At 49.4% G+C, this 70,756-nt stretch overlaps 2 protein-coding genes across 2 annotated transcripts; both read right to left on the bottom strand.

Moving 5' to 3' along the window:
- Positions 1-17,669: 17,669 nt before the first annotated feature.
- SLC25A5 (solute carrier family 25 member 5) lies at positions 17,670-20,602 on the bottom strand. Its single transcript, XM_080794886.1, has 4 exons — positions 20,347-20,602; positions 18,852-19,338; positions 18,476-18,616; positions 17,670-18,086 (listed from the first exon to the last, which is right to left on the bottom strand). The coding sequence occupies exons 1-4, from the start codon at positions 20,455-20,457 to the stop codon at positions 17,929-17,931; spliced, it is 897 nt and encodes a 298-aa protein (XP_080651012.1). The 5' UTR covers positions 20,458-20,602; the 3' UTR covers positions 17,670-17,928.
- Positions 20,603-28,752: 8,150 nt separating this feature from the next.
- SLC25A43 (solute carrier family 25 member 43) lies at positions 28,753-66,761 on the bottom strand (the record flags this gene model as incomplete). Its single annotated transcript, XM_080795777.1, has 5 exons — positions 28,753-30,619; positions 31,297-31,431; positions 55,029-55,201; positions 58,257-58,498; positions 66,487-66,761. The coding sequence occupies 5 exons, from the start codon at positions 66,759-66,761 to the stop codon at positions 30,419-30,421; spliced, it is 1,026 nt and encodes a 341-aa protein (XP_080651903.1). The 3' UTR covers positions 28,753-30,418.
- Positions 66,762-70,756: the final 3,995 nt, after the last annotated feature.

The following is a 70,756-nucleotide window of genomic DNA, read 5'->3' as shown; positions in this document are numbered from 1 at the left end:
CAGAGCAGGACAGGGAGCGACCTTTCCCTTTCCCCTTTTCCTTTCTTCTGTAGGCCCTTTTATATGGATGAGGTACATGGGTCCAGCTTGTTCCCCAGTCACATCAGAGACAGAGAGAGGGAGAAAGAAAATGAGGACATTGGATGCTCAGATGCTTCTGGAAAAGTCAGCTCTGGCGGGGGCTGAGGCATACCTCTGGGGTTCGGAAACTCTTGCAGTTTATTTTCCGAGCCTAGATTCTGAGCTGAGTGTGCCGAGAGTCTCCCCAAAGATGAACACGGCATCCAAATCCTTGTAACCCAGCCTCAGGCAAAAACCACCACCGAAAAGCGGCCCCTGCTAAACTTTGGCTTGTCACCGAGCAGAAATGGGAAGAAGAGGAGTACATTGGGGTAGATGACAAGTTGTTTACAGTGAACAAGGCCGTAGTGGCCTCGTAAGTCTCAGTCCTGAGCAAGTACAGCCAGAACAGCAAGCCCGGACAGGTAACGCGCGGCTGTTCCCGTGAAAATAGCAACAGGGACAGTGCCCGCACCCAGGGCTGGGATGAGGGCCACATGTTTTTGTTTTTATTTTGTTTTGGATTTTATTTATTTATTAGACAGATCACAAGTAGACAGAGAGGCAGCAGAGAGAGAGGGGAAAGCAGGCTCCCCGCTGAGCAGGGAGCCCGATGCAGGACTCGATCCCAGGACCCTGAGATCATGACCTGAGCCGAAGGCAGAGGCTTAAGCCACTGAGCCACCCAGGTGCCCCAAGGGCAACATGTTTTGCAGCAAAAACCTTCAAGCACCGAACTTTCTTTAAAGGGAGACTTGTTTGGCACTCTGCTGAGCACAGGGACCACAAATAGGAGTAAAAATGCATAGATCATCTGAGGAGGGCGACAGCAGTGGGAGAAAGACTGAGCAGTCACCACCAACCCCGCGGGCCTGGTAAATTTGCTATCAGAGGCACATGTTACTTATGCAGACTATAAGTCAGGGGCACCCGGCTGGCTCAGTCGGAAGAGTCTGTGACTGTTGATCTCAGGGTTGTGGGTTCAAACCCCATGCTGGGTGTAGAGATGTCGTAAATAAATAAAACTTTAAAAAAAAGTAAAGTGCCAGGGTTGGGGTGCCTGGGTGGCTCAATCATTAAGCATCTGCCTTCGGCTCAGGTCATGATCCCAGGGTCCTGGGATCGAGCCCCACATCAGGCTCCCTGCTCAGCGGGGAGCCTGCTTCTCCCTCTCCCACTCCCCCTGCTTGTGTTCCCTTTCTCTGTATGTCTCTCTCTGTCAAATAAATAAACAAAATCTTTAAAAAAATAAAATAAAGTGCCAGGGTTGTTGACAACAACGAAGGAACCAGGACGTATGGATGGAATTGACCAATCATCGGCCTTCCTGACTTGGGACACATTTCAGGCTTTTGCCATGGGGGTTATTTCCAAGAGGTCTTCTTACCACATCCTGACTGAAAAAAGACACCTGTTTGCTAGTTGTTTTTCCAAACACGTCACACAAGGAGACCGATAATCTGGCAAGAACGCACAGGCAGATGGAGCCCTGCCCAAGGCAGAAGGGAGTTTGTCCTTCCACAGGCTCTGACCGTGTCATCCGCCCTTCATGGACAAAGGTGACTCCATGGGTGACAGCCCGTCACCTTGCAGACATGCCCCTGTCCCCAGCCGCCGGCCTGGCCCTGGCCCTGGCCCAGAGAAGTGTTTCCCGGTCGGCTGCGGCTAGCGGGCCAGGGGCCAATGCCTCCGGCGGGATTCCGCAAGAATCTGCAGAGGGTCTAGCCCCAGCCCGAGAACAAGGGTCGGCTATTGGGTGGGGGCAAGGGGACAAGGCAGTCTTCTGGTGAGGCGTGGTTTTTCGACCGCCCCTTGGAAACCTGCCCTGACTTTCCTTCTGCACCTCACCCCAGGCCCCCAGGCTACCTTCAGGCTTCCTCTCTGCGAAGAGCATCCCACCTGCTGGGAAGTAGGTGCTAATAAGCATGACCTTTCCCGAACGCTTCCGGGGGTCCCGGCGAGGCTCAGCGCTGTGCATGCATTCTCTCTTGCAAGCGATCCTCCCGGACATGCCCCCAAAGAAGGGCTTCTGGCCGTGTGCCTTCTACGCTGAAGAAGCTCAGTCCCGCAGAACCAGCTAGAAAGTAGTGGGGACCCGTCAGAAATCGGTCCGTGTGGGTACGAGCCCATCACGGCTGCGCTTAACCACTCCGGGCCGCTTTCTCTCATAAACTTAATTTAATCGTCGCCTAATCCGACTTTATTCGGGAAAGGAAATGTGCTGCCAAAAAAATCACTTACGGTATCTTCAAGCTAAATATAGTATCTCTTGTTTGGGGCTCTTCGGGCTGAGGCTTCCCCACCCCCAAGGGCCCGTGGGACCCAGGGTTCGCTGGGTGCCTACCATGTGGGCAGCCCGAGTCAAGGCCCTAGAAAGATCTGCTAACAGGGAAAGTTAAATTAAGCTTATAAAATCAGTATGGAACTGAAAGCCTTAGACCAGGCCCTGGAACTCAAGATGTCAGGAACCTCCTTCCCCTCTCCCCCCGCCCCATACGGGCCCTGGGGTGGGGTGGGGGGAGGGCGCTGTTTGGGGGTGAACATTTGACGGCTGAAAGTAAGGCGTTTGTGGGTGGAAGCTGACTTCTAGGTCCCGCTGGGTCACGGCGGAGGAATTCTAGATACGCGGCCGACTGCTTCATTCTGTGCTCCCAGTTTATTCCCGGCGGGTCTGCACCTGCAGAAAAAACACTGGGACTCTTCTCTTCTGCGGCTTGCTGAACTGGTGAGTTCTACGTGCCAAGTAGGTTAACAGGGGCTCAGCTAGCTGGTAAAAGGTGATTTCTGGGTGTGTCTGTGAGGGTGTCTCTGGAAGAGATTAGCGTTTGAATTGGGAGACTGACACACGATTGCCCTCACCAGTGCCGGCTGGAGGAAAGGCAAATTTGCACCCCCCCTTTTTTTTTGCTTGAGCTGGGACATCCATCTTCTACTGCCCTCAGACATTGGTGCTTCGGTTCTTGGGCTTTTGGACTTGGACCAGGACTCGTGCCATCGGCCACATGGTTCTCAGGCCTTTGGACTCGGAGTTAACACCAATAATTTTCCTGAGTCTCCAGCTTACAGGTGGCTGTTCTTGTGACTTCTGGGCCTTCCTGATCACACGAGCCAGTTCCTATAATAACTATCTCTCTAGCGGCGCCTGGGTGGCTCAGTGGGTTATGCATCTGGCTGCGGCTCAGGTCATGAACTTGGGGTCCTAGGATCGAGTCCTGCATCGGGCTCTCTGCTCAGCGGGGGACGGGGGGTTTGCTTCTCCCTCTGCCCCTGCTCCTGCTCTCTCTCTCTCTCATGCACTCATGCTCTCTCTAATAGAATCTTTAAAAAAAAAAATCTATCTTTCTACCTTTCTATCACTGATCTATCTCTACCTTCTATTGAGAACTCTAAGGCACTTGCTCCCTTGGATTTGCCTTCCTCTTCTAAAATGCCGAGGCTGGGGACGCCTCGTTTAAGCTTCTGCCTTCGGCTCAGGTCATGATCTCAGGGTCCGGGGCTCGAGCCCCGCATCGGGCTCTCCGCTCAGCGGGGAGCCTGCTTCCCCCCTCTCTCTGCCTGCCTCCCTGCCTACTTGTGATCTCTCTGTCAAATAAATAAATAAATTAAAATATTTAAAAAAAATTTTAAATGCTGAGGCTGGAAACCAAGAGACTTCTTTACCAATCACCTGAGACCCTCTTTTTTTCACATCACGTCCTCAGCTTCTTAATACTGAAACGGGGAACCAAGCAGCCTCCCCAGCCTGGCAGCCACTGGGTCCCTGTGAGGCAGCCCCACCCTTGCCAATGCAGACCAAGTGAGCCCTTCATTCAAGGCCACCTGTCAACCTTGAAGACCTCACCCCCTTCCCCTCTGCCTGGATGCCCTCTCCATTCCGTGCTCACAACTCCTGCCTCTTCACCTTCCACGACTCAGGGTAAAACCCACCACCTACTACCTTGTCACTGTGTCTTCCAGGTTTTTTCTGTATCCAGTAGGTACCAGATTGCTTTACTATTACTACGAACAGTAACAAGGATGACAGCTACCATTTATTAAGTATCGTTTGCCCAGGCACTGGCTCATTGATACGTTGTCCCATTGAAACCTTATGAGGTGGTGGCTGTTAGTACTGTCCCCATTTTCCAGATGAGAAAACTGAGGTTGAGTAGCTTGTCCTAAGACATACAGTTAAGAAGTGCTAAAGCTGGGAGCTGACCCCAGAGCCACTCTCTGACCCCAGAGCCACTCTCTGAATCAGTGTGGGTTTGCCTCCCTGCTTCCATTAGCTCCTTCTGCTTTCTCCTGGATTTCCACCTCCCGACACCCAGTCCTGCGCCCTGTGTGGAGTGGGCACGGGCCAGATTGATCTGTCTGCAGGAGTTCTGCTCACCCCTTGAGGCCTGTGGGCCATAAGGCCCTTTGCATCTCCCTGGCTCTGCGAGGGAGACACAAGCGGCAAGGCAGTCAGGAGCTAGACCAGAAGCAGGGAGCCGTGCCAAGTCTGAGCATGAAGCAATGTCCCCTGGCATCAGTCAGGGCCTGCGGCTTCCCAGCACTCACCCTCGTGGCCACATCATGACTCTCACACCTCTGCTAATGAGGGCGGGGAAAGGGACTGCCACCAAGGATCCTGCCTTCGCTGGCTCATTTAGGTGCTGGAGAATCTGACAAGGGAAGCTGGCCTTTTAATAACCCCGCGTTTCTACGGTGACTGGACTCCGAGAGATAGCATCTGCCCCCTTGTGGACTGTGCTTTTCTGACATTTTGGGAGAAGAGAAGAAAATACATGTGCGTCTCTAGAATTCCTGCGAAAATACCACAGCCCGAAAACCTGGCAGTGTCTGGGAATCGGTCACTGTGGCTTTCCTTGACCAGGCATGGCAGAACCCCCTGGGAGTCTTCTGGGTTCTTCTGCTCGTCGCCTGGGGGCTCCAGCCAGCACTCGGTGCCCTGCTCTTCAGCGGTAAAGCCCACTTGGCAGGTCTCTGTCTCTTCCCGAGCTCATCCCTATCTCCCCGCTTAGTTTGCACTCATGCACCCTGCGGTCTCCTTTTGGAAATAACAAGGCCCCTCGGTCTTCCTTTCCCCCTCAGCCCTTTCTCTCTGTCTCCCCTGTTGCCAGCACCCGGAAACCCGCATCTGCTCTTCCTGAAGGGGTGTGACGGTGAGGGCTCCCAACCGTCCCTGCAGGTGGCAGCAGGCACTGATGCGCTTGTCACTGAAGCTTCAGGACAACGCTGTGAAGTGGGGCTTACCATCAGGGGGGAAAACGAGACTCCGAGATGTTAGGCGACTTGTCAGAGGTCACCCATGCAATCGCAGGCAGAGCCGGCCCTCAGACTCACGGCTCTCTGACTCCACAGTCCACACCTTTCCGCAAACGGCCACATTCAGCCACTCACTTCACTGAATATTTGTAGAGCCCTTTCTGTGTGCTGGTTCCCGTTCTTGGTGCTGAGGATACAGGGAGGAACACGCCAACCATGGCTCTGTCCCCACTTCTTAGAGCTTCCAATCCGGCCAGGGAGAGAATGTTCTCGAGAGCCGCTGCGTCCTTCTGGTTTCTGTTTGTCCGCTTGTCCTGACTCAGTGCATGGGAAACTCCGGTTTCCACTTGGCCAGATTCATTTGCTCATTTGCTGGTTCCTTCCACAGATGCTTTCTGAGGGTCTACTATGTGCTGAGGACCGTGCTAGGTGCTGGGACATGATAGTGAGCTGGAGCAGAGGTCCGCGGCCTCTGGCACAACCTTCCTGCCTCCGTCTAGATGCCCTTCCCTATGCCTGTTTACTGAAATCCAGTCCTATCCTCAAGGCGTGGGGTGAGCCTGGCCTCCACCGGCTCAAAGCTCACCGTTCTCATTATCACCTAGAACGCACTTTCTTCCTCCTTCAAGAAGCAGTTAGCAAGCAGCTACTGTGTATTTTAGCAAATGGAAAAATCAAACCTTTTGTGGAGCCTCTTGGAACGCACAAAGAGCTTTCATAAATATTTGATCGCTTGATTGTTGCAAAACGCTACCGCTGCCATTTTACTTTTCAGCTATAAAATGTCATTTAGGGGCGCCTGGCGGGCTCAGTCTCTAGAGCCTGCGACTCTTGATCTCAGGGTTTTGAACTGGAGCCCCACGTTGGGGTGTAGAGATTACTTTTAAAAAATAAAATCTTAAAAAAATAAAAACAACTATAATAAAATATAATTTGAATTACTTGGTAGACGAATGTATTCTCCTCGTGAAAATGCTAACGGTACAGACCTGGCTCCGGTTTTCTTTGAGCACCTCGCCCCACCCCACCCCCACTCTAGACCCCCTCAGAGATGCCGGCGGGGAAACAGACTCAGAAAAGTGACATGGTGTGCTCAAGGTCACACAACTAGTGTGTGCGTGGGGGGGGGGGCAGATTTTCCGACTCAAAATCTCTCCTTTCCGTTTTTCCACGTTGCCTCCCACGAGGGCCAGCAGCTTGTCTATACCCGCGCCCTGCGTGCCCAGCACAGGTCTCTGTACTGAAATGTTCGGGCTCTCCCGTCGACGGGTACCCTCCACACCGAGGCCTTGCTTCCCAGTCCCGCCCGGCTAGTGAAGGCTCAAGGCGACAACTGAGGCCATGCAGGCATCCCGCCAGGAGCCTCTTCCGCCACCCCCAGGGCTCTCCTTCGGGAGCCACTACGGTGAGACCTCATAAAGGCAAGTCAAGTGTTTGCGGGGCCCTCGCTCCCAGGGTGCCTGGGGCTGTGTGTGATGGAGGGAGAGACACCTGCTATGTGACTGTTGAGCCGCCCAGGTCTGCCCCGTGCATCCGCACACTGGGGGTTCCAGCCAGCACACACCCAAGTTCCAAATTACGCAAGTGCAGACGACAGGTCGGAGGTTCTCGGCCGGAAGCGTGCGGCCGCAGCGGGCAGAGGGGGCTTCTTGGGAGAGGTGGGCTGGCGCAATATGGGCGGGGAGCAGCCTGCGCGGAGGGCACCGCCCTGGTAGCCGGCCGGCGGCGGCGCGGGGCGCAGGGGCGCAGGGGCGCAGGGGCGCAGGGGCGCAGGGGCGCGCCCTCTGCAGGCAGCCGCGAGGAGGCGCCCGGAGCCCGGCGGGTCTGTTCGCGGTTGGTGGCGGGGGCTGCGCCGGGGGCTTTCTCGGCCCGCCTCTTTCATCCAGCCTGGCACTGCCAGCGGCTTTCAGTCGCCGCGAGGCCCACGACAGCCGTGTTGTCCCCCTAGAGCGCGCTCAGCCTTCCTCTCGGCCAGGTACTCGCCCTCAGTTCCTCCCGTGGCAGGTGGGAACGTTTCCCTCTGCCATTCCCCCGTCGACAGCGGACACTACCGCGCAGCCAGCACGCCGAGAGCGCCCCCTGCAAAGCTTCCCTGGAAAAAGCCGGCCTCCCAACGGAGGAGGCTGGCCTGTGTGCGGCGAGAGCCGGCGGGCCTTCCCCGCTGGGGCGCGCATCCTGGGCCGTGCTCTGCCCCGCGCATCTCGCAGATATTGACTCACTTATTCCGTCCGCACTACGGTGCTGTTCTTGCCCCCATTCCACAGCTGAGCAAGCTGAGGCGCCGAGAGCTTAGGTGCTTGCCCATGGCTGGAAAGAGGCAGAGTCCTGCTCTTGATAAAGCACTATACCGAGTGCCTCTCCTCGTGGCCGACGTTGGGTCAGTCCCCACACAGGCCGATGGCTCCCAGACTGAAGCGGTCCCCTCCCTCAGCTCTCCCTGGTAGTTTCCCAGGCACCGCACTATCCTGCGCTGCTTCCCGGCCCTCTCTGACTGGCGGTGCCCCTGCTTTCAGCTGCAGGGGCTTTACGTGGCTTGCCAGCTGCCTCAGTTTTCAAATCTGAGAAATGGTTATCCTAGCACTCACATCATAAAGCTGCCGAAAGCATTGAATGAGAGAATCCATACACAATTAGAAGAGCAGAGCGCCTGGCCCATCATAAAACGCTCAAGAGATGACAATGGGGGAGCAGCAATAGACCAAGACCCTGGTCACCCTAAGGGCTTCCCATCCACCTGGGAGAGAGAGAGAGAAAGAGAGAGAGAGGGAGACAGAGACACGGAGACAGAGATGGAGGGAAAGAGAAAACTCACTTGCTTGCAGAGCAGGTCAGAGAGGGTCACATTCAGTCTAGGGTTCTAACCGCTTTCAATGACCGCGCTGTCTTAGATGCTGGGAACATCAGGCCCAGGCGCAGAAGTATGTCTGGTCTAATCAGCCCTAATAGGTCACGTGGGTGTGCAGTTGGTACAGCTCTAATGGCAGCGTCCTCAGGTGCCCCAATAACATGCCTGTTCTTCTCCCCTGGAGTGGCCTGAGTCATCTTGTGTGACAATCAGTGTTCAGCATTGTCACCATCGCAATCACATACCCATCGAGTATTTTCCATATGAAGGGCTCTGTGTCAGGGGCTTGTGATCGAATGGGCAGCGTGTGCTCGCTGGATAGTAGGTAGGAGCAACTGCTTTGGACTAGGTCTCTAGCATGGGCAATGTAACAGTAGGACAGGATTTCCAAATCCCTGCTGTATCCAGATCCTCCCTGTAAGCCCAGGGGCTAGGCGAACAACAGATCCAAGTCTGGAAGGCGCTGCGTGATTCAGTACAGAATTGTCCCCAGGTAGCAAGAGGCTGGATCCAGCCCAAATTTAATCAAGCCGATGGATAAGCAAAGGAACAAATTCCATGTGTCATTCCTTCTTTCCCTCCTTCCTTTGTTCACTCATTTCTCTCTCCAGTGGACATTCACTTTGACTTAGGTTCTGTGCTCAGTGTTAGGAACATGAAGAGGAGCAAGACAGAACCCCAAATGGAAACAGACAAGGAAGCACGTGGCTACCAAAGCATGAAATAAACATTGTAATTCAATCACTCAGTGCTTATTTCTTGACTACCTACTACATGCCAGGCACTGTTCTAGGCACAGGGGATACAGCCATGAATGAAACAGACAAAAATCACCTTGCTCATGGAGCTGACAGAAATAGACTACTTTGGCAGTTCAAAGAAGATGGCTGAGAGCCTGGGCGGTGGAGTCTGGGGAAGGAAGCCCCGAGGAGGACGACGTGTGATTTCAGCTGAGTCTTGAAGGACTGTGTCCTGGCCAAGAGGCAGGCGGAGCAGGATTGTAAGAATATAACAAAGCTTGGAAACCTGAAGGTGGATGGGCAGAGTGACTAGGAAATGACAAGTGGTTTGGTTTGGGACTGCAGAGCATGTGCCGAAAAGAGTAGTAGCAATATCTCTCCAGGTAGGGTGCAATCAGGTAAAACAGACCAAGGCCCAGTCAGATCTCTGCATTTTTCTGAGACCCAAACCTGGTGAGAGGCGAAAGGGAGCCCAACACCATCTGGCCATGTGCTTGTGGTATTCAGTTTGGGCTAAGCCTACCCTAGGGCCCCATATGCCCAGCCTCCAGGCGTGCAACCTTACAGGGGCTCCGCATTCTCTGCCTTCATTTAGAAGGAAGGTCTGTCCTGGAAAAGTTAAGGAAACTTGAATAAAACAAAATTTAACTCGAGAGCTTTAGGTTCTCATGATTTTTCACAGCAATAATTCTTAAATTGGCTAAAAAGAAAAATAGGGGTGCCTGGGTGGCTCAGTTGGTTAAAAGTCTGCCTTCGGCTCAGGTCAGGATCTCAGGGTCCTGGGATCAAGCCCCACATCAGGCTCCCTGCTTAGCGGGGAGCCTGCTTCTCCTTCTCCCTCTGCTCCTCCCCCCGCACTCATGCACTCTTTCTCTCAAAAAAATAAATAAAATCTTAAAAAAATAAAAAAATAATAAAAATAATAACGAGAGAAAATAACCTGTCCTCTAAAAATGGATTCCGTAAACCATGCTTTGTTTATTACAATTTCTCTTCAATATTTGTCATGTGGATTCTGTCTTTTGCTATTGAAACTAGCGGGCTTTCATATTTTAATATGTTTCATGACCCGCAGTAAAAAGTTGGACAGGTTCACCTTGCCGTGCTCTTCGAAACCCCCGTCAAGTGAGACAGCTCAGAGCACATGCATTATCTTGCCTCTGCAAGCCTCAGTTTTGTCAGCTGTGAAATGGAATTAATTAGAATTCCTATCTCTCAGGCCTGTTGAGAGGATCGGGAGAGTTAATTATGTCCTGTAAAGTGCTTAGCATGACATTGGGCACAGAAGAGATCAACACAGCCGTGATCCTACCCTGATTCTGTAGTTTCTGAAAAGTCCCCAGTACCTGGTTGTATCAACTATTTTATCGCAAGAAACAGGCTTCACTTCATCCAATCTGTCTGGCTCTAGAGATTCTGACAAGGGCCACAACAGGAAAGTTGACTTCCAGTCTTCCTGGTGGACAGACCAAGGCACTAACCCAGGATGACCCAAGACACAATTGACAAGCGACATGCTTTTGTTTAGTGGCTCGCACACCTGCCTTTACCCCGTGACTTTCCCTTCTAGAATAAATCCATCTCAAGTCTCAAGTTTTAATAAAAGCACTCCTGAGCCGTGAGCTTAATGGCAAAAGTGAAAAGAGACCTCTTGCTTTCAAAGACCTTTGTATGTTTCCTCTTTTCTGTGCCTTTTTTCCCTGGGGAGTGAAGTCATAGGGTTGGGAAATCAGGCTGGGACCCCATGGACTCCCCGAAATACTATACAAGCAAAGGCAGCTCTCATGGTCACACCGTGCCCAATGGGCCAGCAGTGAGTGGGGTCTGGGTGTGAGGCAGGAGGGTTGTTTTTTTTTTTTTTTACCTTTGCTCTGTTTTATAATCATTGTTGTGAAACGAGTGCTCTGAGTTAGAGCTCAGAATTATCCTATAAGCAATGTTCCTATTCGGTCCAGTTCAGAAGTATCCTTTTCTTTCTTTATGATTTTCTCTGCGTGTGTGCGTGTGCCGTTCCCTTTCTATAACACATGTGGCATTTTCTTGAGACTATTTTAGAAAATCTGGAGGGCAGGGATGGATCCCAGGAATAAAATGAAAAGAATGTAAAGCATTGTTCTAAGTGCTTTACACATATTAACCCTTTTAATCTCTTCCTATGAGGTAGGGACTGGGGTACCCACTATGCCAGCTGGGGAAACTGAGGTGCAAAGTAGTTGAGTTAGAGAGTTGTCACGCGAGAAAGTTGGGTGTTTGAAAATGAGACCTCTAGCTCAAGACACCCACAAGTGAGTCCCGAGTGGGAAAATGGGGAACAGCTGGGAGATAGGGTGGTAAAGAAGTCCCAGACTTGGGTAAGGCCTCTGCCCCACCTTACAGGGCTGACCGGGAATTCCTTCCACCAGCAGGAGTCGGTACTGGTTTTGTGGGGACATCAGCTTATATAATTTTGGAACCTTCTTTAAAAAAAAAAAAACAAAACGCAAGCGTATCTTACTTTTGAACATCCCACGAGACCACACGACCAAATCAACACGTTTCCCTGGTGCCTTCTGGGGCTGGGAAGGGGTCCTGGGGGAAGGTGGCTCTGAAGCCCGGACATCATTAGCTTGGCCGGGCACCTGTCCCCTGGCCAGGAAATGGCTCCGCTCCTGGCCGAGCAGGGCACTGGAATATCCTTTTGATGGTAGGCTTTCCCTTTTCGCTCCCGAACACGAGGCCCTGCGGAATCCATCTGTCAACAACGAAATACAGACTTTCCTCTCTGGTTATGGCTTTCCAGCCACGACCATCTTCAATTTGGGAGTGAAAACGTTAGAGTCGGTGAAAGGGGTCCTGCGATCGCGTTTGGCACGTTCTCTTAAATCTCAAAGAGTGCTCCATTTCCTGCCTGCCTTGCAGAAGTTGCCCAAGGAAATGAAATCCCAGAATGAATGTTCACCATCAAAAACAGACCTCTCTCCCCCTCTCCGCCTCATTGACAGTCGTGGAAAAGGCATGGATTCATAGACTCTTTCAATTTAACTCAGTTTTTGTCTCTGAAGAGGGTCCAGTAAAAACAACCATTCAATCTGTCACTTGAACATTGTTTATATTTGTTGCCAGGATACCAAAGGCTCTGTTAAGCCTTTGGCTAAGAAGAGCACCATGCATCTGAACTTGTTCACCTGCACATAAAACAAATAATGGCTGAAATGATGGGAAAGCTCCTCCAAACATTTTAAGTGGAACACAAGGCATTTTTTGTGCCCAGAAATCGCCACATCCCAGTATTTGTTGTTCAAATAAATCTCCACCCGCATACTGAAGTGCACATTATACATAATAAGATCGGGCTTTGAAAAGACAGATGTTAATTATTTGGAGGTAAATCAGCTCACCTTTGACCCAAACTCTGGGCTGTAATTTTGTTGCTCAGCTTCTTGGTCCCGAAATTAATGTAAATCTTTACATTTGTAATTTCACTTGCCAACGCCAACCCACCCACACAGTCTGAGTCAGACACTATTCACTTACAACTGTGTTCGATATTTAAAAATGTTCTCTGGAAGGATTAAATCACCTAATCCTAGTCTTTTCACTGATTTGGCTTTATGTGAAAATGATGGAGCCCGAGGACATCTAAAACTGGAGGGGGACTTTACAGGACAAACCAAAGCTCTGACGTGAGACATGTCCTGCCCCCAGGTCGCTCAGCAACCACAGCTAAAAAAGTAAAACCCTAAAGGAAAGTACTGGTTTGGGGTTTTTAATAATAAAGGGTCACCCTTAGAAATCAATCCTTGCTCCGAGTCCAGAAGCTACCCCTTCCCCGACGCTCCTGCCTCCGACAGCATCTGGGAGTCCTGGTAGACCCCACTGTCTGATGCTAGTCTGAAAGAATCATGCCATTTTGAAGCCAAGCAGTCAGAATATGATTCCGATAAAAGCAAATCAGCCGCTATTAACCATATGCGTCAATTTTGGTGGGGAGAGATTTACCAGAAGCTGTTCATAATGGTTACTTTTGAGGAGGGGCACAGGGGGCGGGAGAGGGAAGACAGATTTGCTTTTCGTCTTGTAGCTCTCCTTCACTATTTGATTTTGATTACCGTGTACAGATATTAGTGGTGTTAAAAATCTAAAAAAAAAAAACAAAACCCCGCAAATGAGAAATACTATACTCGTGAACTTCGCAGGAGAAATGAAATTCATCCCAGTAATACTGACACTTGAAAATCTGTTACCCAGTACAGCAGCACTTTTAAAAAAATTTCTACCAAAGTCTCTATAATGACAGAGGTGGCTGAATAGGATCCCCCGGGGGTCTGGGGACAGTGCCAGCCCTGGGTCCTTGGTACGCAAGAACTCTCGTCACAGCTTATGTTTTTAAAACGCATTCAATTTGTGCAAGAGACTCGCTAACATATCTGCATCTCTTTTAATACAAAAATAATAGCTTAAATGACTTACCATCCACGAAAACTGCCCCTGTGGGGAGACACCCCTGGTTTCTTTCTCCCGCGGTCCAGAGCGCCCGCCGCACACCGCCTCCAGTGACTGAGTGAAGAGGCCCCGGGAATGGAAAGCGCGGCTGTGCGCGAGCTGACCTGTATTCTCACCTGGAATCAGGCTTCACGGATTCTGTTATGCACTGGATAGTGACAAAACAACGGCATAAATTAGGGTGTTGCTAAGATTGTGTACCATCCATGTTCACATGAACATAATGGACATAATGAATTCTATAGCACTATCCTGCACAGCTTGGAGAGATTAAAACCACTTTGTCTTTAAATTAAATTTCAAAAATCATTGAATAACAAGAATAGAAAGAACAACAAAAACCCCTCATCCATGTCAGCCACCCAATTGTACAACACACCACTTCTTGCCTTCTGTGTCATTAATGCCCGGTCCCAGGTTTATTTTAATAGCTACCGGATCAGTGAGTACATATCTATCATAATAGCCATAAAGGGGGTTGGGGTTCCCTTGTATTGTCGTTTGCGACCCTAAGCGGAGATCCCTTCCAGGATCAAATCCATAGCTGAAAAAGACCTAAGCTGAAGTTTATTTTATATGAATTCTGCACACTATAATGGGTCCAGTCTGTCACCAGACAGACTGGATATTATATTATAATATTATGATATTATTAACTGTATTCCCTATGTGTTTCATCCCTGTGATTTATTTGTTTTATAACCGGAAGTTAGTCTCTCTTAATTCTTTTCGCCTATTTTTTTTTTATTTATTTGATAGAGAGAGAGAGAGAGAGATCACAAGTAGGCAGAGAGGCAGGCGGAGACAGAGGGGGAAGCAGGCTCCCTACTAAGCAGAGAGCCCGATGCGGGGCTCGACCCCAGGACCCTGAGATCATGACCTGAGCCGAACCCACTGAGTCACCCAGGCGCCCCTCTTTTCGCCTATATTGCCCATCCCCACACCTGACCCCCCTCTGGCAACCACCAGTTCTCTGTATTTGAGACACTGTGTGTGTGTGTGTGTGTGTGTGTGTGTGTGTGTGTCTGTTGGCCTGTTTGGTTTTGTTTTTTACATTCTACATACAAATGAAATCATACGGTATTTGGCTTTCTTTGACTTCTCTCATTTTAGCATAGTACCCTCCGGGTCCATCTGTGTGATCGCAAATAGCAAGATCTCATTCTTTTTTATGGCTGAGTTCTATTCCATTACATGTACACACTACGTCTTTATCCATTCATCTATCAGTGGGCCCTTAGGTTACTTCCATATCTTGACTATTGTACATAATGCTGAAATGAGCAGGAGGGCATATATGTTTTTGAATTGGTGTTTTCCCATTCTTTGGGTAAATGGCCAGCAGCGGAATTACTGGATCCTATTGGTATTTCTGTTTTGAAGTTTTTGAGAAACTTCCATCAGGGCTGCACCAATTTACATTCCTACCAACAGCACACGAGGCTTTCCTTTTCTCCACGTCCTCACCAATGCTTGTTTTCTCTTGTCTTTTTTTTTTTTTTAAGATTCCATTCGTTTATTTGACCCAGAGAGAGAGAGATCACAAGTAGGCAGAGAGGCAGGCAGAGAGAGAAGGGGGGAAGCAGGTTCCCCGCCAAGCAGAAAGCCCGACTCGGGGCTTAATCCCAGGACCCTGAGACCACGACCCGAGCCCAAGGCAGAGGCCTGACCCTCTGAGCCACCCAGGTGCCCCATTCTCTTGTCTTTTTGATGACAGCCATTCTAACAGGTGTGAGGTGATAGCTCATTGCGGTTTTAATTTGCATATCCCTGATGATGAGTGATGACAACCATCTTTTCATGTGTCTGTTGGCTGAATTCATTTTTTAAAAAGATTTTATTTTATTTATTTGACAGCCAGAGATCATAAGTACGCAGAGAGGCAGGCAGAGAGGGTGGAGGAAGCAGGCTCCCTGCTGAGCAGCAAACCCAATGCGGGCCCAATGTGGGCCTCGATCCCAGGCCCCTGAGATCATGACCTGAGCTGAAGGCAGAGGCTTTACCCACTGAGCCACCCAGGCGCCCCGGCTAATTTCATTCTTAAGTAGTGCTCTGCTTAGGCAATTCTTCATTGAACAAAATGGAGTATAATTATGAAAAATTCACATTGGAGTGCTTACTTACTAGATGCCAGATGTCATGCTCATTCCAATGCTTTATGTTACTTGATCCTCACTCACAACACCCCTAGGAAATAGGGTTAGTGTTGTTATATGCCCATTTTATGAATGAGGAAACTGAGACTCGGGAGACTAAGGGACTTGCCCAAGGTCATACAGCTAAGTAAACAAGAGCCAGGATCCAAATTGAAGTACTTCTCTCTCTTCAGTTTTTTATTTTAGTGTGTGTATGTATGTACGTACATCTGTAAGCTCTGCACCCAAGGTTGGGCTTGAACTCAGAGCTCGGAGATCAAGAGTCACATGCTTGATCAACTGAGCCAGCCAGGTGCCCCTCAAATCCAAGTACTTCTGATTCTGGGGCCCTGAAATCTTCACTGCCTCCTAACAGGGATCACAGTTACCACTTAGAGAGTGGCTATTATGTATGTTCTACAGGAGAGGCTTTGCATAAATTATTTAATCCCTGCAACAACCTTCTGAGGCAGGCATTATTATCCTCATTTTATAGGTGAAGAAAACCAAGGCTTAGGGCAATCAAGTAACTTGCCTAACAGCACAACCAAACAGGACGAGCCAGGCTTCTCTGAATATATGTATGAATATATGAATATATGAAATATATGAGTTTTTCATATGGATATATGAAAACAAGAGTTTTCAGCTCTCCAAAAACTGAGATATTGGGGCACCTGGGCGGCTCAGTCATTTAAGCATCTGCCTTCAGCTCAGGTCATGATCTCGGGGTCCCGGGATCGAGTCCCGCATTGGGCTCCCTGCTCGGCAGCGAAGTGTGCTTCTGCCTCTCCCTCTGTGCTCTCCCCCTGCTTGTGTGCTCTAATAAACTCACTCTTTTTTACAAAAACAAAACAAAACCCAAAGGAACTTTGAGGTATCTTTAACATATAAAAATGGTGTAGATTTCAGATGTACGACTTGAGGCTTTGATAGAGGTATACATTGTGGAGTATTCTGAACCAAGCCATACTGAGATCCTGGTGCTCAGCCAGGGGCCATGCCACAAGCACCTCTAAGGTCTACTAGGCACTACACCCCACCACGCAGACCCTGGCCGTGAGCTGCACTTCACCTTGCCAGGGCATGTGCTGTTGCTCAGGAATGGGTTTTGCCTGTGTGCGTGGGTCACCCATCACTTTCTACTTTCAGGGTTGCCATTTGACAGCCATGGTGCTTTATTCTTCATACAAATCTTGGGTTGCAGGCAAAATCCACTGAATTTGAGGCCTAGCCAGGAGCTACAGAAACTAAACAATTTTTTTAAAAGATTTTATTTATTTGAGAGAGAGTGCGCGAGTGAGCATGAGCAGGGGTGCAGGGGGAGGGGCAGAGGGAGCAGCAGACTCCCCGTTGAGCAGGGAACAGGATGCAGGCCTTTTTCCCCCGGACTCCAGGATCATGACATGACCCAAGCTGAAGCCAGACGCTTAAATGACTGAGCCACCCAGGCACCCCTTAACCATTTCTCATGTGGATCCTGCTTAAGGGCTTATCCAAAAGAAACAAATGTCCTCCACGGACCTGGCTTATTATTAGCATGTTTGACAGAAGGCAGCAGATGCCACATTTCCTCTTTTTTTTGAAATCAGTGTTGAGGTGGCGGTTGTTCTGCTCCCTCCCGTAATTGTGACCCACACTGCCATCTCAGCCCCGTGTACCCGAGCCAGCCCTAATCCTGCTTTGAATGGGATTAGATAAAACGGCTTCGGCTGGGTCAAGATGGAGGACAGAAGGCAACTGGATAAAAACTCACTTATTACCTTGTATTTTAAGGGTTTCTCCTGTTTAAATTAGATGAGATTCATACAATTACCATCTTAAAGCGGACAACTGTTTATATTTCTTGATTAGTAAGTACAGGACCAGGAAAGGTGGGTACATGGTCCTTTTAGGAGAAAGCCCATTCAGTTAGGACCATCCCCAGTCAACAGACCTGTGGTTCTGGATACACCGGGCCTGAATTCTGCTGTTCTATTGGGAATATTGTTGGGTCACAGGACCAAGGTATTGTCTGAGAAGTGAAGGGCTGGAGACTGGTTTGGAAAGAAAGCCTTCCCTCTCAGGAGCTACTGCAGCATTTAAAGGACATGTAACAAACATCTACTCAAATGTAGCCCTCACCACGGTATGCAAATCAAGTCAAGGACAAAAACATATTTCAGATATTTTTTATTTCTTCAAATTTATCAGGAGTGACTGAAATAAAAAATATAATTGAGTCCCATCATCGTGGAAATGGCTTTAAGAGAAAACTGCTCAGGTATTATTGCTTCCCGTTTAACCAGTGAATAGTTGCCATCGATAAACAGACAGCTAACAGTCTGTCAAGAATGCTCAAAATATGTTCTATCATACAACATGCCTGTTGGGGGGGGGAGGGGGGGGAGGGAGGGGGAGAAGGCTTGGAAATAACTTATGTGAACTTCTTGATTTCATCATACAAGACCAGCACGAAAGCACCACCCATGCCACGGAGAACATTGGACCACGCCCCCTTGAAAAACGCTTTGGCGCCTTCATCCCGCGCGATCTTCCTCCAGCAATCCACTGTGCCTGTGTACATGATGTCAGCTGCAAAGAATAAAGACACGGAGTCGGTGACCAAAGGCTGATGAGAGTCCTTCCCAGACTTACTGGACCAAACTGGAGCCCCGCCTCTAACAATGCTGACGGCAGTTCCAGGAAACCTGACATTGACACATTCCCCTGGGTGATACTGAACTACTGATGCCGTGAGTAGAGAACAGGGCTATGTAGACGACCCCTTGGCCTTAAGCTCTAACACCATTTAAGCACCCTCATTCATAGGTATCCAAAGGGCTCGCTCAAAGGCAGACACCATCAACCCAATCCCGCCATCAGGAACAGACCTCATTTTTAAAGCCAGGCACCGCTAGCCTGTGGCCCCAGCTTGTCCCCAGCCCACACGTCTTTTTATCATTTGCTCCAGTGGAACTTACTCCCTTTGCGCCCAGACTGCATCATCATTCGGCGGCGAACAGTGTCAAACGGATAGGAAGTCAACCCAGCAACTGCTGTGACAGACTGTGCGATCATCCAGCTGATGAAGATGTGAGTATTCTTGGGATCTGGAAGCATTCCTGAGAACAGGGAAGAGACGCTTTTACTAGAAAGCAGAGTTTTAGAGGCCTGTTGTTTCCTACACCCCCGCCTCCCCCTCTCCCCCAACATCTCATCCCTGCGCAGAGTTTGCCCTGGATGACCATGGCTTCCTCTAGCAATTACAGCAAATCTCTGGCTCTGGAAAATCTGGCCGGCATTTACCACCTTTTGGATGAAAGGAACACAGCTTCAAAGCAGAGAGAGCAAACTTACCCTTGGCGGTGTCATAGATACCGAAGTAGGCGGCTCGGTAGATGATAATACCCTGCACAGACACATTGAAGCCTTGGTACAGGCCCCTAATGCCATCAGATTTGTAGATCTTAACCAGGCAGTCACCGAGGCCTCTGAATTCCCTTTCAGCTCCGGCTTTGCCGACATCGGCTGCTAGGCGGGTACGGGCAAAATCAAGAGGATACACAAAGCACAAGGACGTGGCCCCAGCTGCACCACCCGATGCCAGATTCCCGGCAAAGTAGCGCCAAAACTGGGTTCTCTTGTCCACGCCACCCAGGAAGATCTGCTTGTATTTATCTTTAAAGGCGAAGTTGAGAGCCTGGGTGGGGAAGTATCTGATGACATTGGCCAGGTTACCGCGCCAGAAGGACAGGACTCCCTGCTCCTTCGGGATACGAACCACGCAGTCTATAATGCCCTTGTATTGCTTATCCGCAGTGATTTGCTTGCTGGCATGCTGCACCTGACAGACAAGAGGAGGGCCGACAGGGAGAGTTACAACCACGGAAAAGGAAGACAGGAAGAGAATGTTATCCTCTGTATCACTGGCTGGGCTTTCAGGTTAGCTACTCCCCACAGCCAGTCTTCTAGATCATACAGGATGGACCCTCCTGATCCTCAGAGGCCAGTCCCCGTGGAAGGAGTGATCTGTAACCTTAGAAGGCATGAAGCTTCCACCCCTTTGGGTGGGGGGGCACCCTGGGTCGGACCCGTGACCTTTAAGACTTGGGAGAAAGGTCATTACCTCAGACCCAGGTTCAGAGGCATCCGGGACTGTCCCGCCTAGGGCGCGGTCACCTCGGTGACCATGGCCTCCGCCTCGGGGTTCCGTTCCGCCCCTGTTCCTCTCCCCGAGGTGACCCACAGGTCCCCAGCCCTGCGCCCGTCCAGGGGCGCCCTCTAGGGCCGAAGCGGGGGAGCGCGGCGCGAGGCGGCGGGGACGCGGCGGCGGCTGCGCGGGGGCGGACGCAGCGGGTACACGCGCTTCCCGGCGCCGGCTTCCGGCCCAGCGAGGTGAGAGCGCGTCCGCCGGCGGCGCGGCCCCCCGACCCGCCGCATGGCCTCCGCCGGGCTGTTATATTATCTCCTTGCCGCGACCTTGAGGCCTTCGGCACGGCCAGGTGTCCCTCCCTCCAGCGCCGGCTTCCAGGCTTCGCCCTTGACCTCCAGGCCCCCGGGAGGCGGCCGCTGCCGGGCTGCCCCCCCACCCCCCGGGATGCCAAGGCCCGGGCCCGCCTCGCCTCCCTCCGCCCCGACCCCTTCCTAGCTCCAGAACTTCAGGTCACCAAAGCACCTCCCTCGATCTGGCCCTTTGGTCCGCCTCTGCGGCCACCCCTGCCCGCACCGGGCCGCTTCCCCCGACGGGACTGAAGAATTAACCCCCTCCCCTTCGGCCCCGGGGCCAGCCTTTCTGCGCGCCCCCTCCCCCACTTCCTGGTTCGACACCCCCCCCCCCAATCCCCGGAGGTACCTGCAGCAGCAGCTTGACCCGCTCGATGGGCGCTACCGCCGTCTTGGAGATGGCCGCGGCCACTCCACCCGCCAGGAAGTCCTTGGCGAAGGACACAGCGGCATCTGTCATGTTGAAAGGAATGAGACGGGCGACTGCGGGACTGCAGTAGGAACCGGCTGGGACTCCGGGACTCTGGGGCGGAGCGAAACAAATGGCCGATTTATATAGGGCGAGCCGGCGCCCCGGCGGCCGGCGTCGGGGGCGTGCCTGGGCGGGCGCCGAGCCCCGGCGCGCGGGCCCGCGGGGTGGCTGAGTGGCTCCGCACGCGGGGGGCGGAGCCACGGAGTCGGGCCCCGGGGCCGACCTCCCGCGCGGTGCGGCTCGCCCGGGGCACCTGCCCGAGCCCGAGGACCCGGCTGCCCCGGGCTATACCTGGGCTCCGGCCGCTGGACTCTGGGAGAGGCCTTCGAGTGGGGAGGGCGGGTGAGGTCACGGGTGTGCCTGCATAGAAACCTCTGCAGTATTGAAGGGGACGCCAAAAAAAAAAAAAACAAACAAAAAAACAAAACTCGGTAACTAAGATAAATAATAGTTAATGCAATGTTTAAAAAAAAAATACTGTGGGCAAACGACGGCCGGTGGCCGGTTTCTGTAAATAAAATTGAAATGGAGCCCCAGGGTTAGGAGGTGAGGCATGTGAGGCAGGGTCCTGCAAGTGCGGGGTGCGATTCTGTCTTTATTTTAAATGGTGATAATTTGTTCGTCATGGATTTTGGCCTTACTTTTGACTTTTCAAAAATGGTGCGCTAAAAATCATTTGTTGTGACTACTGAGTTGTTTGGTGCCCCTTAAGTTTTGTGCTAGGGCGGGAGCCTCATTCTTTTCACCCCAGACCTGGCACTGCTCTGGAGCTTCCCCGGTGAAACCAGGGGAAACTGGGGGTAATAGCAGGGTTGGGACACTATCAGCGTGCCTCAGACTCTTGGTTTGCAAAAACGATTTAACAAAGATCTTCCCGGGAATTGGCAGAGGAGAGTCCAAAGGACTCGGCTGGGGGTGGGGACATTATTTTAGCCAGAAGTCAAATAAAGAGGTTGTACCAGGAAGGTTAAGAGGCTATGTGAACTGGGTTGGCATTTAGCTCCTTGGACACAAAGTGAAGTGCTCTTGGATTGAGTAGATTCCTGAACTCCAGAGCTTTTAGAGGAATCAATAGAATTTGATCGACAGGCTTTGTGTCAATGGACAAGTGCTTACTGAGCCCCTTAATCCCCGCAGTGGGTAAGCATTTGCCAGACAAGTCCTTAAAAACCTACTTGCTAGCTCGAGTACACTCTCTTAGGTTCGGAACAGAAGCAGAGAGTGTAATCACATATCATATGTCTAAGTAGTAACAACAACATTTATAAAAATGATGATACTGTTGGGGCGCCTGAGTGGCTCAGTGGGTTAAGGCCTCTGCCTTCGGCTCAGGTCATGATCTCAGGGTCCTGGGATCGAGCCCCGCATCGGGCTCTCTGCTCAGCGGGAGCCTGCTTCCTCCTCTCTCTCTGCCTGCCTCTCTGCCTACTTGTGATCTCTGTCTGTCAAATAAATAAATAAAATCTTTAAAAAAAAATGATGATATTGTTGCAAATTTCAACTGCCGCCCAACCAGAGGTTGCCCAGCACAGTGAAGACACACACAGGAGGCGTATCCTTCACCTTCCTTTCCTGCCCTCTCCCACCTTCTCCAGATCTGCCCATTGAAGGGCCCAATTCTAGGGTTCCTCCAGGATCGTGAGGTCCTTCATTTAGTCATACTTTGCAATTTGGAAGTCTTCCCAGGAACTCCAGCAGTCTGAAGTGATGAGCACACACGGAGAGGGTTCAGAGAAGAGCAGTTTGGAATCCAGCTTTGTTGATCCTGGGTAAAACCCTTGCCTGATGTTCATGAGAAGCTGCTCCATTTCTCATTAGTTGATTATAATGGTGATGCAGCTGGATACAGAAATGACCTTGCCAGAGAGTTTCAGTGATGAAGTATATTCTCCGAAAGTGATAGTCCCTCCCCTTGCCTTTACTGGTGAGAGAATTAACAACTAAAACAAAAATATGCAGAGCATTTTATTTAGATGGAGGTGGTTTGTAGAATGCATTTCAAAGTAGAACTGAGAACCTTTGCAGTTTGAACTCTTGACATTCTGGTTAATGCGTTTTTATTGAAGTGTTAATTACTGTATGATACCCCTTGCCTGTCACTTAGGTACCCCTTTATCTGTCTTTCACTGGCCACATCTGCTACTCCCTTTGAGCATGATGTCCCTACTGCTTTCTATTCCAAAAATCTTTTGCTGTCTCAAGCACTTTCACATGTACTGTTGTGTCAGATTTCTATCTCACTGCAAAAAGATGATCAAATAATTACATAGAATTTGTCCCTTCTCAGTCTTTGGGTGCCTAAGTGTAGTTTTATTAAAGATGAAATACAAGATGGGTCATTTCAAAGCAACTTCATGCCATGCTTTGCTATTTTGCTAAATCCATCATGGGCGGGAGCTTTCTTAGTTGTTTATGATCAGGTATGTTTCAAGGAGTCAGATAGATGTTTTCGAAAGTGTCAAGGTCATAAAAGACAAAGAAGGACTGAGGAACTGTCACAAATTAAAGGAGACTAAGGAGAATGACATCTTAATGCAACGTATGATCCTGGATTGGATCCTGGACCAGAAAAAGGACATTGATGGTGCTATTGCTGAAATTTGAGTATCTGTAGATTAGTTACTGGTAGTCCACCAGTACTGGGTCTTAGTTACAATGGTTGTGTAAGATGGTAACATTTGGAGAAGCTGAGTGAAGGAAATATAGAAATTCCTTTAAAAAAAAAAGATTTTATTTGACAGAGAGAGAGGGAGCAGCAGAGGCAGAAGGAGAGGGAGAAGCAGACTCCCTGCTGAGCAGGGAGCCCGCTGTGGGGCTCGATCCCAGGACTCCAGGATCATGACTAAAGGCAGCCTCTTAACTGACTGAGCCACCCAGGCACCCCTAGGAATTCTTTATACTTTGTGTGTGTACGCAAAATTTTTATATCTGAAAGTTAAAAAAAAAATTAAAAAGAAAAAAAGAAGAAGAAACCAGGAGCAAGAGCCCAGGAAAAGTAGAGATTAATATTAATGATAATAATGATGATGTTGGTGGTGATATATGGCTGGTCAATTCCATAAAAATGAATTCCTCCAGTGAAGCATTAGTGGGGCTCTGTGTTAGTAACTATTATGTTTCTGGAAGCTTTTTAGACTGCAGGTATAATTAAGAAAGTGGAACTAAAGCTAAGGTAGTGCCTAGTAATTCTCAAGAAAAAACTAGGAAGAAGGTCAGAAATGATACTCGGGCCTCAGTTATCTATGTACCAACACACCCAGAATGTAGGTAATAAAGTGAATGTAAAATGTTAAAACAAGCAAGAAAATGCAATTTTATGGGTGTCATGCAGACTTGGTAGAGTAGGACTTCTGTCTGGAAAAGGAAGGGGAAACCTGGTTCCAGGAGATACCGTGGAGAAGGACAGCAGGGTAGTAACAATATACCAAGAAGGTATAATCAGTTATTCTTCGACTGGAGGGGGACAAGCATTCAGTGAAAATGAAAGGGAGAAATGAAAGTGATTGTGGTTGTGGAAGTATACAAGGAACTGCCTGGTTAGATAACAGCTGTGAATAATACTTCATAAAACAGTCACATAGGCGAGAGATGGTGATCAGAGGCATAGACCATCTGAATCCCAGCTGTAGGTCTCATTATTCTGATAGCAACACATTAGATACATTCATAACTCTCTTGGTGATAATTAAAGTTCTCAGAAGACTAAAGGATCAGTGGTCAGAGGTCAATTGCTAAACTGGGCTTAATCCTGACAATAAATAAGGAAGATCTGGTTAGCAAAGTGAAAGTGACAAGAATCTTGGGGAAACTGACCATGCTGTGTGGGTCTGTTAATTAGAATGCTGGGCATGGCCAGAGAGGTTAACTAGTGTGTGTGTGGCGGGGAGGATAGACTTCAAAAAGATTAGAGAAAAGATAAGTAGATGGCCTGGCCAAATACCAAAAGAGAAAGATAGCTGAAGAGGGCAAAAGATTCCAAAGATAAAATTCAAACCTGTACAATTTAGAAAAATTCCAATGAGAAACTACAAAAGGAGAGGTAAATGTAAGTGTCCTTACACATTATTCTCTGAAGAGCTCGGATTTTAAAAGTACATATGTAGATGACAGGAGGGCTGGACTTCCAAGGACAAAGACCAAAGACTATCACAAACCTCTAGGAACTGAGTCAGAAGGGCTAAAGTCTAGAATAAACCCAGGCTTATAAAATGGGATGGACCACAATAAAGGGTTCTAATGTTTTATTTATTGCAGGACAGTTAAGGATGAGGCTTTAGAGCTTAATGGTAGTGTGTATGATAAATAACTGGGGGTCTTCATTGACCGTGAGTTGGCAATGCCAGAAATTGCTGATGAGGCAGAGTTGGGCCAAGAGGATGGTGGTGAGCAGATCAAGGCCTCTGCTGGTCAGCCAAGAGAGATTTATGCTCACTTCTGGATGCCGTGTTTCACAGGACATCAACAAACTAGAACATATTCAAAGGAGGCATGAGGAAAGTTGAAGTGCCTGTAAATCGTGTCATATGATAAATGGCTGAATATTTGAATGAGAGATACTAGGAAAGAGCTTTGGGTCAAGGAGGGACATCGTAACTGTGTTCGTGGGGTGCCTGGCTGGCTCAGTAGGAGAAGCACGCAACTCTTGATCTTGGGGTCGTGAGTTTGAGCCCCAAGTTAGGTGTAGACATTACTTAAATGCTTAAATAAACTTAAAAAAAAACCTGTGTTCATAATTGAAGGATTGCCAGAAGACAATTAGACATTCTATATGAGTAGTCAGCACCTGCTGGTATCATGAAGGTAGACTTCAGCTGAACAAGAAATGACTTTCTAAAATACGAGCTACTTAAAGGTGGAATGGGTTGCTTTATGATGTGGGGGAACTTCTCATCACTGGAGATGTTAAGAGTTGAGGCAGAAGGACCACTCGTTAGGGACACTGTAGAGGAGATCGTTGCGTTGACCGGGAAGAGTTCTGCACCCTTCCGATTCTAAGATTCTGTGTATCTTATTCTTATTCTCATGTAGCAGTCTGTGCATCTTATGTATTCTTTGTACCTCTATAAATTTAAATGGCTTTGAGCACCTGAATTTGGGAATCTGGGGCCAAATAGGAAGAGAGAGGTAATTTAGCCCAATGGTCAAGAGGGTGGGCTCTGGAGACACACTGTGGGAGTTCAAATCCTGGCTCTACCACTTGCTGTCAGGCCTTGGGTAAGTTGCTTAAACCCTCCAAATGTCATTCCTTCCAGTGTAAAATGGTAGCGATAATAGTACCTATGATTGTTCCAGGATTTCGTTTCCTTTGGTGCCTGCAGTTCTTGCTCACGCCGCTTGGAAAAATGAAGAGGTAGACCAGATGAAGAGTGGTGGGCAGCAAAGCCAAATTTATTGAGTGATAGAGTACAAAGCTCCCGAAGAGGAAGGGGACCCGAGAGGATTGCCACCTGAGTTTCTAAGTCTGGGTTTTTTTTTGCTGGGGGTGGGGGGAGTGGGGGGCTTGCAGATGGGCTGTTTTAATCTGATTAACTCTCATGCACCTGTCACCCAATCGGGTTTTTGTCACCTGCCTATCACATGGGAAAGGGTGGCAGACTCCTTCCAGGATGGTGTAAAATCCTTTTAAGGGTGGTTTCCTTTTGGGGTGGGGCCCTTTGTCCCTGCCTGCCTTTTAGGGACAATTAAATGAGATAATGTATGCATAAACAGTCTGGTACATAGTGAGTGTTCCGTACAGGTTAGATTTTATTAATACTAAATAAACACTGGGGCGCCTGGCTGACTCAGTCTGAAGAGCATGTGATTCTTGATCTCTGGTTTGGGAGTTCAAGCCCCACAATGGGCATAGAGCGCACTTTAAAAAAATAATAATAAAAGGTTAAAATAGTATGAAGAAAGATACTAACTTAGGTTGACCTACTCTGAGTTTTAATGGACAAATCACTCCAACCTTGCTTAAGTAGGGCAGTAAGCCAGTTCTCAGTCCCAGGCGAGGACCCTACCTATAATCTGGTAACCAGCCCAGAGACCATTTAAGCAGGATTTGAGTGTCCAAGAGGTACCCAGAAAAAGCACTGTTGGTTTTGTGACCTGGCTCGCATTTGTGGTATGGAGGACTGGTGTTTGCTGCGAGGTCACTGAGGAGAAAAGAATGCTTATCGTTTATTGGCCAGTCTTCTTGTATCTAGTCTCTTGTTACTACTTCAGCTTCTGGAACAGTCTTGCTCACATCCAGTTTTCTTTTTTTTTTTTTTTCCCCTTAAGATTATTTATTTGAGAGAGAGAGAGAGAGAGAGAGAGAGAGAGCAGAGCAAGTGAGAATACAAATTGTGGGGAGGGGCAGAGGCAGAGAGAGAAGCAGGCTCCTTCCTGAGCAGGGAGCCTGGTACAGGAATTGATCTCAGGACCCTGAGATCATGACCTGAGCCAAAGGCAGATGCTTAACTGACTGAGCCACCCAGGGACCCTGAAGGCATCATTTCTTACTTGGACATTTCTTACCTGGTCTTCCCATTCACAGCCTTTCTTCCTTCTGATCTATTATCCACACAGCAACCAGAGGGATATTTTTAAGGTGAAAATCAGATTATACTGCTTTTGTACACAAAAACCTTCAATGCCTCCTGACTGCATTTAGAATAAGGTCTAACTTTTTTTTGAAAAAATGGTTTTATCTATTTATTTATTTGAGAGAGAGAGAGAGAGAGCGCCTGAGAGATAATGAGAGGGAACATGAGTGGTGGGGCAAGGGGCAGTGGGAGAGGGAGAAGCAGGCTCCCCACTGAGCAGAGAGTCCAATGCAGAGCTCTGTCCCAGGACCCCGGGATCATGACCTGAGCCAAAGGCAGATGCTTAACCCACTGAGTCACCCAGGTGCCCCCAAATCTAACTTCTTATTATGCTCTCAACAGCCACATATGATCTGGCCCTCTGTCCATCCTCATCTCACGCACACTCTCCCTCGCGCGCGCCACACTACCAGTCTTTTCCCACTACCCGTAGCCCCTTTGCACCGTCTGTTCCCTCTGCTGGAATGCTCTTCTCCCCAGCTCTTTGCACAGTTGGCTCATTGTCATCTTTCAGGTCTCATCTCCGATGTCACCTCTCAGAGCAGCTTTCCCTGACTCCCTGACTTAAAATATTTCCCTCACTCCCACATAATCCTCTGATAAACTGCCCTGTTTGTTTCTCTCATAACATTATAATCTATAATTACCTGACTCACAGGTTACTTTATTAACTGTCATCCTTCTAGAATATAAGCTCCACGAGGGCAAGGAACTAATATCCCTTCTTTTCCTTCAAAACTTAGCTCAAGGGGCACCTGGGTGGCTCAGTGGGTTGAAGCCTCTGCCTTCGGCTCGGGTCGTGATCCCGGGGTCCTGGGATCGAGCCCCGCGTCGGGCTCTCTGCTCGGCGGGGAGCCTGCTTCCCTTCCTCTCTCTCTGCCTGCCTTTCTGCCTAATTGTGATCTCTGTCTGTCAAATAAATAAATAAAATCTTTAAAAAAAAAAAACTTAGCTCAAGACTCATCACTAGCTCCTCTCGCCTATGATGATTCCTTTCTTTTTCTTTTTTTAAGTAGGCGCTACACCCATTGTGGAGCCCAGCGTGGGGCTTGAACCCACGACCCTGAGATCAAGACCTGAGCTGAGATCAAGAGTTGGATGCTCAACCGACTGAGCCACCCAGGCGCCCCTTTGATGATCCCTTTAATCACTGATTCAGTAGGTACACAGGGAGCCCCTTGTTAGTGTTTTTAGACAGTTGCTACCACATTATCATGTCTTTGCTTGTATTTGCTTTGTAATCAGACTCATTTCTTATATGTAGGGATGTTCTGTCATTAAGACTGCGCCTCTCCTGGGTAATGTTGCATCACACTTCTTAATCCTCCTCAAGTACTTAGTCCAGCTTGGTGTACACTGTCAGCCACAAAAGCGGAAAAGCAGAAGACTCCCTTCACACCCCTGAGAAAATGAAAATAAGCTGGAAGTTTATTTTTGGAACAAAACTAGAGGTTTTTTTAAAGCGAATTGTTTGTTTGTTTGTTTGTTTATGTCAACTCTACACCCAACATGGGCCTCGAACTCATGACCCTAAGATCAGGTGTTTGTTTGTTTGTTTATGTCAGCTCTACACCCAACATGGGCCTCGAACTCATGACCCTAAGATCAGGAGTCGCACACTCTTCCAACTGAGCCAGCCAGGAGCCCCCCCCCCCAAAAAAACCCCAGAGTTTTAAGAGCTGTTCTGAAATTAGAAAAATGAGACATTCCTTTTCCTCACTTAACTTTATTGAAAAAGCCAAAACTACAGCTCAGAAAATATTCCTGTGTGTCACAGTAGCAAGAGTGTGGCTAGCCATCTCATAATACGGGTGGAAGAATACACAGAGATATTAACATGATGTAAGTAACCTGAGGCTAGGATTTTAGATCTAGTTAAAAAAATATATATAGCAGATTTCAGAACTTTAAAAAAATTGTTCACCTCAAGGAAGATGAAGAGTTCATAAACAGGACTATTCACGGTGGGTAAAGAATTTGCCTCCCTACCCACTGTAACAGCTTGGGCTACAGATGAGACCTTCCTGTGTGTATTAACTGCTATTCCTTTGCTAGAACTCACCTTAGTAAAAAATGACCAAACAACCTTTTTCTTTGGAAAACAAATTTAACAGGGAAAAATACTTGGAGCATCCTGAAAATGTGTGTGTGTGTGTAAATTAACGACTTAATATTATTGTGCTTTAATGCATAGATAGGCACTATTTGAAAGTGAGGTTGTGTAAATCTGACATGGAGCTCTCAGGGTGGAACAATCCAAAATTTGATTTTTTAAAAGAGTAGAGATGATTAGCCTGAAGTGTTTTTGTTCAGTTCCGTTTCTCTTTTGGATATGCGTGTCAGATGTTCTATTTGATCCTTTTCTAGGCAACTGGGGCATCTTGTGAGAATAACTTAAGTTGACTAAATAATTTATTTTCAGGGTAGGCTTGCAAAGCAAGTTAGAAAGGCAGAGAATTCAGGCCACTTCAACTGTACATGACTTCAATTGGAAGGAGGTCTTTTGGGGTCATTAATTAAGTAATCACAGTAACAACTGCCTTGAAAAAAGATTCCTGAAATTTGTAAGCTTGAGATGCTTCAGGTTTAAAGCATCTCAAATTTACAGCATCTTCAGATTTAAAGAAGGAAGGATGGTTCCACCACGAGAGAGTGAGGACTTTTAAATGTTAAAGCTTTTAATTTAGTTTCTTTTTTTAAAAAGATTTATTTATTTATTTGAGAGAGGGAGAGCACACACAGAGGGAGAGGGAGAAGCAGGCTCCCTGCTCCTACTCAGGGCTTGATCCCAGGACCCTGAGATCATGACCTGAGCTGAGGGCTGCCGCTTAACTGACTGCGCCACCCAGGTGCCCCTTTAGTTTCCGATAAGGCATAATTTACACTATAGCGTGCACACTCAGAAGTCAGCAAACATTAGGAGTTTCAGAACAAGTGTGCTGGGAAGACTTGGGTGGAATGGAGCAGCACGAGGCCAGTGTGGGTCAGTGCAAGCTGCGACTGTGTGGCTGAGCTCCTGATGTGCTATTTGCTCAGTCGCTTCAATGACATTTCATTTGGAGGTCATGGCCATTGCCTTTCTTTGGTGTTGTGTAAGTTGCCTGTTTACGGAGTGTAAATTGCACGTTTTTTTAATGCTGGGTTTTGTGAACCTATCTGGTGGAGTGCCACCATGCAACGGTCGTGCTGGGAAGCTTTCCCATGGCACAAGTGGTCACCAGGACGTGAGCTGGGAGCTCGGAGCTGGTATGTGGCGAAATCTTCCCATTTCCAAGAGCAGCAGACGGGAGTTTCCTCTGGTCACTCCGCGCACGCACAGTTACGAGGTTTTTATGATTGTAACACGCCTTCGGTCAGTGCACTTCTTGTTCCGGTCAGTTTTAGAGAGTTGGTTTTTTAGACTTCAGCTGTCCGGTTTTGAAGAACTTTTTAAATTCCCGCAATTCCTGGGGTTTCAAACTCTGATCCACCCCAGGGGTTAATTTATAACTCAGAGGAGACACAATGTAACCATTTTGGTAAAGACAGATCCTCTTGCAGAACTCGAAGGTGCCAAACATAACTCCAAAATATGGAACTATCTGTTTAAAAAGAAATGGAGATCATGTTAAAATCTTAAATAAGGTCAGTGCATCTGCAGTCAACCTGGACTGGGGTAAACTGAGGTAAAGGCTGGGAACAACACAACATCATTCTTTTTGGAATCGGGGAAGACGGCAGAATGAAGGCTGGCACGGTTTGGGTCAGGGAAGAGGAACAGTAGCGGTTAAAGGGAATGCACTGCGGAAGCGTGGCCTGGATTAATATGCCGTAGACAAGCTGACATTTGTGCAAGATTAGCCCAGGGTTCTTAACCTTTTTGGGGGAGGGGCATGAAATTCCTTGGGAATATGATGAAAACTATGGATCCTCCCCCAGAGAGATGCGCACATACACATACCTACATGTTTTTTGCATACAATGTTAGGCTGGGAGATTATGTTCCCCTTAGAGGTCCACGAACTCCCATGTCAGGAGCCGCTACACTAAATACTCAGCTCCTCTGGGATGGGGTGTCTGGTGCCCCACCACTGCACAGGGGTCCCTCTCTCTCAGGGGTGGCCGCCAGCCGGCGCTCATGGGTCTTGTGCGACTGTCAGTGCTAGACGGCAAAGGGGGCGGGGGGGGGGGTGTCCCCAGGCAGCCTGCAGGGGAGCGGCAGGGGAAAGGGCTAAAAGTGGAAGAGGCAGGGAAGCAAGGGACTGATGGCCCCTCTCACCTTCAGCAAGTTGGCCGTCAGTCCATTCCAGAGCGCCAGGACCCCCTGGGCTTTGACTATCTGCCGGAAGCAGTCCGCCGCTCCTGAGAAACGCACATCTACTCCTCCATGGTGGGGAAGGTGTGGACTCTGAGCCTGGCAGGAAATACAGAAGATGGGGACGTGGTGATTGCATCACCAGGAAAGAAATGTTCTAGTCGGGGAAGCCCAGGTCTCAAGCCTGGGCACTGGTTGCTATGCTCCCAGCAGAGACACCCGCCAAGAATGGCTGCCACAGGGCCCTTGCTCAACGGGCTCAGAATGAAGAGTAATGCGCAGCCAAGTCAGGACAACGGGGGTGTCAGCCTATTTGGGGCTCACCCTATTTGGGGCTTATTTTGCCTGGAAGGAAGCAACCATTTAGGACCGTCGCTTCCCCACCTATGCCCTCTGGACATGATAAACGTTCTCCTGTGCCCTTAACCTTTTTTAAGGTTAAGGTTAAGTTCCTCCCCTGGTCTCCTTGTCTTAGCTGATGGCCTCTCCATGAAGCTGTCACGCGTGGGCTGCTCATTTCCCCACATCTCAGATGTCCCAGGGTGATGAGCAGAGTGATGGCAGCATTCTTCTAGCTCCCTCTTACTGTCCCCAGACCCCACCCAATTACTTCCCTGTCATGCCCGAAGTTCCCGGCTGGGGCTCCCGTCCCTGACCGCACTCCTTGTTGCCGCTCTCATCTCTTGACCTCCTGAAAGTCTTCTCTGTTCATCTGAGACCTTGCCGTCTGGTGGCTCCCCCTCTTCCAGAGCCACCATCATCTTAGGGAACTGGCATTTATAAGACAACCCATCCCACACCCAGTTTCTGGACCTCAACCTCAGTGACCCTTACTTTTACGCCTCTTTGGCCACCCACAACTTCGGCCACTTCACGGACTTCATCATGACTCACAGAACTATCCTGACCAATTGCCAACACGCTCCATCTCTGAAAGGAACATTTTTGTCCTTTGGTAGAAACCAGTTTTGGGATCAGATGAAAGCACTTTTCAGTAGACCATCTCTATATAAAACTGACACCTGTTGCCCAGGGGGAAGGGGACAGCCCCTCAGAGCTGGCTTTGAGGAATGGTGTCAGGGTCATGCAAAGCCTCGCATATACTTTGGTTTGTTTCTGAAACGTCTGCTTGAGACTAGCACAGCATTCTAGGGAAGTGGAGTCAAGACTTTCCAAGTGGGAGGGGTGCCTGGCTGGCTCAGTCAGAATCTTGATCTTGGGGTCGTGAGTTCGAGCCCCAGGTTGGGTGTAGCAATTACTTAAAGAAACAGCAACAACAACAACACCATCTTGCAGGTGGGAGAGGCAGTGTAGTCTAACAGTCCGGAAAGCAGAACCTCTGGAGTCAGATAAATCAGAATTTAGCTCTGGCCGCTTCATGTATGCACCATGGGACCCTGGGCACTTACCTAACCCTCCTGAGCCTTAGTTTCCTTACTCACAGTACCCGAGTCCTGGGGCTGCTGTGAGAATTAAATGAGATGTGCATGTAAAGCAATCAGCCGTGTCACACACATGGTAAGGGTCAGTAGGTATGAACTAGCATTGCTATTACTATTACATAGAAAGTATGCTAAATAGGGGTGCCTGGGTGGCTTAGTCGTTAAGCGTCTGCCTTCGGATCAGGTCATGATCCCCAGGTCCTGGGATCAAGCCCCGCATCAGGCTCCCTGCTCAGCAGGAAACCTGCTTCTTCCTCTCCCTCTGCCCTTCCCCCTGCTTGTGCACACTCCCTCTCTCAAATAAATAAAATAAAATCTTAAAAAAAATAAAGTATGCTAAATAGCAACATAGCCCCTTACCTAATGTTGCTAGTCCTCCATGCCCACCTCTGAAATGCTAAATTTCTTCCTTTTTTTTTTTTTTGAAATGCTAAACTTCTGAACCCCTGGCACCTCGGTATCCTTGCCCACCAGCACCCACCCACGCTGGTTCCTATCACTGTTAGATCATTAAGGCCCTGGGCACTTGCTCCCTCCTGTCTCCCCCAGGCCACAGTTCCCTGCTGGCTTCAGTGGCTTCCTTTTCTAATCCCTGCCCAGGTTTTTGCGCTCCTACTCTCAAAATCCCTGCCCCTTGTCCTTCAGCCCCTCACACCCACACATCCCTTCTCTGCCCCAAGCCACTGAAGACGAATCCGCAAAGGGGCAGATTGGTACCACCAAAGCTTCGAGGTTGCCAGCCTCTGCTGGGCCTTCGTACTGCGAACCGAGTCTTCAAAGCATCCTTGCCTGTTCCTCAAGGCAGCTGCGCCAAACCTTCCCACAGCCCTTGATGCCTGGCACCCTGCACCCATTCCTCAGTTCTAGGTAGGTGACCTGCTCTCCTGGTTCATAGAGAAAACAGGCTGTACGGAGCCTCAACTTTTGCTTCTTCACATAAACATCTTTTCTTCCCACCAGTGCCCTGGATCTCATACCTTTGAACTCCTCCTGGGCACCCTTCCCAAGAGACCTGACTTTCCTCCTTAGCAAATGAATAAACTCAAGTCCTTCTTGCATCTTCAAAACAACTTCTTCTGCTGATCTTGACTCTGCCCTTCAGATATAGTCCAGCCTCTTATTCCCACATTAATATACAGTAAAATTACCAGGTTTCGGGGTCAAGGACTAAGAGTTTCGACAGATGTATTCATTTGTCTGACCACCACCACAATCAGGACACAGATCTGCTTCTTCTGCCACCACCATTCTCATGAGCTGACCCTTTGCAGTCAAGGTGTCCTCCATTCCCAGCCCTGGGCAGCCACTGGTCTTCTCTCTGTCCCTACAGTTTTGCCTTTTGAGAATGTCATACAGATGGAAGCCAACAGCAACAAACCTTTTGAGACTGGCTTCTGAAAATATTTTTTACAAGTTTTATTTATTTAAGTAATCTCTACACCCCATGGGGGGCTTGAACTCATGACCCTGAGATCAAGAGCTGCACGCTCCCCAACTGAGCCAGCCGGGCACCTGAGACTAGCTTCTTTCTTTTTTTCTTTTTAAAGATTTATTTATTTATTTGACACAGAGAGAGAGAGAGAGAGAGATAGCGAGAGAGGGAACACAAGCAGGGGCAGAGGGAGAGGGAGAAGCAGGCTCCCCACTGAGCAGGGAGCCCGATGTGCGGCTCGATCCCAGGACCCTGGGACCATGACCTGAGCCAAAGGCAGAGCCTTAACTGAGCCACGCAGGCCCCCCCGAGACTGGCTTCTTTTACTTGGCGTGATGCTTCCAAGATTCATCATGTTGTTGTGTTCATCAATAGTTTCTTCCTGTTTATTGCTGAGTACTATTCCATCGTGTGGATGTACCACTATGTGTTTATCCACTCATCTGTTAATAGACACCCACTTCCCTTTTCGCTTGCACTTACTGAAAGAGGCTGGAAACTTACTGGACTCTGGCTGACTCCACTTCCTCTCTCTCCATCACTGCTCTCCTCACTGCAGTCTGGATCTGTGTCCGTTACTTTGCTTGCTGACTCTGGCCAGGCCTACCTTGGATCCCTGACTTTCTTTTTTAAAATTTTTAAAAATTTCTTTTATTTTCAGAGCACTCACGGCCTTTTATGACTTGGATACAATTCACTTATTTCTTTTCTTATTTGTCTACTCCTCCCAACTAGAACTGTAGCTCTGTGGGAGAGGGGATTTTTTTTTGCCTGTTTGGTTCACTACTGTATCTTCAGTATCCTCAACAGGTAGTGGATATTCAAGAAATAGTTGAATAAATGAAATATATTCACTCAGGGCCTCCTACCTGGCAAATCCAGTAGATGGGATTTTTTGGGGGGAGGATATTTTTCTTATTGGATTTTTGGGGCAGTGTTTGGCACTGATAACCAGTGACTTTTTGCCCTCCTTAATTTATACAGTTTCTCTAGGAAATTCTACCATCGCATGGCTTTAAACACCATCTACAGGTAGATGACTTCTAAATCTTTCTCTTTGGCTCTGACCTCCCAGTCTGAGCCCCAGAATCAAGCATTCAGGTGCCTACCAGACATCTCCACCCAGAGAACACACAGGTTCTCAAAACTTGACACACCTAGAACCGAGTGTTGCCTTTCACCTTGACCACATCAAATTTATTCTTTCTTCTGTATTTCTAGCTAGTGATACAGCTTGCTCCACACCCAGCCTGGAGCCCAACATGGGACTTGAACTCACGTCTGTGAGATCAATCCCTGAGCCGAGATGAAGAGTCAGACACTTAATGGACCGAGCCACCCAGGCGCCCCTCTTCTGAATTTAGCTCAGTAAACGGCCCCACCATTCAACCTGCTGCCCCAAGCCAGGAACCCGGGATTCCTTCATTCGCTCACTCTTACTGCCCTAGCCAATCAGTCATCAAGTACAACAACCAATTTGATCTTCTAAATACTGCACTTCTCAGATCCATCCCCTTTCTGTGTTCTCAACTGCTCCTCTCTTGGTTCAGGCTACCACCATCTCAAGCGTGGGTCACTGCAACAGTCTCTTACTGGTCTCCATGACCCACTCCTGTCCTTCCCAGTGCATTCGGAATGCATCTCCAACATTTCAGTGCGGACGACTGACTCCTTCACAGACTTTCTACCACATATAGGATGAAATCCAAGCTCCTTGGAATGATACACAAGGTCCTAAACGACAATTTTCCCAGCATTAAAAGCACTGTTCACCCCCTGCACTCCTTAGCAATATTTCTCTACTTCTGTTAGCTCCCATTATCCCCTCTGAAGACTTTTCATTCATGCAAATGTTTACTGAGTACCTAGTATATGCCAGGCCCTGAGGATACAGCAGTGAACCAAACAGACAAAAAGCCCCTGTTCCCACAGAGCTGAAATTCTAGTTGTGGGGAGGGAACAGGCAAAAGAAATAAATACTTATACCAAATACTAAAAGGCAGTGACTGCTCTGAAGAAAATCAAGGCAGGGCCAAGATACAGGGAGTGCTTGGAGGGTGCTGATGTTTTTAGTAGGGTGGTCCCCAAAGACTCACCAAGAAGATGACCTTTGAGTGAAGATCTGAAGGAAGTGAATGGTGCCGTTACCTGCAAGGGCCCTGGGGCAGAAGCAGGCCTGGGGTGTTAGACAATAAGGAGGCCAATAAAGTGGGAATGGAATGAACAAAAGAGAGAGTGACCGGACAAGGCATCAGGAAAGTAGACCACGCATGACTGGACCCTGTAAGGCTGGTAGGCCGCTGTATTTTGACTTGAATTACTGAATGAGAATGGGAGATGCTGCTGGGTTCTCAATAGAAGAGTGAAGGAGCCTAGTTTATGTTTTAATAGGACCACTCTGGCTGCTGTGTGGAGAAGACTGAAGGCCGGAGGAAAGGGTAGAAGGACTGAGGGAAACTGGTTAGGAGATTATAAGGGGGAAGTGAGGCAAGAAAGCATGGTAGCTTGGACTGGGACGCTAGTCGTGGGGGTCAATGACTCTAACGTTTCTGGCCCGAGCAACTGGGTAGACGGAAGTGCTACTAACCAAATGGGAAAAACCACGGGAGAAGTAGGGGGTTTTTTGGAGGGTGGGTGGAGGAGACATCAGGAGTTCAAGTGTGTGACACCCCTTTGACATCTCAATGGCAATGGGAAGTTGGCTATGCAAGTCTGCAGACCAGGAGAGAGGGTTAGGGCTGGGGATCTAATTTGACAATCCTCAACACCGAGATGGTATTGAAACCCAGGAGACTAGATGAGATCACTTAGGGCTCGAGCCCAGGGATACCCCAACATTTGGAAGTCAAGGCAAAGAGAAGGACTGGCAAAGAAGCCAAGTGCTGGGCAGTGAGTGTGTCACAGGAAGTGGTGAGCTCCTGATGGCCAAGGAAGATGAGAACTGAGTCCCAACCATTGCATTTACAGACAGGGAGGTCACGGCTTCTCTTAGGAAGAGAAGTTTCTGTTGAGTGGTGGGGGCAAAAGTCTGACTGAAATGATTCAAGGGAGATGAGAAGAGAAAGACTGGAGGCAGTGAATATGGACAGCCCTTTGCAGGAGGCCCCTTTCGCACTGTAATGTAACCAGGCCTGACTCACATGTCTGTTTCTCCCAGGGGGCTGTGCGCTCTGTAAGGACTGGTCTTGTTCACTTCCGGATCTCTGGCGCCTTCCCCAGCAGCCGGCATGTGTGGCCGGTGCTCGGCGAATGGTTTGCCGAATAAATGCCTGAAATGCTCAGTACAGGAGTGGTCTGGAATTTTAAAAGCATCTGACGTAACGCTGCGCATGAATTATAAAAACAGTGGGTCAAAACCTATATGATATGATATGGACTCTTTTCAGAAAACGAGGATCAAACTTCGCATGATTTCTTCTCTCTTTGCAATGACAGTGTGTAGATAGTTCTATCTGACCAAGAAGCGATGGCATCTGAGTACAGAATAGCCACAATAATGTTGCTACTGCTTCTCGTATACTTAGATGTTTATTGACTGCTTGTATGCCTGGTCCGGGTGAGGAGACTGAGGCTTGGGGACCGGCTAAGTGATTTGATCAAGGTCATCTGGCTCGGAAATAACACATTTTATTCTGTTTCATCTGAATTAGTTGTTTCGTGTTCTTTCCCCCAGGAGACTGTGATCCCTGGTAGCTGGGACCATGTCTTACTCAGCTTCTCTTCTCTCCAGCCTCCATAAAACTCTGTAGAACATATGAACACATCGCAACCAGAGAAGTAGCGCAAAAACTCAATGTTAATCACTGAAACACACTACCGGGAAGGTCAGGCCTTGTGGACTATAGATTTTTGTTGTCTCTGACTATGAAGCCTGGCCCTTTCTTGCTCTCATTCTGGTCCTGGGTCTCATGACTCCAGGCCCCGACAACCCTGAATCCCCAAACCACAGACTCAGATCTGGGAGGGACCTTAAGATATTCTGGTCCAATGGGTGCAGCCAGCCGGCTCAGTCAGTGGAGCACACGACTCTTGATCTCTTGGTCGTGAGTTGGAGTCCCGTGCTGGGGGTAGATGTTACTTAAAAATAAAATCCTTGGGGCGCCTGGGTGGCTCATTGGGTTAAGCCTCTGCCTTTAACTCAGGTCATGATCTCAGGGTCCTGGGATCGAGCTCCACATCGGGTTCTTTGCTTGGCAGAGAGCCTGCTTCCCCCTCTCTCTCTGCCTGCCTCTCTGCCTACTTGTGATCTCTCTGTAAAAAAAATAAATAAAATCTTTATTAAAAAATCCTTAAGAAAATATATTCCAATCCAGTGACTTCATTTACAGATAGAAACCCAAGATCTTGAGAGGAAGAGTGACCAAGAAGGACAAAAGCCAGGTGCTCTGCCCTCTGGGACCCTGCCTTCCAGTGACTCCCTGACCTTGGCCTCTAGGTTCAAAGACATAAAATGACAATATGTGCCGCACCTGACACCCACCTAGCTTGTGTCCTCGCAGGACACCCCATCCTGCCACCTGTTGCTGGCAAAAGGACAGTCGTCCTCTTCCTTGTCAGACTCTAGCCTCTCCCGTGAACCCTCACCATAAGGGCATCTGATAAACAATACAGAAAAATGTCAGTAATTCCAACATGTATGTATGTGTCTGGGGGGAGGCTAGTTTAAATTAGTGAAGCCTAGCTTATGAAGTCTTGGGAGGATATTCCATTTTATTATATATGACTGAAGCCGGATTAATGACGGGAAGCGGAGTAGAGAGACTTTCCGGGCCCTTCCTAGTTACCCAGGGTCGGGTCAGCTGCCACCTCATCTTGAAACTTTTTTGGATTTTGATTGGAACTACCTGTTTTCCTGCTTCTTCTTCCTCTCTTTTGCCCTCCTTCTGTCTCTCTCTCTTTTTTAAAAATGATTTTTTAATGTTTGTTTGTTTACTTATTTATTTATTTAAGTAAACTCTACGCCCAGCATGGGGCTTGAACTCACAACCCCGAGATCAAGAGTTGCACGCTCCACTGACTGAGCCAGCCAGGTGCCCCCCCCCTCTTTTTGAGAGGTGGGGAGGGATAGAGGGAGAAGAGAGAAAATCTTTAATTCTTTAAAAGTTTAATAGTTATATATGGGGGGGGGGAATGCTTGCACATGCGCGAGCAGGGGGCAGAGAGAGAGGGAGAGAAAGAATCCCAAGCAGGCTCCATGCCCAGTGTGGAGCCAGACATGGGGCTCGATCTCACAACCCTGAGATCATGGCCTGAGCCGAAATCAAGAGTCAGACACTCAGCCAACTGAGCCATCCCCATGCCCCCCTTACCTCTCATTTAAAAATAACTTCATTGTAGGGGCGCCTGGCTGGCTCCGTCAGTGGAGCATGTGACTGTTGATTTCAGAGACAGGAGTTTAAGCCCCACCCTGGGCCTAGAGTTTACTTAAAAACAAACAGCTTTTTATTGTAGAACATTTCAAACGTATACAGAAAGGGCGAAATGAACACCAAGTTCCCTCACCCAGCTTCAACAATCAGCAACTCATGGCCAATCTCTTTTCATCTCTACCCCTATGAGACATCATTTCAATTCACCTGTAGATATTTAATTGTGTTTCTCTAAAATATAATGGCTTCTTCTCTAAAATATAAATATACATAATCATACCATTATTGCACCTAAAAAATTACAATGCCTTAATATCATGTATCCGATTAGTGTTCCCATTTCCTTCATTGCCTTGTAATTATTTTGTAGCTTCTTTGTTTGAGTTGAGGTTCTTTCCCTGTCTTGTGCTCTCTTTGCTATTTGTTTGGACCTCTGCTTTGGTACAGTCGACCTAGTGTGAGTTATATGAGTACAGATCTGGGCTGGCGGCCCACCGGCCTGTGGGATCAGGCACTAGGCCTTCCTTCTGTCCTACCTTTTCAGGGTCTAACACCCTTCATCTCACATATCAGGCACTTGTCAAACGTCAAATCAAATTCCCCTCAGTATCAGTGTCACCAGTAGCTTTTCCCAAATACAGCGGTTTACTTGTGATCAGGCTCAAATAAGCCACATAGACGGTAATGAAGCAAAAAAATGAGTAATGTTTCCCGAGAGCTCAGGGTCAGGCATTATACTGAACACATGACACCTACCATCTCATTTAATCCTCACAAAAGCCTCGTGAAATAGGTAGTAGGATCCTCGTGGCCCTATTTTATAGATGACAAAATAGAGTCCGTGAAAGGATGACTCTCCCAAAATCACAGAACATGAGACAAAGCATCAACTTGAACTTGGGTCTCTCGGACTCAGAATCAAGCTCTATTCCACTGAGCTCCACTGTCTTCTGTTGCCCAGGACTGAGAATACTCTTAGCCCTTGACACACTTGCCGACGATAATCAGCACTGAGTGTGGCTACCACAGTGTGGACCCTGAATGAATTTTCTAGGCTAAGACCAGAACTCCTGGTATTTTTTTTTTAAAGATAGGAAAAAGATGTTCTAAGTAGAACCTACACCCAACATGGGGCTTGAACCCACAACCCTGAGATCAAGAGTCATGCGCTTCACCGACTGAGCCAGCCAGGTGCTCCGGAACTCATGGTATTTTTGAATAAATGCCTCTGCTGGTGTCAGACTAAATGACTATAAAGGCAAGCACGGATTCCTGGCTGTCCCCCGCTATGGACAATGTTTGCGGGCCCCCAACATTCATTATGGGGTATTATTACTGGTCATGAGGATGGAGGCTTCATGAGTGGGGTTGGTACCCTTATGAGGGGAGACACCAGAGAGATGATCCCTCTCACCCCCACCGTGTGAAGCCACGACGAGAAGGTGGCTGTCCGCCGGCCAGGAAAGGACACCAGACACGCAGTCTGCTGACACCTTGATCTTGGACTTCCCCAGCCTCCAGAACCGTGAGCAGTGTCTGTTGTTCAAGCCACTGGTGTATGGTATTCTGTGATTGCTGCCCAGATGAAGTTACCCCCACGGAAGAAGGAATGCTGATGGTTGGAGCTTCTCAACCCTCAGCTGCGAATGAAGCTTTTCAAATGGGAAGCTTTTCGAAACCATCATGATGGGGACCCACCCCCAGAGCCCGTGTTTTCTGGTGTGCAGACCTGGCTCCGTCAGCCCACTGCTGTCACTGACGGCACACGGGCCGCTCGCCAGCGCTGCGACCTGGAGCCCACGCCTTGACCATTCTGAGCCCCAGTTTCCTCATCTGTAAAATGGGGAAAATCAGAATATCGACCTTATTGTTGTCCAGATTAAATGAAATACATGTAAAGTGCCTGGAACAGCATTCGACGTACAGCAAGTGCTACGAAAGCAGCCATCATGATGAATGTCACTATTATTGACTATCTGAACTTGGAGAAGAGACAAGGGTGCTGAAGACCAAACCAACCCACTAGATGGGCACACGAGACTTGCCCAAACTGTATCTTACTAGTAAAGAGAAACGAAACATGTCAGGCTGCTGGTCACAAGGACCTGAGCTGACATCTTCCCTCCATACAAGCCCGAGCAACTGACCTCCCTGCCGATCTAGTCCAGGATGAGCATGCAGCCACGGTACCGTCTGGAAAGACCCAGAGAAGCCAGCTCTTTGGTCTGGCTCTGCCCCTCTCTGGACGACCTTGCTCAGCTCCCGAAGTTCTTTGTACCTTGGTTTTCTCACATATCAAGTGAGAAGAGTGGAACCAGATGCCCTGAGGGCCTTTCTTGCGTCTCTGATCCACGCTGCTGGTCCTCCAAGGTCCTTCCTGCCTCTAGGACTTCCAGCCTGCCCCTTCCTCTGCCCGCCTAAGTCTCTCTTAGTGATTAGAATGCGTACTGCTGGACGCCTGGGTGGCTCAGTTGGTTAAGCATCTGCCTTTGGCTCAGGTCATGATCCTGGGTCCTGGGGTCGAGTCCCACATCGGGCTCCCTACTCAGCGGGAAGCCTGCTTCTCCCTCTCCTTCTGCCCCCCCCACCCCTTGCTCTTCTTGTGCTCTCTCTCTCAGATAAAGTATTTAAAAAAAGAGAATACATACCCCTTCCTCAGGGACACCTTCTCAGAGTCCCCCCCAGACTAAGGCAGGAGTCTGATAAACACTTTTGGCCCCCCTGTGCTTCCCCATCTTGGCACGTGACACAGTTTGTCACGATTTAGTGGGTAACTATTTCTGCCACGTGTATTCCCCCAACCCTGCCTCCAGGACCAGAAATCCCAGAAGGGCGATGATCCCGTCTGTCATGTTTGTGGCTTTATCCTAAAGCCCACCAACATGCCTGGCACTCAACATGTGCTTAATAGATATTGAAGGGAAGAGGAAACAGATCTGCAGTGCATGAAAATGAAAGGTAAATATTTCAAAGCAAAGAACTTGATTATTTCTCCGAGAAAGTCCGTAGAGGCCTTCTGAAAGAGGTAACATTTTAGGTTTTTCATTCTTCCCACGAGCCCTGACATAAGGCAATGGTGTTTCTCAAGATGTAAAACTCATATGCCCTTTGACCAAAGCAATCGTATTCTAGGAATTTATTCTACAGAAACATTCATTCACGTGGGAAACGATGTGTGTTAATAAGGATTTATGTTGTGGCACTGTTAGTAACGGCAGAAAACTGGAATTAATCTGAATGTCCACCAATAGGGGGCTAGTTAAAAAAGAGCTCATGGTACCATGGAACACTGTGTCACCATTTAAAAATATGTGGCATCTCCAGCTGACTGATATGATGCCATCTCCGAGATACATTGGGAGGTGAAAAAAAATGGCCTGGAAGAATCTATGTCGTTGATGATCTAAAAACAGAACACAAATGTGCATGCGTATGTCTGTCTGTCTTTGCATAGACCATCTTTGGAAAGATTCAGCCGAGATACTGGGAAGTGCTGTCTGCAGAGAACTGAGAGGCCAGGGGACAAAGGTCCTGGAAACCTTCCTTTCCAACATACACTCTTTGCACCTTATGGATTTTCTACCATATGCCTATGTGACCTATGCAGAAGGTAGAATAATTTAATTTTTTAAAAAGATTTTATTTATTTATTTGACAGACAGATCACAAGTAGGCAGAGAGGCAGGGAGAGAGAGAGAGGAGGAAGCAGGCTCCCCGCTGAGTGGAGAGCCTGATGTAGGGCTCAATCCCAGGACCCCGGGATCATGACCTGAGCCGAAGGCAGAGGCTTTAACCCACTGAGCCACCCAGGTGCCCCGAATAATTTAATTTTAAAAGAAAATGCGAAGATGAGCCACAAACTGGGAGAACATATCTGCAGAAGACACATCTGATAAAGGACCATTTTCCGAAATATACAAAGAACTCTTAAAACTCAACAATAAGAAAACAAACAACCCGATTAAAAAATGGGCCTAAGGCCTGGACACCTCACCAGAGAAGATCTACAGGTGGTAAATGAGCATAGGAAAAGATGCTCCTTATACTCTGTCATCACAGAAATGCAAGTTAAAGGAGCGATGAGATACTACTACACACCTATTAAAATGGCCAAAATCCAGGACGCTGATGCCGCCGAGCGCTGCTGATGTGTGGAGTGATCGGAACTTTCATTCACTGCTGGTGGCAATGCCAAATGCTACAGCCACTTTGGAAGACAGTTTGGTGGTTTCGTATAAAACTGAACATATCCTTACACATGGCCTAGTGGCTGCACTGACTAAATCCGATCTGGGGATTTGCCTAAAGGAGTTGAAAACCTAAGTCCACACAAAAGCCTGCACGTGGATTTTTAAAGAAGCTTTGTTCATAATTGCCAATGCTTGGAAGAAGCAAGAGGTCCTTTGTCAGTATGGGAATGCAGACATAAGTCATATCCCGACAATGAAATATTATTTAGCATGAAAAAGAAATAAGGCATTGAGCCATGAGAAGACATGGAGGAACCTTAAGTGCATCTTCCTGTGTGGAAGAAGCACGTCTGGAAAGTCTGGATACCGAGGGGGCGCCTGACTGCCTCGGTCAGGAGTGCATGCGACTCTTGATCTCTGGATGGCGAGTTTGAGTCCCACACTGGGGTAGAGTTTACTTAAAAAAAAAAAACACAAAAAACAAACGGAAAAAAGTCTATATACCATATGATTCCAACTATATGACATTCTGGAAAAGGCAAAACTACGGAGACAGCAAAAAGATCAGTGCTTTAAGGGGCTTGGGGGGGGTCAATGAGTAGGCAGAGAAATTCTCTGTACACTAGAATGGTGGGTATACATCATTATACATTTGTCCAAACCCAGAGAGTGTCCAACCCCACGAGTGAGCCCCCGGGTAAAGCGTGGGCTTGGGGGGATGACGATGTGTCAGTGTGCAGTCGTCAGTTGTGACAGACGTACCCCTATGGTGGGGGGGTGTTGATAATGGGGAGACTGTGTATGGAGTGGGGCAGGGTGTGTGTGGGAAATCTCCGTACATTTCTCTCAATTTTGCTCTGAACCTAAAACTGGTCAAAAAATCAAGTCTTGGTTTTAAAAAGAGTGTTTAAAAGGAGAGGCAAGAAGAAAGAAAAGGGGGGGGGAGGAGTCTTCCAACTGGAGCAAACAGGCGCTCCCAGAACCTCTTGTTTGTTATTGGAAACAACTTTTATCCTCCATGGACGCGTCAGACACAGCCTGAGGACCAAGCTGTCCACGTCCCACACTGTCTGAGGGTGTATATGCTGAAGGCAGTTGTGTGGGAAGCTTTCGTCTTTCGGCCCATCCCCAATAATCAAATAACAACAGGCCTATCATATTGCAGTAAAAGGACCTTCCTTCCTTTGATTTTGTCAGAGAGAGAGCACAAGTGGGGGGAACAGCAGGCAGAGGGAGAAGCAGACTCCCTGCTGAGCAGGGAGCTTGACGTGGGACTCGATCCCAAGACCCTAAGATCACCACCTCAGCCAAAGGCAGACGCGTAACCGACTGAGCCCCCCAGGCGCCCCGTAAAAGGACGTTTCTGTCCTGGGAACCACGTGGCCCAAGTTTCTCTTGGCAGAGCCAGACCCCCAGGAGTTGTCCTCGCATAGCTGGGAAGCGCCCCTGGCTCCGTGGTGGGGGTGTCTGCACAGGCGGGCGTGGGTGACGGTCCCCAGCATGGGCCATCTGCCAGCCAGCTACTCCACTCCGGTGGCCGCATTCGCCTCCCCTCTCAGCAGACCAGGGGACCAACTCAGTGCCCAGAAAGACCGCGGTAGCAGTGGGGAGGCGAGCAAAGGGCCCGCAGGTTAGAGCTATGCTTGGGGCGAGCGGGGGGAGAGAGAGCCAGGTGGGGTGTGCGTGTGCATGTGCGCATGCCGGGTGGGGGGTGGGGGGTGGGGGGGGCGCAGGTGGGCCAGACTGGAGGAAGCCATTGGGAGGCGAGTGGAGCTGCCCAGGCTTAGGTCATGGGAGCAGTAGTGGCCCCGAAGAGCCCACTAGTGTCACCCTGGTGAAGGGGGAAGCAGCTGATGGCTGAGGGAAGAGACTGCAAGAGCATTTTCAGGAGGCTGGGAACGTAGAGCTCTACGCGGCGCTTGCACATGGGGCCTCCAGGTAAATGCCTGCCTGCCCAGCGTGCCGCGCGGATGAGTAATGAACTCTCCCGCCATCCTCAGCTCCATCTAGAGAGTTCGAGGGTCCTTTGAGGTTTTGTGAGGCTGGCTAGCCCCTTTGTGTGTTTCCAGCAATCAGAGAGACAGAAGCACACCTGGGCTGGCTTTTATCGTGCTCATCAGATTCTGAAGAGATGCTTCGGCAACAATAAAGCTAGCACCTCGGCCTCATCGAGTGTGGGTCATGTGCTCAGCTCTGTATCCGCGTGAACCCACTCTGGCGCTCTCTCCCGTGTATGAGTCGGGTGCGACGCTTGTCCCCATGGTTTTCAGACAAGGAGGATGAGGCCCTGAGAGGCCAGGCAGCTCACCTGGGGTCATGGCGGGGAGGCAGGGAGGAGGAGGGCCAGGCCAACATCCGCAGCCCACGACCTTGACCGCTAAGCCGGTCTGCCCGCTGGAGCCTTCAGAGGAGCCCAGCTGTCAGAACCAAACAGGCAACAGCTCCATGGGGGAAAGGAGGGGACAAATGGGGCTGCCTGTGTTTCTGAGCTGGCTTGAGGCCAGCTTGGCGGGGCGGGGGGGGGGTCCCCTCAGCAGGAGCTGCCATCTCTCTTGGCTGACAGGAGGCCTTTGTGGGACCCTCCTTTCCCTTTCCCCTACCTCCTCCCCCCCAACCATTGCGGAGGGGGGATAGGTGAAGGGGGGGTCATCTCCCATCACCGCTGCTCTTACTGTTTCGCTGGAGCTTGGAGAAGCCTGCTTAGCCCGGGGCGGCCACTGTCCTTCCCAGCCTTGATCTTGTGAAAGGAGTAAGCCAGTTCAGGTCAGGAGAGAAGGGCAGAGTAATTTTACAAGAGTGTTATTAGGCAGGCTCCTCCCTCCTCGCCGGTGCTCTGGGGACAGTCTTGTTTCCATGATCAACAACTGCAGTCCCTCAAGTATTTAGGGCACTCTCCACCTTTTGGGAAAACAGGGGGGAGAGGTCTCCCTTCCCCACAGCCGAACAACAATGCGCAGACAGAGCCGCCTCGCCTAAGGGATGTCCCACCCGACAACTACCTGACTGAGACAGAGGGTAGTGCCCAGAGGGGCCAGACCCCAAATTAAGCTGGGAGACAGCAAGGAGTTGACAAGGCAACGAGGCAGAGGTAACGTCCCAAACCTCTCCCGCACCCCCAAGGGGTTAGAGCGCCAGTGTTCGTACTTGGGGCCAGGTGAGGTGGCTCGGCTGGGGAAATGGAGCTCTGTCCCTCCTGAGAGTAGCTGCTATGTCAACCAAGAAATGTTGAGCTAGGCAGAAAACCTGAAACCCGTTAGCACTTCCTAGGAGGTGTGATGGTAATTTACTTTCCCCTCCTGGGACTTTGTGCCTGCTCCCTCAGGGGCTCGGAGAGCCAGTGCGGCTTTCTTCCCAGTGCCTCCCAACGGCCATGGTCACTTTGTGGCCAGCCAGAGGGCCATGGCTGCGGAATGATCTACGCTCCAAATTCCCATCTGCTGGCTTCAAGCCTTCCATTGTCAGGCTGCCAGGGACTAAAAGCGGGGCCCTGGGCAGCTCTGGTTTTCTGAAGACTGCCCCCTCCAACTTGCGTTAACCATTTCCTGACCAAAGCCAGGCTCTTGCCTGTCTATTTCTGAGCTTGTACATCACTGTTGTTGTTTTTTTTTTTTTTTTCCAACCACTCTTGCACTGAGCCTGTGAGCTCCCAATTGCCAAAGTCAGGTCTCCTTCTCTCTAGTCCTCTACTCCTGTACCCAGGGCAAGGAATGAACAGATTACCTAGCATCTAGGAGCAAGTCCCCCCCCTCCACCGTCTTCCTTCCTGGAGGGTAAAGCATGGGCTGGAGGAAGGAGAGACAGGTGTTCAATCCCAGTTCTACTGCTTGCTGGCTGTGGGGTGTTGGGCAAGTAACTAACCCTCTCTGTGCCTCATTTCCTCATCTAGAAGACAGGAATCATACCGGCACTTATTCCACAGGGTCAATAGAGGATGAAATGGGATAATAAACTGCCTTGCCCATATTAAACGACCAGTAAATGGTAGTTACTCTGAGGTCCTTATAATTTCTCAATCCAAAGGAAGGCTTTCCTTTCATTCCCTCTGCCAGACATATTTTGTCCCCACCCTTACTCGTGATGAAAGCATCCCCACTGCAAGAGAGCACAGATTTAGACCCCATCCATTTACGTCGGGTCCCCTTTGCTGAAATCAACAAACAAATACAAGTTCTATGAGGCTGTGATGTGTCGCGCACTTCCCGGCACCGTACAAGGCAGCGGGAGGTTGCCACGAAGAGGGGCTGGACATCAGAACAGTATCAGAATGGTTTTCCTTTGTCCTTTGCGCCTATCTGCCCACGTTGAAATGCGCACAGCTGTTTGGGCTGCGGGACACAGAGCCTGACTGCTAAGGTAGGTGATTGAAGATCGCGCGGTATCAGAGCAAGGATGAGAGAGGTTTACCTAGGGCAGCAGGCCAGCGAAGGGGAAAGCTCTTCTCATCTCCAGCATGGCTAGGGACGAGTACCTGACTTGGAGCTCGCCCCGAGGCAGCTAAGGTTCAATTCTGTGCTCACAGACAGTGAGCTCTCCTAAGCCAGCCCTGAACTTCATTCATTTTTTAACGAGTATCAAGTGCTTGCTACAGGAGCCAGCGTGCTGCGGAGATACACAAAGGGGTAAGCCATGCTTCCCAAAGGCGAAGAGCTTGCAGCGTCGAGGGAATCATGGCACCGAGGACTGTGACAGCAGGAAGCATGTGACATGAGCCAGAAGAGAGCCACAGTGTGAGTGAGCTACAGGCATTCAGAAGCGGGCGGCGCTGACAGGGTGAGACAATGGTGTGGACAAGGGAGAAGGTGGGGCACGTGGGGAAAGGCTAAGGAAATTCAACCGGCTGGCTCAGAGGGCACTTGTAGACGAACGGGCATCATTTAAGAGGGATTACTCACCCACAAAACTCTTGGAACAAAATAACTATACCCTGGGCGGGGTGGGGTGTGTGTGAAAACCAAGCATCCACAGTTGTTAGAGCACGTTGTGAGTTAACTGGGCTTCTCCGGCCCCCCAGTCCCCTCCTCCTGGAATGCCCCCACTGTGGTTCTGCAAGGGCGAGACACCTGCCTTCATCCATCAAGACAGGAAAGTTGTTTGGAGGTGGGGAAAAAGCCGATTCATTTGCCAACCAAACCAACAGATACGCGCTGTACACGCTACCCTCAGTCAGAAGATCCAGGCACCACTGAGGCAAATCTCAGGGGAGCCTTTAAGATGAAGACAGATGCTCCAGGCGGAGGTGACAGGAATGTGAAATACACTCATTTATTCTTTAGGGCGCTGGGGGGAGGGGACCAAGATCCCTTTGGCAGAACTGGAAGCTTGAATAGAGAAGAGTTTATGAAAAGGTGTGTTTTAGTTAGCCCACGTGCGAATCGACAATTTGTATTTGCCGACACTTGAGAAATTGGGAAGTTTTACAGAAAAATTGGGATTTTCATCTCCCTAGAAAAACTGGGCCCACGTTTCAAAACGGCATAAAACCCTTGGAAAAGAGGCGCTGGTCTTGGCCTCCACTGGCCGGCTTTATTCCTTCCCGCTATCGGTATTTAGATGCTAATCACATTTTGCCAGCATAGAGCAAGTTAGCTCTCCAGAATGCTTTGCAAGCTGAAAGCCTGTGATGACTGAGAACGCCTTTGAAAGCTGTCTTTGGTGGGTGAGTGCATGTCATCTGGGTTTCCCCGCTTTTTTTTTTCTTCATTTTTTCTTCGCGTTACTGCCAAGTTCTTGTTGGCATTTGACTTTGCAACTCCTAATACAGGACCCCTGTGCAATGAGGGTGGCAAAGTGGGTAAGGGCCACATGCGAGGCCAAGGGGCTCGGCCTCAGCTTTTACTCTCTTGGAGCAATAAGGAAGGACAGAATACAGGCAGATCTTAAGAGACCTGGTCTGGCAGGAGCCACGGGCCGGAGCTGGAGGGACCGAAGTGAGTGCCCGCCTTGGAGACAAGCGACCTGGTCTTAAATCTCGGCTCAGTTACTGGCGGGTGGACTTGGGCAGGCTACACACCTTTTCAGTGCCTCTGTTTTCTCATCTGCAAAATGGGCCTGATGTGAATGGTACCTGCCTTGGAGGGCTGTTTTAAGGAGTCAGTAAGATGATAATAAGATAATGGACGTATTTCTTTAGCGCTCCATGCTTATGGTCATTTTTAGAATTAAACCTGGAGACCAATGAGAGGATTGCTGCCATAGCCCAGTCAGGAGTTGGCAAGGTCCAAGATTAGGGCAGGGACAAAGCCAAAAAGAAAGACCAGTGTGGGAGGACCAGGAGCACCAGGAATCAACTGGGCTCAAGGGTACCTGGGGGAGGGGCAAGACAAAGAGTCAAAGACAACTTCTGGACTTCCAGCCTGTGTGACTCGGTGGTGGGGTGATGGCACTGAAAAGGAAAACGCTGGGCAGCAAGTTTTGGGGGAAGAAGAGTTCAGTTTGACAGACGTTAAGTCAGAAGTGACAGCGTGGAGGCGCTAGCCAAGATGGCGCCGTGCAGCCGGTCTTGAGAAACGTGGGTCAGGGCTGAGGACAGGCACTTGACCATGAGAAACCAGGAGGGCGCCCAGTTTGGTGCGGGCAGCCCGAGGTGTTAAGCATCTCAGGCAGGTTCAGCATCTCTGTTTGAACAGGGCTGGGGCCTCTCTTTGCTCGGGGACCGTGTGTGTTCTGCTCGGTCAGCTGTGCCACTTGGATGCTACCTTTGTCCTTCAGTTTATGGACTTTCAGTTGCAATGCTGACCTGGCCTAATCCTGCTCGCCTTGTGAGCCTTGATGGGGTCAAAGTCCCCTGGGGTAGCGAGCAACAGGAGGACACTTGGTTTTATATTTGATGAAACAGAGACACCTAACATGGGCTGTAGGGGAGGGGGACAGAGTTGCGGGGGGTGGGGAGAGGGGATCAGGCTTGTGCCTGGTGCCTCCCACCCGATCGTCTGAGGGCCCACCCGGGGCTCCAAGGCTCCCATGTTCTTGGCTGCTCCCTGGAGTTTCAGGGCCGCTTTTCTCCCTCTCTCTTCCACGTATGCCTGTCCAGAGAACCCTTTGCTTAGGACGCCCTGGTCCTTAGTTGGGGCCCGCAGATTAATCAGACAAATTAAGCTCCATCAACGTTTTACCCTTCCTGCTTTTCTCTCAATACAGTAAGTGCTGCCAGCCATTTCAGGCCCATGCTCCGGGCCAGGCGTGGGAGATAATGAGTATGAACAGGTCAGGTCATACCCAAAAGAGCTTGAGCCACGAGGCCCCGAAGTGCAGTGAAGGCGATTTTCAGGCAAGGTGAAAAGCACACCGGGTTGGGGGTGGGGGGCACCTCATTCCCTTTGTGCAGGGCTGACCTACCCCCCATTTCCCACCCGAAACTGTTGCATCAAAACACGCACATACATAATTTATTTACCTCCCCATTCTCTAGCGTGCCAGTCAGGAGCCAGTGCAAGAAAAAGAGAAAGGAATAAAATGAGTGGAAGCATGGTGAAGGAAGGGCTCAGCTGGTTCAGGGAGACTTCTGATTATTGTCGTTAATGTTCGAGAGAGTTCCAACCTGATGCGGCACTAAACGGCAGACTGATTGTGTGTGTATGTGTGTATGTGTGTGTGTGTGTCTGTGTCTGGACAAAAGCCTATTAGGAGAATGAGACATTCAGACAAAGTGGCCAGTCGGTGCGAGAGTTGGGAAAAATTCCCTGGTTATCTAACAGATATCTAACAGTTGGTTATCTAACAGACACCGACGTTGGTTTGCTTCCTGAAGGGCAGTGCAAGGAGGAAAGCCAGGGGAATGCAAATATTACCATAAAGTGTGCTCAGTTTGGAGCAGCTTGGCTGCCCTACACAGTTCCCTCGTTATAAATTCCGCTGTTAAACGTTGCCGGCTCCCATTGGGGGCAGACTGCTACTGAAGCTCTCTCGGAGAAGCTGCATCGTGTGCTTTGCAGGGAAAAAACCCCACAGCAGATTTTGGGTTAGTTTGTTGTTTCCAGGCTACTCGTCCTCCAAACTGAAGGTGTATTTCGAGAAGGGATTAGGAGCTTGTTAGCTGGACAGAGATCACTGGCCTCAAGGCTGACAATACCCGGAGCGCTCCAAAACGCTCCATTTACTGCAGCGACATCTAATGGCCAGAGGAAGCACTGCATGTTCTCATTGAAAATGCAGCCTGTGGTTCTATCTAGTGAGTTACTTTTATTTTTTATTTTTTTAAAAGATCTTATTTATTTATTTGACAGAGAGAGATCACAAGTAGGCAGAGCGGCAGGCAGAGGGAGAGGGAAAAGCAGGCTCTCCGTTGAGCAGGGAGCCCGATGCGGGACTTGATCCCAGGACCCTAGGATCATGACCTGAGCTGAAGGCAGCCACTTAACCGACTGAGCCACCCAAGCACCTGAGTTACTTTTTTTTTTTTTTAAAGTAGGGTGGACAAGGTATTATTATATTTATTAACGTCTGTAAAATCACACTTGGCCGCCACCCTAAGAATTCACTTCATATCACCCTTTGGATGATATTTATGATGTTATTCATAATTGGATGCTGATCATATTTTATGAAAACCATGTAATTAGCTCTTTGGGATTTTTTAAAAAAAGATTTTATTTATTTATTTGACAGAGAGGGACACAGCGAGAGGGAACAGAAGCAGGGGGAGTGGGAGAGGGAGAAGCAGGCTCCCTGCCGAGCAGGGAGCCCAATTCGGGGCTCGATCCCAGGACCCTGGGATCGTGACCTGAGCTGAAGGCAGACGCTTAATGACTGAGCCACCCAGATGCCCCGGGATTTTTTTTTATAACCATCATGACTTTGCATTTATTTTAAAGCTTGTTGTTGAAGCTATGAGTATCTATTGCAAGAAGGTTTCCATACCAGGGAAGAGATGATCAAGTTTACTCCCAAATACTCACTTCTAGGGTATCTTACTCCAGTTTATAGTAGAATGTTGTGGTTAAAAAAAAATTGAAAAGTGATATTAATCATTGCTGATGATTGCTGAGGAGATGAACCACTCCCTCACAGGTGGTGCAAGTGTAAACTTATATATAGCATTTCTGGGGTGCACAGTTCATTGAGAGCCTCAGAATTATATTTATCTTTTTTAAAATTTATTTTAAGTGGGCTCCATGCTGGGCGAACTCATACCTTGAGATCAAGACCTGAGCTGGGATCAAGAGTCAGATGCTTCGGGGAGCCTGGGTGGCTTAGTCGGTTAAGGGGCTGCCTTCGGCTCAGGTCATGATCCTGTAGTCCCAGATTGAGCCCCGCATTGGGCTACTTCTCCCTGTGACCTTCCCCGCTCTTGTGCTCTCTCACACACTTTCTCTCTCAAATAAATAAATAAAGTCTTAAAAAAAAAAAGTCAGATGCTTAACCGACTGAGTCATCCAGGTGTCCCAGAACTCTTTTTATCTTGTGACCTCTAAGTCCATTTGTAGGAATAGAGCTGAAGGGTGCCATCACAGATGTGAAAAAAAAAATACAAGGGTTTTCACTGCAATGTTATCATACTGATGAATTAGAAATAGCCTAAATATTTAAAAACTGAAAAATTGTTATTTATGGCACAGTGGAGGCAGAGATGGATGTTATGCAGCCACAAACCGAGGAATGCTTAGGGCAACTAGAAGCTAGCAGAGACAAGGAAGCAACCTCCCCTACAGACTTCAAATGGGGCACGGTCCTGCCAACACCCCCGTGTTAAAATTCAAGCCAGCAGCACTTTGTGAGAAGAAATCATTTTTTTTTTAAATACCATGGGACATCCATACTGCGGATTATTACGTGAAAATCTAAAAAGATATTCTCAATACTTGATGGCCTGGGGCAATAGTGGAAATAAATAGGATACTAATTTTTATATACGGTGGGAACACAATTTTGAAAACAACAAACCCTTCCATAGACATGTATCTCACATATTCATGCACATACATATGTACCTGTTCACACATACAGGCATACAGAGAAACTATTAATCATTGTGCATAGGTGTTGGGTTTATAAGTAATTTTTTTAAAGATTTTTTATTTACTAACTTGACAGACAGAGATCACAAGTAGGAAGAGAGGCAGGCAGAGAGAGAGTAGGAAGCAGGCTCTCCCCTGAGCAGAGAGCCCGACTCTGGGCTCGATCCCGGGACCCCGAGATCATGACCCAAGCCGAAGGCAGAGGCTTAACCCACTGAGCCACCCAAACGCCCCAATTATTTTATTTTTTATACCTTTCTGTGTGTCCCAAATTTTCTATAATCTATGTGCATTACTTCTTTTTATTGTGGTAAAACATTCATAGTGCACTTGATATTAGCCAAAAGGCCCAGAAGTGATTGTGGTAAAACATTTGTAACATAAAACTGACCATTTTAAGAGTATGCACATTACTTTTAAAATTAGGAATAATGGGGGTGCCTGGGTGGCTCAGTCAGTTAAGAGTCTGCCTTTGTGGTGCTCAGGTCATGATCCCAGGGTCCTGGGATGGAGCCCCACATGGGACTCTGCTCAGTGGGGAGCCTGCTTCTCCCTCTCCCTCTGCCCCTCCCCACCAATCATGCTGTCTTGAGGTCTCTCTCTCTCTCAAATAAATAAAATCTTAAAAAATTGGGAATAACGGTTTTTGTGAATAGATGTGCACTAAGCAGGTGCTAAACTTACATCTACATTATAATTACAATAATGTGACCATCATTTGTTTGGACCAAGGACAGGAAACGAATACAACCTGGAGTGATGAAGTGAGATGGGTGGGGGGCAGAAGAGTTGGGAGGTCATTGTGATGTGTTAATTGTTCTGAAGGCACTTTTTCTTTATGGGTTGAGATCAGCCCTTTCAGACTTTTCAGTGCTGAGGAAGGTGAGGCCCAAGTCTAGCTGAGAAAGCTGCACGGAGAAGCCAGGGGTAACCGAGCCAGCAGAGAGACAAGTTAGAGAGTTAGAGTCTCTTTCACTGAGACAGCTTTAAGGAAGAGAGGAAAGAAAAGTGGGCTTCATCTGGAGGCTTCGTCAAAGACCTAAAAAAGCAGAGTATGGGAACAGGGAGGCTGCTTGGGCTCGAGCCAGCAGCCTCGAGTTTAGAAGCAGAAATGCCAATGGAGTGTGTGTGTGTGTGTGTGTGTGTGTGTGTGTTGGGGGGGGTTGCATCGTATTTGTGTGAGCCTTCACGAGCTCCCTGGAAACCTGGCATCACCCACGGTCACTGTACTTTGCAGCCGCTCCCGGCCCCAAGCACAGCAAGGCATCCCTCCTACCTGATGTCCCCTGCTCCCCCAAATAACTCCTCACCTGCATCTTTCTCTTCACTGTGTCGAAAGGAAAGGAGAGCGTCTGGGTTACGGCAGCGGCCAGGCAGACATTGACGAAGTTCTGGAGGGGTGAGAACCGATCTCGGGGTCCATTCCAGAGTTTCTCCAGGTTCATGTAAACTAGAAGGGAGCCAGCAGAGAAGGGCAGAGCGCCTGCAGAAAGAAGGCCAGAAAGAGGCTGCTGCTGTCTCCAGCACCGCTGGCTTGAGAGCACAAACGCCTGTGGGGAATCCCAGGCAAGTAAACAGGACTGGCTCCCGGCTCGTCAAAAGCACTCCAGCCAGAGCTGCCCGAAGCAGCTTTTCTTCGGGGACAATAATGTGCTCCCTCTCCATAGGGGGTGTGTTATCTGTCAAAATGCATCAAACAGTTCACTCAAGGTTGGCGCACTTTGCTGTATGCAAATTTTACTTTACAAAGAACCACAAACAAATGTGGAACTCTAGTTTGGGAGACACGTGTTGAACGGTGGAGGGGTGGAGGGCATTGATGTCGGCAAATTATGTGGAAGTCATCCAGAAATATGTAAGATGGACCGATGAATGGCCAGACGGATGGACACGTACATGATAAAGCCATGTATTAATTGGAGAGTCCGGATGGTGGGCGTATGGGTGTTTTTGATTCTTGTAACTTTTCCGAGTGTAGTGTCAGAAACTTTTTTAGAAAATAAAATCTTGGCCGGGGGTGGGGGGAGATCACTCTCATAGAGGAAACAGGGAGTGGCACTCCACCAGGTTTCCAAGGCTAGGAGGGACTGGTCTCTGGCTGAGGAGGAGACAGTCTGTGCGAACTAGAAAGCAAGACTGTCCTGGTGAGCGAGGGCACTTGACCTTGCTTTGGGGAATGATGTGGCCATATCAGAGTCCAGGAAAAGATGTCAAGTAGGTAGTGCAGTTTTCAAGAAACTTCCAGAAACTTTGGGAGCTATCTTAAGTTTACAGAGGAGCTAAATTTCTCTGTCGAAATAAGATTTAAGAGAGGCTAGCATCAGAGGCTAGCATCAGCTAACTTTATCTTGAGAAAAAGACAGTATCTATTTAATAAACACATTACAAATGAAATACCAACCCCCCTGTTTACCTTCATTCAGAAAACATTTGTGGGGGCGCCTGGGTGGCTCAGTGGGTTAAGCCTCTGCCTTCGGCTCAGGTCATGATCTCAGGGTTCTGGGATCGAGCCCTGCATCAGGCTCTCTGCTCAGCAGGGAGCCTGCTTCCTCCTCTCTGCCTGCCTCTCTGCCTGCTTGTGATCTCTCTGTCAAATAAATAAATAAAATCTTAAAAAAAAAAAAGAGCTTGCCCCTTGTTCCAGAGCTCTTGATGCTCCTTTGGAAAAAAAAAAAAGAAAAGAAAACATTTGTGGAGTTTATGTGATGTGCTGGGCCCTATGCTGGGTGCTGGGAATACAAAGAGGCATAGGCTGATTCCTGGAGGAGACAGACAGCTGATGTGTGTGCTAACTGGCCAGGGTGGGGTGGCGGTACAAAGTGCTTTAAGCACACAAGGACCAGAGGGATTAATTTTACCTAGGACATCAGGAAGAACTTCACAGAAGAGAAAACTTGCCCACTGGGTCTTGAGGATTGAGCAGGAGTTCACCAGACACTGGGAGAGGGGACAGGCAGTCCAGGCAGAGGGAACAGCAGGTGCAAAGGGAGTGGTGTTTCCAGGAAATTCCAAGTGTTTCTGGACAGCTGGGGCATCAGTGCCGGTGGAGGGATGGCAGGAGGTGAGGGGGGCCGGGCCGACCAGGGCCAGGTATGAGGGATCTGATGGTGTGTCATAAGGAATTCGGGCCCTTCCCTGTATCTCAGGAGTCAGGGAGGGCTGGAACAGAGGACAGAGGAATGAGGGTGGTGAAATGACTGCCTTTGGTTTCAGAAGGTCACCAGGCCCTGGCAGCAGTGCCTGGGACTGGGACCCTGTAGAAACCTCTTGTAAGTGTCTGTGGGAAGCATGAGGATGAGGGCAGAGGGAGTTGGGGAAGGAGGAGAGCGACAGATGGAGAGTGGAGAGGTCAAACTGACAGTACTTGGTGCCGGAAGCCAGAAGCCGGAAGCCACAGCGGAGAGAGGAGAGGAGCTGAAGCAGTTCTAGGTTTCTTCCGGCTTGGGCCACTGGGTGAAAGGCAGGTGGTCGCGTTCTTTAGGGAACCCAGGAGGAGCAGGTGTGAGCCTAACGAGGACGTCGGGTTTAGTCTCGAGCTGGATGTGCCCCGGGAGCAGCAGGTGAAGGTGTCCAATAGCAGGTACTTGTCCTGCCATTGGGAATTGGTAGCAGTCAGTGGTTAAGACAGAGGGCTCTGGGGTTACATCGCTAGGTTCTTCTGCTTCCTACCTGTGTGATCTCGGGCAAGTCCCTCAGTTTCCCTGAGCATCTACTTCCTTGTCTGTAAGCTGAGGCTTCAGTGAGAAACTGTACACCAGGCGTTCAGCATGGTGCGGGGCACAAAGCATGCACCAGTAAATGGTAGTCACTGTTGTTACAGAAGTCGGGAGTCCTTAGAGTATCATGATGCTTGGTTAAGCCACGAGCTTAGCTGAGGCCACCTGGGGTGGGGATGGAGGGTGAAAAGAAAACCAAGGAAGGAGCCCCAAGGGAACAGTGACACGTGGGGGGCTAGCAGCATCAGATGAGCTGGATAAGACAAAGCTGCCAGAGAGCTGGGAAAGACATCCAGGAGTTGGTGGGCTCTTAGAAGCCAGGCTTCTAAGTGGGCTCTTAGAAGCCAGGAGAAGGGGTGGTCAGTCTCATTAGATGCTGCAACAAAGGTCCGATATCAGGTGAGAGTCTGCCGGGTTTGGCAATTGGGGGACTCTGGTGATTTGTGCACGTGTGGTCTTGGCAAAGGTTCCAGAGACCACGGAAGGTATGCTTGCTACCTGGTTGTGCTCACATATGTCTGTGTGCAGGCCGAGTCTCTTTCCTGCAGTCAGATGGGGTGTGTGGGATTATCTTCCTATCAGTTTGGGCTGAGCCACCTTCACTCTCCCTTCCTCCCCTCCCTGGGATGTGACTGGCCAAAGTTAGGAGCGGGGTATATGGCTAAGGAATAGAATGAAGCTAATTGGCTCCACATGGATTGAATCCACAGGACCTTGACCTTAAAAAACCGCATTTAACTGGTTACAAACAAAGGTATACAATATTCATCTATACCAAAGAACACAACCTTTCCTTGGACAAGGTGAAAAGTTCCATCTTACCTAGAACCGTAAGGGAAACCCCTCGATACAGGGCTAGGAACCCTTCCTGTTGATAAACAGTAGAAAAAGCATGGAGGATCCCTCTGTAAGATGGTTCCAGCAAGTTCTGCACAATCAACCGGGTTTTGATGAGGTCTGTAGGGTACGTCACAATGGTGGAAACCATGCCTGCAAGACTCCCAGCCATGATGGAGCTCCACTGGGAAATATGGCCCAGGTCATCCGTGAAGAGTATGACAAACCTAGGAGAAAAAGGAGGAAAAAGCCAAGAGAATCAGCTCTGGATTGTGCCTGAGTGTTCTAAACCACTTCTTACAATATCTCCCAGCATTTGGAAATGTTTTACAAAGTGAAAATTACTATATTAATGTATTAGGATTCACGAATAGCACATTCAATTCAACTATCTTAATAGAATTTTGTGAGCTATAAGGAGATGCCTGACTATGTTCTTTATGTCTACCTTAAGTTCTTCCCACTTCATTTTGAGCATTTCCCCCTTTATCTGTGTAACTGTCAATCCTGGCTTGCCAGTGGGGTATAAATGAATAGGAGTACTTGGTAAATACTGAACTAGAATGTGCTCCTTTGGTTCTCTTGAAACTTAAAAGAAATGAAACTGCATGAAATGATGACTTTGAGCATCCTCAGTAACTAAAGTTTCTTTTTGTTTATTTGTTTTAAAACCCCTATGTCCAACGTGGGGCTTGAACTCACGACCTGAGACCAAGAGTCTCATGCTCTACTGACTGAGCCAGCCAGGCGTCATGCTCCCCCTTCCCTCCCAGTAATTGAGTTTATTTATTTTTATGTTTTAAGATTTTATTTATTTATTTGATAGAGAGAGAGAATATGAGAGAGAGCATGAGATGGGAGAGGTCAGAGGGAGGAGACTCCCCACGGAGCAGGGATCCCAATATGGGGCTTGACCCCCGGACTCCAGGAACATGACCCGAGCTGAAGGCAGATGCTCAACCAACTGAGCCACCCAGCCCCTACCCCCTGCCCCAGTAACTGAGTTTAAAAAATGTCTTGGTTTGGACGCCTGGGTGGCTCAGTTAAGCATCGGGTCATGATCCTAGGTCATGATCCCAGGGTCCCACGGAGCCTGTGTAGGAGTCCCCGCTCAGCAGGGAGTCTGCTTCTCCCTCTCCTCCTTGCTCTGCCCCTCCCCCTTCTTGTGCTCTTTCTCTCTCTCAAATAAATAAATAAATAACATCTTTAAAAATATGGACTGGTTTAACAGTTATAAGGGAAGATGCGGCACCCCTGCTAGTTCCCTGGGAAATGACCAGTACAAACAAGATACCACTTCTCACCCAGCAGACTGGCAAAGATGAAAAAGTCTGACAGTATCAAGTGATGGGCAGGACATGTGGAGATGGGAGTGTTCCCATCTCCGCTGGCAGAAATGTCAGTTGGTCCAGCCCCTTTGTAGTATCTAGCACAACTGAAAGAATGCCTCCTTTCACCCCAGTGATTCCATTTCTAGGTACACATCCTAGAGGAGCTCTTGCCCACGCACATGTGCAGACAATACAACATTGTGTGTTCGTGCGAAAAGTCGGACAACCTAAAAGTCCATTCGTAGGGGAATGGGTAAATTAGAGCAATCGTACAACTACAGCTGCAATGAGCTTGAGGCTGGGTATTCATACGGATAATCCTAAAAGCATAAAGTTGAGCGAAAACAGCAAGCTGCAGGGTGACCTCAGTGTATGACAACCATCTATTTAAATGAAGAAACACACCCATAAAAGCATACCTTGTATTATTTGTGGATGGATATAGCTACGTATTTTAAAATGTGTCAACAGGGATGCCTGGGTGGCTCTACCTTTGGCTCAGATCGTGGTCCCGGGGTTCGAGGATCGAGCCCCTCAGCGGGCTCCCTGCTCAGCGGGGAGTCTGCTTCTCCTTCTGCCTCTCACCCTGCTCTTGTGCTCTCTCAAATAAATGAATAAAATCTTTAAAAAAAATAGAAGAGTATTAAATAGGCCCCCGGGAAGGTGGAGGGGGGAAGGGAATTGGAATGAACGGGACTTCTTTCTCTGGAACCTTTTATTTCTTTGTATTAAAAAAAGATACTCGAGGGGCGCCTGGGTGGCTCAATGGGTTAAAGCCTCTGCCTTCGGCTCGGGTCATGATCCCAGGGTCCTGGGATTGAGCCCTGCATCGGGCTCTCTGCTCAGCCTCTCTGCCTACTTACGATCCCTGTCTGTCAAATAAATAAATAAAATCTTTTGAAAAATTGTTTAAAAAAAAGATACTTGAAGTATCTTTTATGCTGTCTCTCATGCTATTACTTCAGGATGGTGGGTACATGGGCACTCTTCTTTGTGCTTCTTTACAGTGTTATAATGTGGCCAAAAACGGCTTTGGGTGGACTTTTCCAAACACAAGCCAGGAAGACTGTTGCAGTCCCTCTTTTTGGAAGCAGTCAGGACCAATCTCGGCAGAAATTGTTCGAAGGGCACTTTTACATGGTACACATTCCCTGCCCAGGAGGCAAAGGAATTTTACTTCTTGCTGATGAGGACAAAATCAAGAAGGGCTTGGAAACCAGGAAAAATAGTATTTTCTACTAGAGAATGGGATAGGGGAGAGGGAGAGGAATAGTGGGGAGAGGAATAGCGGGGGTTTGAGTAAAAGGAAAATGAACAGGGCTAAGCTAAAAAAAAAAAAGTATTATATCTTTTTCAAGATTTTATTTATTTGAGAGAGCGGGAGAGCACACACAAGTTGGGGAGGGAAGGGTAGAGGGAGAGAGAGAAGCAGACTCCCCACCGAGCAGGGAGCCGGATGTGGGGCTCCATCCCAGGACCCTGGGCTCATGATCTGAGCCGAAGGCAGAAACTTAACGACTGAGCCACCCAGGCACGCTGTATCTTTTCAGACCATCCCCGGTTCTCTGGTTTTCAAGTCTCCCATAAAGAGGTGCATGTCCTGTTCCTTCAGCCTGGCAGCAAGCCGGGGCCCTCTGTGTGATAAATAAGACAAGTGGGTATTCACGTGAAATCATTTAAGGAGTCCTAGGACCATCCCTTTGCTCCCAAGTAAATACTCAGTGATCACAAACATCTCTTTCAAGGGGTACCTGGGCAGCTCAGTTAAGCATCTGCCTTCAGCTCAGGTCATAATCCCAGGGTCCTGGGATCAAGCCCCGAGTCAAGTTCCCCACTCAGCAGGGAGTCTGCTTCTCCCTCTCCCTCTGCCACTGCCCCTGGCCGTTCACTCTCTCTCTCTAATAACTAAAATCTTAAAACAAACAAACAAACAAACAAAAAGATAAAAGCATCTCTTTCAAGCTCTAGGAAAGTCTTCATTTTGTCAAACTATTGTTGACTACTGTTAACTGCATTAATTGAAACAGTCATAAAAGAAAAAAAAACAGTCATGAGTTAACCAGCTACTTCTGAAAGATGCAGGTCACTAAAGCTGGCCCTCGCCAATGGGCCATTGGCCTGTCTCACTGCCTGCACACTTCCTTGTTCCTGCCTTTTCTCTCCCCTGGGGCTAGTCGAGTTGGAGGGGAGCCTGAGGAGGGGCAGGGGAGACAGAGGAAATGGACATGCTTGACCGGCCGGATGGTCTGCAGCCAGTTGGAACAATCCAGATGACGGCGGGAGTCTGAAATGCCAAAGAAACACCATTCCTTCTCATCACCTCGCCCTCTTCCCTATCCCACTTGGCCCCTTCCAGACTCTTTATCGAACTTCTACTATGCACTATGCACCAGACAACTGTGCTCACACTCAGCAGAGGCCCTAACGGAGCTCTACATTCCTGCGAAAGCAGTTGGTGGAGGGGGCAATGGGAGAGGAACTAAGCCCTGGGTTCTCGGAACAACTTGATGGATGAGGAATAGGAACACTGTCTCATGGCAAGTTGGTTTATAAAGTCGGGTCTTACTATCAAATAGACAAAATTCCAAAGAACCAAAGCAAGTCCTTTCTTCTCACTCTTATCATCCGGTAGAGACAAGGACCACCAACCCTTCCCCTGGGAACTGCAGAGTCAAAGCAGGTGACCCCTAACAGGCCATCAGTGATGTCATCCTGCCCCGCCCCACCCTTTCAGCTCTTGTCTGATTGGCTGGGGCAGCAGTGTTCCCCTTTCTGCTCTTCCCCGCCCCCGCCCCCATGCACAGAAGCTTTTCCCAGAAAGACTGGCTAAGCTGGTGAACAGCAGTAACCCCTTCCTTTCAGCCACAGGCTATCACACACCCTCCTGTCCCGCCCCCACCCCGGGTATCCGGAGTTAGAACTGCCACCCAGCTGAACACGAGCTCCTGGGGTGGTTATACAGTAAGAAAGTGGGGCTGGTTCCGAACTATTCCAGAGCTGCAGGGACACCAACCAATGTTTATACAGCTCGACAAGCAGTTGTCCAGTAAAGCTGGAGGAAGATCCACTGGTCGATGGATCTGACAGCCAGCCGCTGTGTTCCGCACTATTTATCGCCAGGGCCCAGCTCCTAATAGACTCTACCCAGTGGACTTTTGATCATAAATCCAAGGGAGCAGACTATCAGCATCGCAATGGTGGGCAGAGCCCTGGACTAAGAAGCCAGAAGACCCGTTTCCAGTTCCAGCTCTGCCACTAATTCTCTTTGGGGACAAGTCAATTAATCACTCCATTTCCTGAACATTCTCCATGTTTACGCTTTGTTCAAACCCCCGATCCTAGGCTGTATACCATTACCCTCAGCCAACTGTTTCTGCAAACTCACAGCCAGAAAAGAGTAGAGATGAGTCAGTGTAAGGATGGACCAAAGGTATCATCTGTGTGTAGGAAGGCTAGCACCATGATTAGCCAACCACTTTGCTTTCTATGCCTAGCCATTCAGTGAAATACGCCCTTATAGTTTCCAGGAGGAAAATAATCTCACAGGAAACATTATTAGCAAACTTAGACCTGGGAACTCTCTCTTTCTTCCTCTCCCGGTGACCAGCCACCAGTCTGTGTCAGGTGCCCGCAGCTGCCACATGGACCAGTGCAACAGGTTCCTAACTGGCCCAGCCACCCCTGGTCTTCCTCCTCTCTAGTCATCGTACCCTGCCACCAAGTGACATAATTCCCGTTGAGTTGTTCTAATCATCACCTCCCTCCCCCACCACCTCCTCAAAAATCTCCCACAGCTAACATTGGCCACACTGAACGAAGTCCAAAGTCCTTAACCTGGCCCTCTGAGATCGCATTCCAACCTGCTTTTCTGGCTGGACTTCCCAATGCTGCTGTAGACACACCCTGTGTTCCAGTCCTGCCGCATGCCTGCCCACCTCTGTGCCTTGGCTCATGACGTTACCTATAATCTTTCTATCTTTCTCTCCATCTGTGCCCAGCAAACTCCTACGCATTCCCCCCAGACCAAACCCAGGTGGTTTTTCTCCTCTGTGAGGTCCTCACATCTTCTCTTCCTCATCAGAAGTGTGAACCTGTTTTCTTTTAAAGATTTCATTTCTGGGGCACCTGTGTGGCTTAAGTTGGTTGGGCGTCTGCCTTTTCAGCTCAGGTCATGATCCTGGAGTCTCAGGATCGAGCACGGCATCGGCATCGGGCTCCCTGCTCAGCGGGGAGTCTGTTTCTCCCTCTGCCCCTCACCCCACTTGTGTTCTCTCTCTCCCTCTCTCAAATAAATGAATCAAATCTTTAAAAAAAAAATAAAGATTTCATTTTTAAGTAATCTCTACACCTAATGTGGGGCTCGAACTCACAACCCCGAGATCAAGAGCTGCATGCTGTACTGATTGAGCCAGCCAGGCGTCCCAGAAACGTGGATTTCTGTAGCACTCAGCCACACGCTATGGACACAATAATCTTCCGTTCTTCGTTCCTCTGTAGGCCCTGGGGCCCCGGGAACACGCCCCTTTCATCCCAGCAGGTACTTAAGGAGGCCTGGCTATATTAGTTCCAAATGAACACAGAAAGAGACGCAGCAGGGTGTAGCAGAGTCATGGATTTGGAGGCAGAAGGTCAGCTGATGGGGCTCTCAGCCCTATCACTGAGGAATGGTGGGGTCAGTCTGAGCCCAATTCTGTATCTGGAAAATGGGCACAATACTTCCCACCCAATGGACCTTACCGAAATCCAATGTTGTACACACACCCACTCAAGGGTAACTAAGCGGTGATGGCTATACTGATCAGCTTGATTGCGGTGATCATTTCACCATGTATATGCACGTCAAAAGATCAAGTTTTACCCCTTAAATATATACTTTTTTAAAAAATAGGTCAAGGATATCTCAATTAGGCTGTTAACAAAACCGAATGATGTATATATACTAGGTGGTGTCGGGGCCAAGGGCAGGCCTCCCCGTGATGGGCAACAATAGTGTGGTGGAGATTATCTTGAGCAGAAAACAATCAAGGCCCAAGACTCGGGCAGAAACTCTGACCTCCCCCACAACAGCTTGAAAAGCCTTTAGAGGACCTGCTCCAGGAAGACAACGATGACCATCAATAAGGCAAGAATTAGGGGTGGCAGGGAGGGGTTTAGCAAAGAAGGTTAAAATTCCTCTCTGTGGGGTACCTGGGTGGCTCAGTGGGTTAAAGCCTCTGCCTTCGGCTCAGGTCGTGATCCCAGGGTCCTGGGATCGGGCCGCATCGGGCTCTCTGCTCAGCAGGGAGCCTGCTTCCCTTCCTCTCTCTCTGCCTGCCTCTCTGCCTACTTTTGATCTCTGTCTGTCAAATAAAAAAAAAAAAATTCCTCTCTGTTCCCTCTTTCGAGTGGCCCAGCCAACACTTACCAAACATTTGCTCTCTTTCATCCTGCTGCGATTTGCATTCCTTGCCTTTGAAGTCCCAGACCCCTACCTCCTCCTCCTTCTCTCAGAAGGACACCTACACCTCCTTTTGCCTGCCTTGGGAAACTCATGTGTGTGTGGATTGCCCACGCGGAGGAAATGAAGTTTGATTTTCTCCCGGGAGCCTGTCTCACGTCCATTGAATTCTTCGTCCGACTAGAAGAAGAACCTTGGACAGAGGAAAAGGTCTTCCTCTCAGGGGGTGATTACCCGACCAGCCACAATACTGAAACCCTCCGGTAAAGTTTGGCCTCCTAATCCTCGGCCTACATTCCAATGGCAGATTTCCATACCACCTTGTGGAGAGAACTGTTTACAGACACCAAGCCAGCTGTTGCTGAGGAGGAAAGAGAGCCTGGAGACAAATGCCTCAGGATCTCCCTACCTTTCCTCCTCAGGGGCAGAGAAGGGAACTCCTCCCCAGCCTAGGTGACATGTGGGCTGGCCAAGAGGACTCAAGTGAGAAGGAAAATTCCATCCAGCTTGTGAGTTGCCTGGTGAACCTTCCAGCACCAATGGTGAGAATCCTGACTGAGCCTCCAAGGGTTCAACTAGGTGGTGAAGACTGTGCGCTGTTTGTCTAATTCAAAGCCAAGGCCAGTCCTCAGAGTTGGCACTGTGCCCACGGAATGAGGCACACAGGGACCCTCCCCTCAAGTCAGAAACATCCTCTCTTCCTGAAGCTCCATCAGTACCATTTCATTCTTCTAGGCTTGTTTCAGTGAAAATGCAAATATCTCTGAGCTCTGAGGGACCTTTGAAGACTCATCTGGCATTTGCATGTTTAGATAGCTTCGGAAGAAGCAGCTGTTGTTGGAAGAACGTGAAAAATGCTCAAAGAATGAGGCCAGTGGGCAGAGGGTGGGGTGAGGCAGTAAGTTGGGGGACCTCTGTTGGGCCCTAAAGGCCAAGCTTCATTGGTGGTGGGGGGGATGGGTTGCCCACCCCCACCCCCTCCCGCCAAGCACTTTCCCCTGCGGCTTAGGCACAATTACACACACACACACACACACACACACACACCCCTTCCGAACGGTCTCTATCCTGAGGCAGCCAAGGCAACATTTCCAAGTTAGTGGAGGGTGGGAATGGGCAGGAAGCCGTCCCTCCTGAGAGGTCTTCATTCCTTCCCTCCCCCAATCTCCTTTTGCCCCATTCCTCCTCCTCGTCGGTCCAACTCCAGGGAGCCTCTCTGCGCCGGGGGCTGCGCTCCGCAGAACTGTACCTGGCGGGCGGGGGAGCCCCGCAGTGCACCCCAGGGGACTGCCCCGAGGAGCTCCCGCGCGATCCGGAAGGAGGCCGCGGCTTGCCGCGAGGCGCCCCCCGCCCCGAGGCCGAGCCCGGGAAGCAGGGCGGTGTCGCCCCCTCCCCGTGGCGTTCCCCCCCCCCGGGCCCGCCCCGCCGCGCCGCGCCCGGCTCTTACTTGCGGTAGGCGGCGAGCTGCACGGCGCTGCAGGGGAAGAGGCGCAGGCACGCCACCGCGTTCCCCTTCCACAGGGCCCGGGGCCCCTCGGCGCGCCACACCCGGAGCCCCGCGGCCCACGGCCCCCGGGCCTGGCCCCGCGCGGCGCCGACCTGGGCCAGCACCGTGGCGAGCTCGAGCGGCGCGGTGAGGCTGAGGCTGAGCGCCCCCGCCACGCCCGCGCACAGCAGCCGCTGGCCGCCCGTCAGCCGGCCGTCCCGCCGCCACGTCGCCATCGCGCCCCGGCCGCCCGGGCCCGGCACCCCCGCTCCCCACCCCGACCCCGGGGGACCGCGTGGCTCGGGCCTGCGGCTCCCGGCGGGCTCCCGGCGGACGGCCCGGCGCAGCGCGCGGCTCGGGGCCCCGCCCGGCGTGGGGCGGGCCGCGGCCGGATCGGGAAGCCGGCTGCTCGCCCGCCCGCGGGCTTCGGGGTTGGGGTTGGGGCTGGGGAGGCCGCCCCGGGGCCGAGGCCGCGCCCTTCCCCTGGGCTCTGCGGCGGGCGGCGTTCTGTGTGCCCTGGAGAATTCCAGGCCCCGCAGGCTCTGCTTCTGGCTTCCCGTGCCTTCCGCGCTCCCCGACCCCCCGCCGCCTCCCCTCTCTTGTTTACCAGCCCCCCCCTTCTCTCCTTCCACATTCCACCCCTGGCCTGGGCTCTCCTCCCTCTGATCTCTTTTGTTCTGCCCCAAGAAGCGGCCCAGCCGTGCCAAGTGCGCAGGGCAGGAGGGGAAAAGAAACCTCTCACACCGCGGCACCTATCACACTTGTCCAGCGTTGGGCTTCCCGTGCGTGAGCTCACTGAACCCTCAAGAGAGCCCTTAATGGGCATGTCCTCAGCTACTGCCCTCCTTTGGAGAGGCTCTGGCGGTGGTCTGGACCCTGGAACGTGCCTTGGCATCTTGGCAGCTCACCAGCTGTGTGACCTTGGGGGAGGTCACTCCAACCCCTCTCTGTGCCTCAGTTGCTTCATCTATAGTTTCTTCCTCTAGGGGTTGTTGTGAGGATTAAATGACCAGTGACACAGGTCAGCCCCAGCAAAAATTTCCGGTCCCCTTCCAGGGCCTTCTAGACTGATTAAGAATCAGATTGACAGGAGGCAGATGAACAGGAGAAAATCAAATGGAATTTTATACACACGGGGAATCCACACAGACAGTGAACATTTCAAGGACAGTCAGGCAGATAAGGTATCGGGGTCATCCCGAACTAAAGGACAGGTGGGGAGGGGTTTGGGACTTCACAGAGGAATGCGCTTCCGGAACAATGAAAAGTAGAGCAGATGTCTGGCGCTGAGATGTGTGCCCTGCCAGACAGATGTGTCGCTCAGATAAAATTGATTTCTGGTCATAACCCTTATTCTGGAAAAGACCCCCCAGTGCAGATTCTTCTGTGCAGTTAAGGGAGGGGCAAACCCATCTTGGGGCAGCCGGCCCGTGGCCCCTCCAGCACTATGTCCGTAGCTCTGATTAGATACTATTTTTCAGAAGAGGAAGGCAAGACAGATAGCTTGGCTTACCCTAGGTCAAAGCTGCAAGGGGCAATCGGGATTCAAATCTAGGTTGATTTTACACCAACCAGCGGCTGCGCTACACATCCCCTGTGACTGCAGAATGTAACTAAAGCAGGGACCTTCTCAGTGGCCCTGTCAGCTTAAGAGGACAGCGGAGGCAAAGAAGGGCTGAGAGTCATTTGGCCAGAGTCCAAGAAGAATTTTGTTAAGTGAAATAGAATTCCAAGTGTCTCCCTGTCTCTGTTTTTGAAAAATCACCTTGATAGTAACAGTGCAAGGGAAAGGGGCCGTGAGCAGTCTGTGACGGTGAGACACCCCAGGCGCACGGTTGCTTTGAGGCTTATCTGGTTATTTCCTCCAACTAACACACAGGACGATAAAGGAACCTTCTCTAGAAGGCGTCCCAGGGCCCAGATTCACAGGACTGGTTCTGACTCCGGATGCCTTGCTCTGCTTTCAAACATTGGAGAATGCTGACTTTTCATACTTCGTGACTTCTGTCTTGCTGTCAGTGGACATCCCAGCTGAGGGAGGTTGGAGAAAGGAGGCTCGTGACTGTGGACTTGAAGAGGCCTTGAACTGGAACCTGGGGCCAACAGTAACGGGACCTTCAGGTAGCACTTTGTCCTAAAGCTCCTTTCGCCCTGAGAATGGAAAAGTTGATGCAGCTACCCCATTGTACGGAGATTGGCTCAAGTCCCTTGTTTTCCTTTTGTTGCAAGGCAGCCTGTGTGAGGGGGTTCACTGCCCCCATCCTGGGGACCCAGTATGGACATGCTTTTCTGTCCCGCATGAATAAGATTGTTCCGGTGAACCAGAGGCAAGAACCATTTTTACTTTTCACAGCTGCGGGCCAGGAGAAATCAGGAGCTGGTGGTTTAAAGTAAAAATGTATATATTTGTTTTGCTACAGGTTCAACAGTGAAAATGAGTAACAGGGAAGTGTATAGTTATTGCCTTCTGTCTTTTCCTAGCAGGGCGCTAACGGAATGAGGTGTGTTCCTATTCTCAGCGAGAGCCTCATTTATTTGCTAACCATAGAGAACATTATGTATATTGATCTTAAACATAAATCACTTCCTGAGCATGTCCCGTATTTAGACGATGCCTTGGGGACTCAGGCTAACTTTAACTGCTTCTTTTGCACACTTGGTGAAAAGTCGGTGAAGAAATACAGCAGGTTAAGGACCCACAACTTTGAAAAAGGCACAAGATGTGAAATTGGGGTACTCTGTTAAAAATAAATGTGTGAGGGGCTCATGGGTGGCTCAGTCAGTTAACCGTCTGCCTTCGGCTCAGGTCGTGATCCCAGAGTCCTGGGATCAGGTTCCATGTCAGGCTCCCTGCTCAGTGGGGAGTCTGCTTCTCCCTCTCCCTCTGCCCCCTACTCGGGCTCCGTCTCTCAAATAAATAAATAACATCTTAAAAAAATAAATGTGTGATTACTTTAAGAAAAGGATGCAGGGGCGCCTGGGTGGCTCAGATGGTTAAGTGTCTGCCTTCGGCTCAGGTCATGACCTTGGGGTCCTGGGATCGAGCCCCCACATTGGGCTCCCTGCTCAGCGGGAAGCTTGCTTCTCCCTTTCCCACTCCCCCTGCTGTGTTCTTTCTCTCGATCTCTCTCTCTCTCTCTTTCTGTCAAATAAATAAATAAAATCTTTTAAAAAATAAATTAATTTATTAAAAAAAGATGTGGAGGGTAACTTCTTAGTTGGAAGAGCACTAACTCCTGATCTGGGGGAGGGGGGAGGTTGTAAGTTCGAGCCCCATGTTGGGGGTAGAGATTACTTTAAAATAAAAATTTTAAAAGGAGGCAGTTAATAAAACAAACAAGCTGAGGAGTAATTTAACAGAAGGAGAAAGGTGGCTGGCTGACTGAAGGCACTAGGCCATCTCCTGTCACCCTGGTCCCGCCTTGGGAGATGCTAACAGTTTTAAATTCAACTGTCATTCTTCACTTTCTCTTCTAAGTGATATCTTTTCTCCACTGTACTGTTAAAAAAATTTCAACCAAATAATCTTGAAGATCTAATTGGCTTTCTTTCTTTACTTTTTTTTGGGGAGGGGGAGAAAACATACATGACAGCGTGAGCAGCAAGCGGAGGGAGAGAGAGGGAATCTCAAGCAGGCTCCACGCCCACCATGGAGCTGGATTCTGAGACCCCTGAGATCATGACCTGAGCTGAAATTAAGAGTTGGACACTTAACCCACGGAACCACCCAGGTGCCCGTAAGTGATTCTTCTTTCTTAAGTGATTCTTTTTTAAAGATTTATTTATTTATTTATTTGACAGAGATTCCAAGTAGGCAGAGAGAGAGAGAGAGAGAGAGAGAGAGAGGGGAGGAAGCAGGCTCCCCGCTGAGCAGAGAGCCCGATGCTGAGCTCGATCCCAGGACCCTGGGAGCATGACCTGAGCCAAAGGCAGAGGCATAACCCACTGAGCCACCCAGGCGCCCCTCTTAAGTGATTCTTAAAAAAACATTGATTATTTGAGAGAGAGGGCATGCACCAGCAGGGGGAGGGACAGAGGGAGAAATAGGCTCCCCGCTGAGCCGAGAGCGGACGCGGGGATCGTGACCTGAGCTGAAGGCAATGATGCTTAACCGACTGAGCCACCCAGGCACCTCTCTTAGGCGATTCTTGAATAGGGCTGCACTCCCTGTGGCAAGTAGAGAGGCTCATAGGACCTCTATGGAAGTAGAAGGTAGTTCTGGGCAGGAGTG

The sequence above is a fragment of the Martes martes genome (genome assembly GCF_963455335.1).
Source record: "Martes martes genome assembly, chromosome: X".
NCBI classification, from domain to species: domain Eukaryota; kingdom Metazoa; phylum Chordata; class Mammalia; order Carnivora; family Mustelidae; genus Martes; species Martes martes.
Note: the sequence above shows the minus strand (reverse complement) of the source record. Positions and strands in the feature narration are given on the sequence as shown.

What these genes read in the sequence shown, in the direction of transcription:
- SLC25A5 (XM_080794886.1), bottom strand. Translation starts at nt 20,457, where the DNA reads ATGACAGATGCCGCTGTGTCCTTCGCCAAGGACTTCCTGGCGGGTGGA. An exon ending in GGGTCAAGCTGCTGCTGCAG is followed by an intron (nt 19,339 to 20,346) that starts GTACCTCCGGGG and finishes CTTGTCTGTCAG; the next exon opens with GTGCAGCATGCCAGCAAGCA. An exon ending in GCAGTCTGGGCGCAAAGGGA is followed by an intron (nt 18,087 to 18,475) that starts GTAAGTTCCACT and finishes TATTCTTTGCAG; the next exon opens with CTGACATCATGTACACAGGC.